The sequence below is a fragment of the Canis lupus genome, chromosome X (genome assembly GCF_048164855.1).
Source record: "Canis lupus baileyi chromosome X, mCanLup2.hap1, whole genome shotgun sequence".
NCBI lineage: Eukaryota > Metazoa > Chordata > Mammalia > Carnivora > Canidae > Canis > Canis lupus.
In genome coordinates, this window is record NC_132876.1 from 115,445,337 (window position 1) to 115,506,284 (window position 60,948).

Consider the following 60,948-nt stretch of genomic DNA (forward strand, 5'->3'; position numbering starts at 1 on the left):
TTCAAGCAGACTCCCAGCTGAGCACAGAACCCAACATGGGGCTCGATCCCACAACCCTGAGATCATGACCTGAGCTAAAACCAAGATGCTTACCTGAGTGAGCCACTCAGGCACCCCTATCTGTGTAGATTTTTTAAAGGTATAGTTGAGGGGCACCTGGGTAGCTCAGTCTGTTAAGCCTCCACCCTTGGTTTTGGCTCAGGTCATGATCTCCCAGTCGGGAGATCAACCCACCTTGGGCTCCACTCAGCGGGGAGTCTTCTTCCCCTCTCCTTTTGCCCCCTCCCTCCCATGTACTCTCTCTCTCTGTGAAATAAATCTTAAAAAAAAATTAAAAGTATGAGGCACCTGGGTGGTTCATTTGGTTAAGCATCTGCCTTCAGCTCAGGTTATGATCCGGGTATCTGGGATTGAGCCTCAAGCCCTGTGTCAGGTTCTCTGCTGAGGAGCCTGCTTCTCTCTCTCCCTCTACCCCTCCCCCTACTTGTGCTCTCCCTCTCTCTCAAATAAATAAATAAATAAATAAATAAATAAATAAATAAATAAAATCTTTAAATAACATAAAACAAAGTTATAATTTACATTGATTTCAAAAGATAGGAGATAGAGAAGGCAAAATATTTTTGTTTCATATACATACAGATTACCCAGGGCTGACCCTTTATTGACATCTATCAAAGAACCACAAGCCAGGAGACGGTTGAAGAACTTATGTTCATGTGACTGGGGGCCCTAGCCTATCCCTGGTGATTGTAGACCCTTTGCATGTGCTTAGAGGAATGAGAATATGGAGGGAGAGGTCTTTTCTGTCCCTATGAATGTTGGAGAAGAGAAAAAAATTGCACTAGGTTTTTAAGAATTCTCAGACTCTCAGTAGCAGAAACAAAAATTAAGGAAACAATCCCATTTACAATTGCACCAAAAATAATACAATATCTAGGAATAATAAACTTAACCAAAGAGGTAAATAGTTCGTATTCTGAAAATCGTAAGACACTGATGAAAGAAACACAAACAAACGGAAAGATATTCCATGCTCCTGGATTGGAAGAACCAATATTGTTAAATTGCCCATACCACCCAAAGCAATCTACAGATTCAATGCAATCCCTATCAAAATACCAACAGCAGCTTTCAAAGCCTAAAATTTGTATAGAGCCACAAAACACCTCAAATAGCCAAAGCAATCTTGAAAAGGAAGAACAAAGCTGGGGGTATCACAATCCCAGATTTTAAGATATACTACAAAGGTGTAGTTATCAAAACAGTACGGCACAGGCACAAAAATAGACACAGAGATCATTAGAGCCCAGAAATAAACCCATGCTTATATGGTCTACTGATCTATGACAAAGGCGACAAGAATATACCATGGGGAGAAGATGGCCTCTTCAACAAATGGTGTTAGGAAAACCAGACAGCCACATGCAGAAGAATGAAACTGGGCCACTTTCTTACACCATACACAAAAATAAACTCAAATTGGATTAAAGGCCTAAATGTGAGACCTGAAACCATAAAATTCCTAGAAAACAGCACAGGTAGTAATTTCTCTGACATCAGCTATAGAAAAATATTTCTAGATTTGTCTCCTCTGACAAGGGGAACAAAAGCAAAATCTTTAAAAAAAATTATTTATTTATTCATGAGAGACAGAGAGAGAGGCAGAGACATAGGCAGAGGGAGAAGCAGGCTCCATGCAGGGAGCCCGATGCGGGACTCGATCCCAGGACCCCGGGATCATGGCCTGAGCTGAAGGCAGACGCTCAACCACTGAGCCCCAACAAAAGCAAAATTAAATAATTGGTACTACACGAAAATAAAAGGTTACTGCATAGTGAAGGAAACTATCAACAAAATGAAAAGTAAATCTACTTAATGGGAAAAGATATTTGCAAGTGATATATCCAAAAAGGGGTTAATATCCAAAATATATAAAGAACTTATACAACCTAACACCCCAAAAAATCAAGTAATCCAAATAAAAATGAGCATAAGATCTGAATAAACATTTTTCCAAATACATTTGGAAGGCCAACAGACACATGAAAAGATGATCAACATCACTTATTAGGGAAATGCAAATTAAAGCCACAATGAGATATTGTTTTACACCTGTCAGAATGGCTAAAATAAAAAAGACAAGAAATAACAAGTGTTGGTAAGGATGTAGAGAAAAAGGAATCCTTGCACACTGTTGGTGGGAATGCAAACTGGCGCAGTCACTGTGGAAAACAGTATGGAGGTTCTGCAAAAATTTGAAAATAGAATTACCATATGATCCAGTAATCCCACTACTGGGTATTTACCCAAAGATAACAAAAATACTAATTTGAAAAGATATATAGATGTTTATTGCAGCATTATTTACAATAGTCAAAATATGGAAGCAACCCAAGAGCCCATCCACAGATGAGTGGACAAAGATGTGATACACACACACACACACACACACACACACACGAATATTATTCAGCCATAAAAAAAGAGAATAAAATTGCCAATTTGCAACAACATGGATAGTCCTAGATGGTATAATGCTAAGTAAAATAAGTCAGAGAAAGACAAATAGCATATGATTTCATTCATATGTAGGATTTAAGAAACAAAACAAATTAAAAAGAGACAAATAAAAGACCAGACTCTTAACTACAGAGAACAAATAGGTGGTTGCCAAAGGGGAAGTGGGTGGGGGGATATTTGAAATAGATAAAGGGGATTAAGAGTACTCTTATCTTTTTTTTTAAGATTTTATTTATTTATTTATTTATTTATTTATTTACTTATTTATTCATTCATGAGAAACACACACAGAGAGGCAGAGACACAGAGGGAGAAGCAGGCTTCCAGCAAGGAGCCCGATGTGGGACTCAATCCAGGACTCTGGGATCACATCCTAAGCTGAAGGCAGACTCTCAACCCCAGAGCCACCCAGGCATTCCAAGAGTACTCTTTTTTTTTTTTTTAAAATATTTTATTAATTTATTTATTCATGAGAGAGACAGAGAGAGAGAGAGAGAGAGAGAGGCAGAAACACAGGCAGAGGGAGAAGCAGGTTCTCTGAAGGGAGCCTGATGTGGGACTCGATCCTGGGACTCCAGGATCACATCCTGAACCAAAGGCAGACGCTTAACCACTGAGCCACCCAGGCATTCCAAGAGTACTCTTACCTTGATGAGCACTGAGAAAGGTATAGAAATGGTGAATTACTGTAATGTACCTCTGAAACTAATATAGCACTGTATGTTAACTATACTTGAATAAAAACAGAAGTAACCGGAAAAGTAGGAGTAAAGCAAAAAAAAAACAAAACCCCAAAAACCTCAAGACAAAAAAACTCAGACACTCTAGCAGTTGGCCATGATGGAGCTTCATTGCTTGTGGTCCAAAAAGTGAAGACTGAGCCTTGAGTTAGATCATAGAGTATCGATCTGGAAGGGAGCTAGTCTAGTGCTTCCCCAAGTGTGTTTGAAAAACAATCAAAGTACGGATGTTATGAATGTTCAACTTAAAAAAAGAAGGGATTTTGTGGTTATTTAAGTTCATATAATGCTGAGGTGAAAGGTTAAACAGATTCATTTATTGTAAGGATTCTCAGAGGCTGGATTCTTCCAGAAGGGCATAGGAACAAGAAGATGCAGTGGTGTGTCTCATCAGATCATTTCTCTGTGGAATACACTTTGACACAAAAGGAATGATCTGGACCAACTGCCTCCTCTATCTTTTAACCATAGCATCTAAAGTTCGTAGAGGTAAAGAGAGTTACCTGATGTCATATATAGACAGTAACAGATTGAGTTGTTGAAACAAGCCTCCCAGCTCTTTTGGAGAGTACTCTTTGCGGGACCTCACTCTGTTTTACTACAACACTGTTAGCCAAATAGTTACCACGCACAGGGTACACTTGGGACAAACCAATGCGTACAATCGGTATACATCCAGTAGAGCCATGTTGATGACCAAAGCCAAAGGCCATCAATTGCTGAGCTCACACTGCTAGGAGGACAGACTGTGATACTGACCAATGAGGAAATTGTGGTTGGAACAGATCTTGTAACCATTATGTGTGTAGATAGTGTAGACACTTCATAAACATTTTAATATGCCCTGTATTATATTGCAACACAAAGTTCTTTGTGACGGTCTCACTTTTCTATGGAGACTTCCTTCACGATTGCTATTCTAAGATTCTAATATGTGGTTTATATATACAGACACATTTACCTCAACATGGGATACAGGGTAGGGAAAGATAATGCATTGCAAATAGGTGTTGGAAGTCAAGTAAATTGCCTGATGATGTCTGTGCCACTTACCCCTGAGAAATAGGAAGTATTGATCTATGTATCTGAGTTGCAGCCACAGATCATTATGTGAGCATACATTCCCTCCTGAAATCTGCATTTTTGATCATTTCATGCCAAATGGAATTAACTTAATTTTGGACAAAATACAGGGAATGCTAAAAGAACTGGAACCAAATAATTGCTGTTTATTTATTTTTTTGACTATTCAACAGTCTTTTTAGAGTCTTTGTTTTGTAGTTTTTCCAAGCCTGTGAAATTTGTGCCTGTTGGAAGAAGCTGACTCCTGCCGTGTGTGCCCCGGGTTGCAGAGGCAGCATATTCTGCTGGTATATTTTAGCTGTTTTTATGCTGAGATGAATAGGCTATTTGAAGTGAAGGGAGAACTGGTAGTTCCTGTTGGAATAAAAGGATCATAAATCCGTTCATGCCAAACTGTGAACACAGTTAGACAATGCACTGAAGGCAATTTTTATTTGGTAATTACTGTCTTTGTTCAGAAGCTTTGCCAATGCTAACTGATTGAAAAGCTCCCAGAACAAAATAGTGAAAGGATACAGCTCCCTCAGTAGCCTAAACTGCGTGTGAATTATTCCTGCCTTTTGTGACACTTTGGTTTTCTTTTTAAGTATAGAGTTAATGGGCTTTTTAAATTTGTGTCTTTCAGTTGGGGGAGGATGGGAAAGTACCATTATCTCCCGTCCTCCTCACCTTGACTAAAAGAGGCCTTTGAAATGAGACCAAGAGTCTTTCCTATTTGAGAACTTTGCGTTTATGGCTGCTTCATGAAAGGGCAAGAGTAAGCAAGTGAGCTAAATGGTTAGAGACTCTCTTGAAGACAGGAGGAATGAATGAGCCCATGAAAATATCTCCTCACTTCCAGTTGTGCAACGAGGAATTCATGGGGATGAAAGGTACAGGTCGGGAAATACAGTCGATGGTGCTGTGATGGTGTTGTATGGTGACAGGTGGGAGCAACATTCGTGGGGAGTATAGACCTGGTGAATCAGTAATGGTACACCTCAAACTAACGTAACACTGTGTGTCAACTATACTTCAATTAAAAAATAATAATAAAGTCTGTTACGGAAGTGCAGGGAGGCAGGAATTTCCCCACTGAGAAAAAAAAAAACGAAAACCTCCCTGCTGAAAGCAAGTGCACACAATGCCCAGGGTGTCAAGTACTCTCTCTTTGGGGGCATCTTGAATCTCTATTGTCATATCATTGACATGACATATTGGGCCTTGTGAGTGACTGCCTTCAGCATGTCATTGCTGAGAGGGAGAGGGAGAGGAAGAGGAGAAGGGGAGGCAGGGAGGGAAAGGAAGAACTAGGAATTACTATTCAAGCCACTCAAGACTTCCATGCAAGGCTGTGGGTAAGATAGTCTTTTGTGTCTTGCTTGAAGACCCATTCAGTTCAGAGAACGTGTATGAAACACTTGGTAGGTGCCCAAAGTCACTTCTGGACTGGCTTGCTAATGTTGCCACTGATCTAACTGTGCTACACGCTGCTTATTGTGTGGTTCTGGGTGGCCTGTTAACTGATACATACTTTACCACCGTTATTGCAGGTGCAAGATGAGTAAGTCACAGCCTCTCCATGAAAGAGGCTCGTAATTAAACAATTTCAGTGGTGCTTCTGGTCCAAATAGCCAAATGCAGATTGGATAGGGAAGCAAAAGTCAACAGAACATTAAAAATCCATAAAAGGAGTTAAACACTTAGTAAAATTTGTCCCCAGTCAAGCATCTTGTTTGACTGGACACTAAGGCACGTCCCTGCCTACTGCGTCAGGGTCTTTACTGGTCAGTATTTGACGGTGAAGATCTCAAATGAAAAGCCATTAAATTTAGCAAAGGGTGATTGATGCTACTTTATGGCAGCCACTGGGGGTAGAAGATAAATGAGGCACAACCTCTCCATTAAAGAGTTCTTGATCTAGTGAAGGGGCCTGATGATTGGTGGCTCATTGAACGCAGATGTTGTAAAAGCTAAGGATTCAATGCAAATAGTTTTATTTTATTTTTTACTTGCAAATAGTTTTATTTATTTTTTTTAAAAGATTTTATTTATTCATAGAGAATGACACACAGAGAGAGGCAGAGATACAGGCAGAGGGAGAAGCAGGCTCCACACAGGGAGCCCGATGTGGGACTCAATCCCGGGTCTCCAGGATCACACCCCAGGCTGTAAGCAGCACTAAACCGCTGAGCCACCGGGGCTGCCCTGCACATAGTTTTAAAACCAAAATCACAAAGCTTGCTAACATAAAGAAGCTCACAGAGCTGATGATGCAGGAGAATGGCTCCAAGTGTCACCAGCTCGACCCCAAGATCTGACCTCTATGGCCCACCTGCTTGTACTTACTGACCTTTGTCCCACCTTTTCCCCTAAGCTCTTCTTTCTGGCTTTTTTCTTAACCCAGGCAAATGGAAAGCAAAACTGCCCCTGAAGCAATAGTGACTGCCCTGACCTCCAAGAGGCCCAGACCACCCAGACCAGTTCGAGATTAACCCCCGACTCCAGCCTGCCGAGAGGGGCCACAGAGTGGCCTCACTATAATATTAAATTACTTTTGTAATATTTACCATTACCTCATTATAATATTACCTCATTATAATATTAAAATTTCCACCCAAGGTGGCTCAGCGGTTTAGCACCGCCTTCGGCCCAGGGCTTGATCCTGGAGACGGAGGATCGAGTCCCACGTCGGGCTCCCGGTGCATGGAGCCTGCTTCTCCCTCTGCCTGTGTCTCTGCCTCTCTCTCTCTGTCTCTCATGAATAAATAAATAAAATCATAAAAAAAAATTTCCACCCAAGAAGGAGCACAAGCCTTATTTACATAACCTACAAAGCGTGTATAGGCATGTTTCTCGAAGGCGCATGCGTGAGCTTAGACCCGCCCCTACATCCTGACGATGAGGCTTCCCTATCTAAATATTCATCCTAACCCTTCATAAAAGGAGCCCATCCGTCTTCTCTCGGGGAGTCATGGCTTTGGACACTACTCCCTGTGATCTCCTTGTTTGCTGCTAATAGAGTTTACTTTGTGCAGCAACGCGACCTGGTGTAGTTTCTGACTCACCCAGGAGAGAACTCCATGTTGGTTCAGTCACCGATTCTTTGGCAAAGCCAAACCCAAAGTCGAGTAGGGTGGACATTGGAAGAGAAGAAAATTAACAAGGAAACTATGGAATACCCTGGGTGCATGCACACGATACACTGTCCAGAACAACGGCCAACCAGAATAGGTGTCCTGTGTCACCCCACAGCAGCCATCGCATCCTCATATCCAAATGAAGGATAAAAGAATATGCCACCTCCAAAAATGCCTCTTTGGCATAAGGGTTATTTTGAGCTGATTGTTTTTGGAAAAAAGCAGACACAGAAGAAGCCCTAAGAACAAAATTTGCTTTCTTGTAAGGGAAATTCCCATTGCCAAGGCAAATCTCTATTCGTAAAGGGTGTCTCCTTCTCTGTATCAGGAAGAGAAACTCTTACCAAAGAAGGCAACCTTACCTTTGTTTACTGTGCTTTTCCTGACAAGCTCCCACAACTGGCCTCCCCAACACCCCACCTTTCTTTTACCTTTATCTGAAGATGGTGGCCTGGACCATTTAAGGAGGTTTTGCTCAGTTTTCCCGAGTATCTCCCACGTTATACCTGAAGTATTCGTGTGGGGTGTCCTGAGCAGGTGGGGGCTGGCAGCATGGGTGGTGAAAGAATTCACCCAAGACAGAATGAAGGAGATAGAAGTTTATGGAATACACTGGGAGCGGGGCAGGCAGATAGCAAGGGAGATGTTGTCTACCATGAGGCAGTGGTGAGGGGCTATAGTTACAGGGCACAGTGAGGGAGTGTGGGGAATGTATGGGATTTTCCCTTTTTTGGTAATCTAGGGAACTGTGCCTGGTTGTAATTGGTCAATTAGGGCCTAAGGCTATTTTGAAGGGGGGGGTCACTGAATGAGCCTGTTTGCATCAGTTTGGTGGTCACTGTGGGCCCTTCGGCCTTGCTCGGGTCTCCATTGCTCAAGCCTGCTGCCTAAAAGTGGCCTCTACATCCATGCTATTAAACTAATGTCATTAGACTTCGGGCAGAAGGCCCTTTGGGCAAAGCATCTCTGGATGGGAACGGAAATTATTCCTCAAGCAGTAAGGACCACCCTGAGCCAGCGAGCCCCTGTCCATGATGGACTCCAAGACTGTGATCCATTTGCCCTTTGCTGCCCACCTGCACGTACCCACCAACCTTTGCCCCACATTTCCCTTATATAAACCTGGATGTGTTTTTGGCACTTTGGAGATGGTCTTTGATATGCTAGTTCACTGTCTTCCCCGTGTTGGCCTCGCTGAAATACGTTCTTTCTTGTTTTGCCACCACTTGTTTCTCTGCCTTTGGATTTTGTCAGTGGTGTGTGGCTGAACCTGGTCTGTTTGGGACCCCCGGAGCCAGGCACTCTTGCACCCCTACACCCCAGCTACAGGCAGAGGGAAAATTATTTTTCGCCACTTCAATGTCAGAATATGGAGTTTGAAAAAAAGATTTGAATATCAAAGGCTTTAGAGAGGTCTTTCAGGGAAATTGATGAAACCTTCAAATGTTTTTGTAAAAATGACCTTCCTTATGACTTTGCCTGGAAGTCAGCTGTGAAGAGAGAGCCACAAAAACTATCATAGTATTTTTTCAGAACAATTATGCCAAAAGAAAAATCAACAGGTATCATTGTTATTAATTTTAAGAACATATAGCAGTTACATCTTGAAGTTTTAATTTATGAAAGTGTATACAATTATTTTCCTACTATTTAAAAGAAATTGGGGGGGATCCCTGGGTGGCGCAGCGGTTTAGCGCCTGCCTTTGGCCCAGGGCGCGATCCTGGAGACCCGGGATCGAATCCCACGTCAGGCTCCCGGTGCATGGAGCCTGCTTCTCCCTCTGCCTGTGTCTCTGCCTCTCTCTCTCTCTCTCTCTCTGTGACTATCATAAATAAATAAAAATTTAAAAAATTTCTTTTAAAAAAATTAAAAAAATAAAACAAATTGGGGCAACTGGGTGGCTCAGCGGTTGAGGATCTGCCTTTGGCTCAGCTCGTGATCCCGGGGTCCCAGGATCCAGTTCCACATTGGGCTCCCCACTGGGAGCCTGCTTCTCCCTCTGCCTGTGTCTCTGCCTCTCTCTGTGTGTCTCTTGTGAATAAATAAATAAAATCTTAAAAAAAAAAAAACCAAACGGGTTCTCTTGTTAGAATGAAATCCTAGTCTAATCTTTTTTATATATTTACTGTGATATTTGGTTCCTATTTTAGGTGGATTCATTTTAAATGGCTTTTTTCAGATACAAATTATCCTTGGATAGTGAAGTCTTCCAGTATTTATGAAAAGATATGATAAAACACATATAGAGAGATAAGTAAGCACAGACAGAAATGGTAAGATAGTTGAAACTGGAGGATTCTACTGTTGAAATATACCCTACGCATGCACATGTGTCCTGTTGATATTTTACTATAATACTCTTTCGAGTTAGATGCTGTCAGGGTTCAATCTATAGGGATATGATAAAGGCAAACAAATGACAATGGTGATGATTGGTTTCTGAAGTGGGGATAAATACTCAGCTCATGTTGGCTGTCCAAGATGCTGGAAGCCCAGATTTGTCTACTGCCTCTGACCTCTGAGTTGATCCCTTGCTCTAAGGCTGATAGTCCCATGATTCACCTTGGTCCTTCAGGTTCACCAGATTTTCAGCGTTTTGGGGAATCCAGGCTCCTAAGCCACTCTCTTGTTGGGAGAACTGATCAACCAGGGAAAGGGTAGAGTGTGATAAAGCTAATTTGTTAACGAGCACCCACAAAATGGAGACCACTCCAGTGGCCCGGCCCACATCACCAATCTAAAGGTAAGTCAGCCTGCAAAAATGGGAAATACCGTATCAGGGAAACCTGATACACCAGTCACAATCCTCCAGCTCTGCTTTAGCTGACCTACCTTACCCTAGAAAATAGGGCCTGGTAGCCTTTCAAAGAAATCTCTGAATCTTGGCCAATCAGGCCTTGTTTCCATGCTGTCTCTTTTCAGGCTCTATGAAACTTGCTCTTGCCCCAAATCTGTGGGGAATAGTGCTCCACTGCTTGTGAAGCGCCATACCCTCCCATCCATGCATTGTTTTCCCTTGAATAAAGTACATCAAACTTGTTACTAAACTATATTATTTTGGTCATCTGACAAATGTTTGGTGATAATTCTAGAATGCCCTGAGAGCAAGCATTTGTATTGATTCCAGTTTTTCCTTTCACCTTTCTAAAAGCCTTGATTCTGGGTGATGAAAATCTGAGATCTGAAGAGGGATTGTCCAAGGCTGTTACTTTCCTGACAATGTTGGCTCGGACCATCACTTAACGTGCCAGTGTTCTATTCCTTGCGATGGAGTGGAGATGTATTAATATATATCAATGTCCACAGTGGTCTTGGATACCAGTGACTGGGAGCAGAGCAAAAGCTCCTTTACGCATGTCCTATCAGAGCTACCTAGAGTCAGTCCAAAGTCGGGAAAAATGACCCAGTAATGTCACATTACTTTCCTAAGCTTTTAGTCTTATCTGATTCCTTTTTCACTTTCCTGCTGCTAACTCGCTGGATGTTCTATTCCAATGGCTACGAGGCTTTTGAAGATTGGTGGTTTCAAGGTACATTCATCTTGTAGCCAGATACTTCCGGCTTCCATTGGAGCCATAGTACAGAGTCGCACTGCAAAGACTAAATTCACATCTAAAAAAAGTATGAAGGAGCACCTGGGTGGCTCAGTCGGTTAAGCATCCAACTCTAGATTTCCACGCCGGTCATGATCTCAGGGTTGTGAGATCGAGCCCCGCAGCTGGCTCTACGCTCTGCATGGAGTCAACCTGAGATTCTCTCCGTCTTACTCTCCCCCTCCACCCCACTCTGCCCTCATTTGCACTCTCTTTCTGTCTCTGCCTCAAAGTAAATAAATAAAAATAAAAATAATTAATGAAAAAGTATGGAAAATATATATAACTTTACAGAAGTCTCTTAGGCTGAGGGGAACATGATTCATAGCACACAGCCACATTTCTAAAAATCCCCAGAATCATCCACCTCTGCAGTGTCAACTCATCACAGGGTGACAGCTCTGCAGCCCCCTTCCCCCCAGAAACTCTTAAAACACTTATCTGAAGCTCCCTGGCTCTTTCCTGCCTCACAGCTGGTTCCTTTCCATTCCTGATGGTTTCTTCCTTAGAGCAGCTCCAGGCTTTCTCCACAGAAACCCGCCTAGCCTTTCCTTCCTCCCATGCTGCTCCAGGTGGAGAACAGGACAGCTCTGAAGGTTCCTTTACCTCCACAGGGCCTTGAAATGTATGTACGCATATTTTGTCTCTGTCAGAATCCCTTAAGCGAATTCTCTCACTACCTTGAGCAAAAATCCTTCTAAAATGATTTTTTCACACCATACTGAAAGTTCTCCTGAAGTTTCTCCCCAAAGCAGGCTTGGCAAATGTTTTCTGTAAAGGACCAGGTGGTAAATATGTTTGGCAGTGCTGGTTAGTGAGTTAGGGACAAACAAGGCCAGGTAGGGAGAGAGCTACCTGAGCTTTTTAAATCACTGGTGCCCAGGCCACACCCCAGGCCAATTAAATTAGGATCTCTGGGGCATGGGACCCAAGTTGCAGTATTTTAAAATTCTTCAGCTGCAGTAATTTAAAATTTTTAAATTCTTCAGCTGAGTCCAATGTGCCGGCAAGGTTGAAAACACCTGCTTTAATAGCTCCCAGGAGCAAGCCAGTCCTATATCCCAACCTGGAAGGGCATGATTCATCTGGTCCTGGGTAGGTAGCAGGTGTGCATGGATAGGGACCTCCTTACACCTTGGGGTGACCAGGCAGGGTCTCCTGTGAGCAGCCCCATCACTCTACCCCAGTGTGCCCTAAATATGTGCTCACCTTCCATTCGTACTTTGACACAAAAAGTTGGGAAGCGATGCCTTAGGAAATAAGCAGCCACCAATGCAATCGCTATGTTCAAGTTATTGAAATTCCTTGCACAGGAATAAGTGGAGCTTTTTTTTTTTTTGGATAAAGCTAAATTTAACTATTCACTCTCTTTTAAACTGAGAAATATCAAATACATTCAGCTGACACTTTTTCTTGGTCGTACACGCTACATTTAAAACTGTGATTTTAACAGGATTGTCTCTCTCTAGTGAGATTCAAAGGACCTTTGTATTTTCTGCGAGTAAATCAGAAATTCGTTCCTGAGTCCACGGCTGTGCTTCTTTTAAAATCTTCCAGAGTACATCGGCCAATGGAGGACTGGATTAGACTTGTGCTTCTCTATTTTAATTGGAACCCAGATTCAAGTAGATGAAAACACCATTTTAAGTCATTCTGAAGTCCAATTGTCCATGACCATTTTACTTGAAGTACATCAATTTCTGGAAGCAAATTCTCCGTGGCGAGGACTCCATTGTACCTGATTTACTGCTTCCCCACTGTCATTTAAGAAAGCTGTGTAGGTGGCTTTGATAGAAACAAATCAGGAGACAAATAGCTGCTTTTTCCTCCCTTGGCAAGACTTAGACTGTTGCGTACTTTTTTTTAAAGATTTTATTTATTTAATTCACAGAGAGAGAGTGTGTGTACACAAAAGTAGGCAGAGTGGCAAGCAGAAGCAGGCTCTCCACTGAGCAGGGAGCCCGATGTGGGGCTCGATCCCAGGACCCCGGGATCATGACCTGAGCCCAAGGCAGACCCTCAACCAACTGAGCCATCCAGGTGGCCCTGTTATGTACTTTCAAGTGTATTCAAAATATTGACCTAACAAGAAAGTACGTCACTCAGATTTCAGCCCTAGCAAAACCATTTTAACCAGTACTGAGCTAGGATTATGAGGATCAAAGAAGCAGTAAACTCCGCTGCACATCCTTTTCTCCCTCCTTTTGATTCATGGAGCCCATGTTGGCTCATGGACTTTGGGCTGAGTCTCTGCAAAGCCAGCTCATTGTCTCGTGTATGTCTCATGAGTAGCTCATGCCACCTACCCTCCCAAGGCCCCACTGGGTTGATTCCAAAAAGGTTATACAAGTTTACTGCAGCAGGCTCAAGGGCTACTAAGGATCCTTGGAGAAAAGAGAGCAAGTAAAAGGTCTTTCTGACATCTCACAAGCTTCTTTGGAGAATTTCTCATGAGGGCAACGACTCAAGGTGGTCCTCTCCAAATTTTTAGTTCTTTCCGTGGCAGTTCTAGGAAGAACGTAAGAACAATGACCTATTTGGAGGGTTAGCAGGGCCTCAAAGCTAGGATAGCAAAGACATTAATATTATCTTGAGAAAACATTATTGGCACACATGAAAAATGAGGGAGGGGATCTGGTGGAGATTGAGGAAAGAGATAAAGTCCCCTCGCTTGTTAGCCATCTCTACCACCTCCCTTTGCAATAAATAGCACGGCTATGGAGTTCTTTGGATTCCCAACCTGAGTGATCTTGTGGCCTAGAATGAGGCTGAGAATCTTGCAGGGGTTAGCTCGACTTGAGTGAAGAATTGAATAGCAATGGGAGTAGGGGGAAAAAGTAGGCTGCAGAGGGTAACAGGTTCCATTAGTGTCTCTACCCAGACTTTTCTAGAAGACCCACTTTCTTTTCTTTGCTTAATCAAGGCCCATCATTCCTACTAACTTCTGTCTTTACCAGGAAGCATTCCACAACTGTCCCAGGCCTCAGTAATTGGCCCTCTTTAGGCTTTCATATTTATTCTGAAATGAAAACAGTTACTCTACTTAAGAAGTGAAGATTCTGATTTATGTATCTTCATTTTTCCCCTGGGCTAATCCCTGAGACACCTTTGTGAAACCTGCAAGTCTCCAAAATGAAAAACAAAACCCAATTTGGAAATCATTGGCCTCTACCATTTTTCTGGCATGTAACATAGGATGGATACCCTGTGTTGTGTTTTATTTATGGATTTTCTGTATTACAGACATAACACATATTCATTATAAACATTTAGAAGAGGGGCGCCTCGGTGGATCAGTTAAGTATTTGACTCTTGATTTTGGCTCAGGTCATGATTTCAGGGCTGTGAGATCCAGCCCTGCATTAGGCTCTGTGCTGGGCATTGAAGCCTGCTTATGATTCTCTCTCTCTCTCTGCCCCTCCACTGTGCATGCATGCATGCTCTTTGCTCTCTTTCTCTCTCTTTCAAGAAAAAAAAAAAAAAAAGAGGAAGCTACAGATACACAAAAAGAAAAAAATGAAAATCAGTGTAATTCTCAGACTCTGAGATGAACACTAACATTCTGGACTTTGTCATTTTGATTGTTAATCATTAATCCGAATGAGTATCTAGGCTTATATTGTACATACTGATTTAAAATTAGCCTTTTTTTAACCTAACAATTCAATACGAATCGTTTCCATGTCACTGATTATTTTTATCAGAGAGAATTTTTTTCATCTTTAATAGCTTTATTGAGATATAATTGACCTGCAATAAACCACATGTATTTAAAGGGTACATTCTGGTAGATTTTAACATATGTATATACCTATGAAACGATTACTGCAATCAAACCATTACTGCAATCAAGATAATAAACCCCCCGAATTTCATAGTGTCTCTTTGTAATCCTATTTCCCCCTTTCTATACCCTCCCCTGCCCCCAGGCAACTACTGGTCTATTTTCTGTTATTATAGATTTTTTTTGAATTTTCTATAAATAAACTCATACTCTGTGTACTCTTTTGTCTGGGTTCTTTCACCCAGCATACTTATTTTGAGGTTCATGTTGTTGTGCGTTTCAGTAGTTAAATTAATAGTTAATCTAGCAATACTATTGCTGAATAGTATCTATTATATGGATATATCACAATTTGTTTATTCACACACATGCTAATGGACATTTGGATTGTTCCAATATGGGGCTATAACAAATCTGCTATGAGCATGCATGTATAAGTCTTTCCATGGTCATCTGCTTTCTTGTTCCTTGGGTCCAAGGTAATTTGTTCTCTTTTTTTTTTTTAAGATTTATTTATTTATTCATGAGAGACAGAGAGAGAGGCAGAGACACAAGCAGAGGGAGAAGTAGGCTCCATGCAGGGAGCCCAATGTGGGACTCGATCTCGAGACTCCAGGATCATGCCCTGAGTCAAAGGCAGACACTCAACCATTGAGCCAGCCAGGTGTCCCAGGTCCAAGGTAATTTGAATGGCTGCATAGTATTCCATTGTATGGATATATCATAGTTAATTTAACCCATATTTTTTATGTTTAGATTGACCTTTGATTTGAGTTCCCTGAAATCAAGTTCTGAAACAAGGATTGGGGTTCAGGTAATTTATTTGAGAGATGATTCCAGGAAACAGAAAAGAAGGGGGACAGAGAGTGAATCAGGGAAAGGAGCAATCAGGGAAAGCTAAAAAGCGGTGTTAGTGAGCTGTTATCACTGTGGGCAACTGAAGCTCAATCCCATGGGGTCTTTCTTAGGAATCATACAGAATAGTTCCTCAAATGGTTTCACTGGAGGAAGAAGTTGGGGCATTCATACTCTAGCTATTTCTCCCATTGGAAGAGGGTGGTTTCCTAGAAATATTAACTATCCCTCAGTTCTTTGCTATGTTTCATAGAATGGCCTTCTTATGGCATCCAAGAAAATCCTGAAGCAGAAAAGCCTTGAGCCACCAATGTAAGCTTGGGGTGGGAGGCTGGAACAGAGCATGGACCTGTCCACCACAGGTATGCTAAGAGCAAGGGTCTGAGGAGGGTGGCATGGAGCATACATGTGCCCGCCTCAGTGATTTCTTATCTTGCTGTTATACAGCATCAAACATCTTTGCACTTGCACTTTGGTATATACCCTTGATCATTTCCTTGAAATAAGTTCATACATGTGGAGTTTCTAGAACAAAGGGGATATACATTTGAAAGGTTTGATCTTGGTCACCACCTTACTCCCTGCAAAGGCCTCAGTTTACCTTCTCACAGGTTGTTCATCAGATGTGGGGTTTGGAAATGAACATATTTAAAGCACAAAGATTTGTTCCTAGTGATGGGATTTTGGGCCCCTGAAAAGAAGCCTGACACTAATTCCTGAGTCATTTTTCCCAGTCAACCCCTTGCATTGTGACTTCTAGACTTTCTAGGTGATTGCCACTTTGGTGTTCACAAGTACTAGGTCCTGAGCAGTGTCTTCTTGAAGACACTGGTTTGGTGTTGGGTCCATACTTGTCCCTGCATCTGACCTCTGTCCTGTATGTCTCTGGCATAACTACTTGTGCTTTACCTGACAGCCTGTCTTGATTGAAGCCTACCACATAGTCAGGATGTTGACTGTTAGTAATCCCAGAACTCAGGCCAGTTGGCTATCGATTTAATTATGTCTGGCATGGCTCAAGAGGCTGCCTCAAGACCCTAAATCTTAATCAAGACTCATGGGAAAGAGGTATTTTGTTTTTTTGTTTTTTGTTTTATTTTTAGTAGAGAAGGATAGTTGGTGGCATTTCATTTTGGGCACAGAACATGATTACATATCCCAGGCCATGACCCAATTGTGTCTCAGAGCTTATGAGCTCTTCTCTGTCCTGGCTGTCACCTGTTGGGCTGGCATTGCCGTGGCCATGACACTTGGCACTTGCCTTCCCGACAGCTGTGCTCCAGCAGGTGGTGTCAGCTAGCCTCATCACCCAGCTGTCCACATTGACATTTGATCACTTGAAGCTCTTCATTTGCTTTCATGGGCTCATTTTGCCCTCTGTCAGCTCACCACAGAGCAGTTGTTTATAAATCTGTGAGCCGCCATTCCCCTGACATACATGCTTAGCTTCCCAGAGCTGACCACAATTATCTCTGCTTCAACACCCCCAGATGGCTGTATTTTGGGGACTTAATATGACTTACTATTTTTTGGCTTAGTATCAGGTAAAGGAGGTAGAGTGGCGAGTGGAGATAATTCATGGGTGGAAGATAGAAGTAGGGTCAAATCTGGAAGCTTCTGAAGAGGATGGACAGTACTTGTTTAAGAAAATCAAAAGTCCTGATACCAGAGACCGACATGAAAGGGATCCCAAACATTTCCTTTTCCAAATAATCTCTACTTCATGAACAGCAATTTTATATTTGCAAATTGTACTTTTTTGTGGGGGGTGGGAGGGAGGACCATCATATAGGCTGTGATGACAGATCAACAGTCTATAGACCATAAGGTGGGCTACCAAGAGAAACTGAAATTTTCCATAAGGGCATGTCCAATAAATATGGTACTCCTGTGAGGAAAGAATATGAAAGAAGACGTATAGAGAAAGAAAACTGACTTTCTTAAAAAACTGTTTTTACCAATGAAAAGTCCAGAGAAAAGACAGCTATACAAAAATCTATTACTGTTCATTAAACCAGCAATGCCAAATAAGAAACCATATGGAGCCTACAGGGGAGGCCGATTCCTCACACTCTAAATATGCCAAATTATTGAATAAATTCTAACAAAAATACTTGTAAAATAATAAAGGAACTCAAAAAGAAGAATGTGAAATCCACAGGTACCAGAAAGAAGAATCTCCAAACCAATAAAAAATAGCATAAACAATACAAGTAGCAAGAAGAAACCCATATGACTAATAAAGCTATGAACACCATTAGTAATCAGGAAAATTCACATCAAAACCAAATGAGAAAAAAAAAAAACAAATGAGAGATCATAACCAACAGATTAATAGGCATTTAAATCTTTGACAATATCAACTACAGGAAAGGATTTCGAAAAGAGAATGGAATGGGCTGCTTATGAAAACGGTGCTTCCCAAACTATTTGTGGTGAAGAATCAGGTTCTTTTATTCTTTGTTCTAATAAAAATGTATTCTATTACTGATCATATGCCATATCCAATCATAATTACACCATATATATTTTTCACAATATAATACTAAAAATGTTTACAATTTTTACACTTATCTCCAATGTTTCTTAAGAAACTTTTCCTAAAATGTATTTTCACAATGAAAAGCTTTTGATATCATACTCTGAAAAGTATAAAATACTGATTAAAGAAATTAAAGATAACAGAAATAAGTCAATCAGAAGACAAACATTATATGGTCTCATTCATTTGGGGAATATAAAAAATAGTGAAAGGGAATAAAGGGGAAAGGAGAGAAGATGAGTGAAAATATCAGGGAGGGAGACAAAACATGAGAGACACCTAACTCTGGGAAACGAACAAAGGGTGGTGGAAGGGGAGATGGGTGGGGGGTTTGGGGTGACTGGGTGATGGGCACTGGGGGGGGGCACTTGGTGGGATGAGCACTGGGTGTTATGCTATATGTTGGCAAACTGAACTCTAATAAAAAAAATAAAGATAACACAGAGAACTGGAAAGATATTCCACGCTCATGGGTTGGCAGAGCAAATATTGCTAAAATGTCTACACTATCCAAAGTAATCTACACACTCAATGCAATCTCTATCAAAATCCCAACAGCATTTTCCACTAGAACAAACAATCCTAAAATTTGTATGGAAGCACAAAAGACCCTGAACAGCCGAAGCAATCTTGAAAAAGAAAAGCGAAGCTGGAGGTATCACAATTCCAGACTTGAAGTTACATTACAAAGCTGTAGTGTAATCAAAACAATATGGTGCTGGCACAAAAATGGACACAGAGAGCAATAGAACAGAATAGAAAACTCAGAAATAAACCCACGATTATATGGTCAATTAATCTTGGACAATGCAAGAAAAAATATACGATGGGAAATAGTCTCTTTAACAAATAGCGCTAGGAAAACTGGACCACTTTCTAACACCACACACACAAATCAATTAAAAATGGTTTAAAGATCTAAATGTGAGACCTGAAACCATAAAAATCCTAGAAAAGAGCACGGGCAGTAATGTCTCTGACCATAGCAATATTTTTGTAGACCGGTTCCCTGAAGCAAGGGAAATAAAGCAAAAATAAACTACTGAGACTACATCAAGATGAAAACCTTCTGCACAGCAAAGGAAACAACCAACAAAACTAAAAGGCAACCTATGGGGTGGGAAAAGATATCTGTAAATGACAGCCAATAAAGAGTTAGTATCCAAAATACCTAAAGAACTTAACAATTCAACACCTCAAAAAAAACCCACAAATAATCCAATTACAAAATGAGCAGAAAACATGAACATTTTTCCAAAAAAGACACACAAATGGCCAACAGACACGTGGAGAGATGCTCAACATCACTCTTCATCAGGGAAATGTGAATTAAAACTACAATGAGATATCACCTTGCACCTGTCAAAGTGGCTAAAATAAAAACATAAGAAATGACAGATATTGGCAAGGATGTGGAGAAAGGGAGACCCTCATGCACTGTTGGTGGGGATACAAACTGGCGCAGCTACTGTGGAAAACAGTATGGAGTTTCTTCAAAAAGTTAAAAATAGAACTACTCAATGATCCAGCAATCGCTACTGGATATTTACCCAAATAATATAAAAACACTAATTCAGAGATGCCTGGGTGGCTCAGTGGTTGAGCATCTGCCTTTCGCTCAGGGCATCATACTAGGGTCCCGGGATTGAGACCCATGTCGGGCTCCCTGCATGGAGCCTGCTTCTCCCTCTGCCTCTTTCTGCCTTCTCTCTGTGTCTCTCATGAATAAATAAATAAAATCTTAAAAAAAAACAAAAATCAAAACAAAAACACTAATTCAAAGGGATACATGTACCCTGATGTTTATAGCAGCATTATTTAAATAGCCAATATATGGAAGCAGCCCTGTGTCCATTGATGGATGGATAAATAAGATGTGATATATATACATGATGAAATATTACTCAGCCATCAAAAGAATGAGATCTTGCCATTTGCAATGATGTGGATAGAGCTAGAGAGTATAATGCTACGTGAGGGAAGCCAGAGAAAGACAAATACTATCTGATTTCACTCATATATGGAATTTAAGAAACAAACAAGCAAAGGGAAAAAAAGAGAGAGAGGGAGAAAGCTTTTGATATCATATAATCAATACTCTCCAGTGGTGCCTGAGTGGCTCAGTCAGCTAAGCGTCTCTGACTCTTGATTTTGGCTGAGGTCATGATCTCAGGGTTGTGAGATTGAGCCCGTGTCAGGCTCATGCTCAGTTCAGAGCTTACTTGACCCTCTCCTTCTGCTCCCCACACCCCCCCGCCCTGCCCACACACTCTCTCTAAAATAAATAAAGAATAAATATATTCTCCAAATGGACTATTTCCATTATTGTTTTTTGCTTTAGCTTTATTATTTAAAATAATCAGGTTTTTAAAAATTCCAATACTTTTATAAAATATAAAATCGCACACTTAGATATTGTGGAAATATCAAATTATGATAAATGTTTCTGAGTACTTACTCTCAAGTTCTGTTTTTATGTCATCACGGACCAGTAAGTAACAGTTCATGAACCAGACTCTGAATTCATAGACAAAGGACTGATTGAAAGTATCTCTTAAAATTAAGCTAAATTTAAAAAATATATGCTTGGGCAGCCTAGGGGGCTCAGCGGTTTAGCGCCGCCTTTGGCCCAGGGCATGATCCTGGAGACCCGGGATTGAGTCTCACGTCGTCGGGCTCCCTGCGTGGAGCCTGCTTCTCCCTCTGCCTGTGTCTCTGCCTCTCTCTCTCTGTCTCTCTGTCTCTCTGTCTCTCTGTCTCTCTCTCTCTCTCTGTGTCTCTCATGAATAAATAAAATCTTTTTCAAAAAATTAAAAAAAAGAAATACGTGTATTTATATGTATGTGCATGCATAGATACCTGACCCCTCACTCCAAATGGTTAATGGTGTTTACCTCTTGTGACAGGATTGGTGGGAAACTTGGACCTCAAATATTTTATTTTCTAATAAGTAAATAGTTCTGTTTAGAATATTTCTCAGTCTGTCAAGTGGAACTCAGCTGACACAATTCCTGCAATTTCCATTTATTCCTGATTATGTCATCAAAGACAGACAGTAATATGTGAGGAAAACCCTACTGCCTGCTTGGGGCTGAAGTAGAAGCTCTGGGCTTCTGAGAGAGCAGAATTGCGTAGACATGTGGCCAGATCCAGAGACAAGCAGCCCCAGTCTGTTTGGGCCTCCCCAGAACTCAGTACAAGACAGATTCTCTCTGGCCCCGACCAAATTCCCTGCTCTGTGCCAGGGGCTGTGGAGACCAGACCCAGAGTATGAGACATGTTTGCACAGAAAGCTGTCTTCGCAAGTAGCTTACCAGCAGCCTAGAGAATCCACACAAAACACAAATGAAGTCATTTCATTAGCACCACGCGTTACTTGACAAAGACGTGTTACTCGACAAAGAACCGAACCAGGAAGCAGGATGCCATTAAAATCAGAAAGAAAACAAGGATCTTTGCAGAATTGTATTAGTTAATACAATTCCAAAACAGCTATAGGAATATTGTTATTGAAAATGAGAAAACAAGGGGCGCCTGGCTGGCTCGGTCAGTGGAGCATGCAACTCTTGATCTCAGGGTTGTGAGTTCGAGTCCCATGTTGGGTGTGGAGATTACTTTAAAAAATTAAAAAAACAAAGAAAATGAGAAAACAAAATGTATTATTTGGGGATAATTGCCTATTGAGAAACCCCAAATAATTAAAAATGGTTATCTTTATGGAAGTTTAGTAAAATGCCTGGTTAAAGATAAATGTACAAATGTAACCAGCTTTCCTGCTCTCCCCAAAGTAACTAGTCAAAAAAATACGCTATGCTGGGGGAACAACACTCTACTTCAAAATATCTAGATATAAATTTAATTTAAAAAGTGAATCTATGTGAGGAGGGTTACAAACTTTACTCGGAGAAATCAAAGAAAATATGAATAAATGAATATATAGCCCATGTAACAGGATGTAAAAAGACCGAATATTATAGATATATGTATTTTCCAAATTAGCATACTGATTTATTTGTTTTTTTAAAAGATTTTAGTTATTCATGAGAGAAAGAGCACAAGCAGGGGGTGGGGGGTCAGAGGGAGAGGGAAAAAAGCAGACTCCCCAGAAAGCAGGGAGCCCAATGCGGGGCTCAATCCCAGGACCCTGGGATCAGGCCTGCACTGAAGTCAGATGCTTAACCGACTGAGCCACCCAGGCACCCCAAATTAGCATACTGATTTAATACAACTCTAAGAGTAATTAAATGAACTTCTTTGCTAGATATAAAAGCGTACCGATAATTTAAAAAAATTATGTCAGTAATTGAACCCTGGTTCAATACTCCATTTAGAAAGAGATGCATTATTACATTGTTCTACTTTTGCGTGTACACACACACAAAAACACATTTAAAAATGACAGAAATGGGAACATGGTGACATTAGCATGAAAATGGATATATTCATCAATGGAAACAGTGATCATAGAGAAACAATCCTAATTTATTTGAGAAGATAATATATAATAAAGAAAGCATCACAAACTAATGGTCAAGAGATTATTCATCAAAGAGTTAAAAAGAATGGACTATCTGTGGTGCAAGTGTTAAATTTAGATTTCACACCATACAAAGAACAAAATGCAAATACTTTAAAGAATTGCAAAAAATAGTGGACAAATTGTTCATAGTTGAATATTGGAATGGGGAAGGACCCTGTAAGCATAAGTCAGAGAGGGAAGCTAAAAGGGATAAGATTATTATAGAATAAAGAAACAAGATTATTTCCTTAATAAATAAGAAAAAGAACTAAAATAAAATAAAAATGAAAAACTTAATAAAAAATAAGAAAAGGACTAAAATTATTACATTTAACTACGTAAAAATATAAAATTTACTTATGTCAAAAAAGATTACATACACATACCACATAATATTTCAAGGGGATTTTCTCTTAGCGCTGAATAAATATTTTAACTTTTAGGGGCGCTGGAGTGACTCAGATGGTTAAGTGTCTGCCTTTGGCTTTGGTCATGATACCGGGGTCCTGGGATCTAGCTCTGAGCCAAGATCCCTGCTCAGCAGGGAGTCTGCTTCTCCCTCTGCCTCTGCCCCCTCCCACTCGTGCACGTGCTCTCTCAAGTAAACAAATAACATCAAAAACAATATTTTAACTTTTAGAATTCTACTGTTATATATCATATTTAAGGGTTAGAGCATAAGAAGCATTTTCCCAATTAATAAAAGAACTCAACAGGAGTAATTGTGATGAAAACTTCTAGCAGACCAGTAAAGGAAGGGAATTTCTTTCCTTGACAAGGCAGGTCAGTTACCAACCTTTGTGTCAGGCATCAGACTTCTCTGGACACTTTGGAATCATTGCCATTTCCAACAGGATCAAAAGAATAAGCTAATGGGCCAGTTTGGTATTGGAAGTTGTAGATAAGTCCAAACAATAAGAGGTTTAAGAATTTTTTAAAGGAAGCTAAAATAGTCCTTATTTGTAAACAATATGATTATCTCTGTAGAAAATTCAAGAGAATTTATAACAAACTTTTCGAGTGATAAGGTCTGGCCAATGTGTGTCAGTTCATAACCCTCTCGGGAGCTTCCCGGGTGTGGACTGAAACCAGCCTCCCTCCTTGGAGAGCAAGGAGAACAGAAGAGGCAGGCCACTCCGTTGGTAGCTGGCAGCTTTAATAAGCAGAGGGAACCTACATAGTGGATCTCCACACCCACCCACCCAATCTTAGAAGTTTATAAAGAGGCCTCAACTGGGTTTAGTCACGTATACTGTGCAGCTGTTCTCACTATCACATCACTGTCTCAGGCCCATGTCCTCGGAGCAGCCTGTGGGAGTGGGAAAGACAAATGGAGCCCACATTCCCAGGACAAGGGAGGGGACAAGGAGCCTACGGATGCCTGGGTCCAGCTCATGGATTCATCAGTGGTCATGTCTTTTCCATAATGTTCCTCAACGCTGTGTTGAATGAAAAATCAACACAGTAACATTTTTAGCATTTCTACTCACAGTAATGACCAATTAGAAATGTTTTAGGGACACCTGGGTGGTTCAGCAGTTGAGCATCTGCCTTTGGGTCAGGGCACGATTCTGGGGTCTGGGATCAAGTCCCGCATTGGGCTCCCCACAGTGAGCCTACTTCTCCCTCTGCCTGTGTCTCTGTCTCTTTCTGTGTCTCTCGTGAATAAATAAATAAAATATTTTTTTAAAAAAGAAATGTTTTAGAATGAAGTTCTCATTTATCATAGCAACCACAACTACAAAATACCTAAGAATAAATTTGCACAAGATGTGAAAAATCTTTTATGGAGAAAATTACAAAACAGTACTGTAGGGTGTAAAAGATGATCTGGATAGATGCAGAGATCATAGGTTCCCAGAAGTAGAGATCAAGAACATGGCACTTGTGGGCTCCAGAGTGTCTCAGTTGCTTGGATGTCTCACTCTTGATTTTGGCTCAGGTCATGATCTCAGGGTCCTGGGATCGAGCCTCGCATCAAGCTCCCTGCTCAGCGAGGAGCCTGCTTCTCCATCTCTCACTCTCCCTCTGACCCTTCCCCCTCTTGTGCTCTCTCCCTTTCTCTTTCAAATAAATAAACAAACAAACAAACAAATAAATAAATAAAATCTTAAAAAAAAAGAACATGGCACCTATCTCCAAATTAATCTATAAATACAATGGAGTTAAAAGAAAAGTCTCAACAGGGTCTTCCATGGAATTTGACAAGTTGATCCCAACTTCTGTATAGGATAGAAAAGAGATGATACTAGTCAGAAATCTCCAGAGAAGAGGGATCAATGAGATACAAAAGCAGATTTATTATGAGGAATTGGGAATTGGCTCACATGACTGGGGAGGCTGAGAAGTCCTACAATCTGCTGTTTGCAAGATGGAAACCCGGGAAAGCTGGTGGTGTCTTTCCAGTGCTGAGAGCCAGGGCAGCCGATGGCATAAATCCCAGTGCAAAGCCTGGAGAAGATGGATGGATGTTCCAGCTCAAACAGGGAGGAAGGGAACAAATCCTCCCTTTTTCTGTCTTTTGTTCCATTTAAGCCCTCAGTGGATTAGATGATGCCCACCCAGAAATAATGTTTAATCTGGGCACCCCGTGGCTGTCAAGTTGACCCCCCAAATTAACCATCACAATAGCTAGGACACAGCCAGAAGGCTTGCTCTGCGGTATGTATCAAGACTTATTAAAAAGATACAGTAATGTAGACGGAATGCTATTTAAGTTGGACAATATAGACCCAAGCAGATATAGAGGCTTGATGTAGGACAGAGAAGACCCTATAAATTAGTGTGGAAAGTATGAACTAGTTAACAAATGAGTCTGAAAAAATTAGTTCTCCTTCTGGAAAGAAAATTAAGTCACTATCTTACACCTCACAAAAATAAATTCCAGACAGACTATCTAAATGTCAAAAGAAACTATGAAAACTTTTGGGAAAAAATTAAGGAAAATCTCTTTATCATCTTGAATCTTTGGAAGCTTCTGTAGACAAACACAAGAAAACAAACCCCTGAATTAAGGAAAAGGTAGACAAATATAACTACTCTAAAATTATAAACCGAAATGCAACAAAAACCATCTTAAATAAAATTTAAAAGACGAGTCTTGGGCAGCCTGGGTGGCTCAGCAGTTTAGCACCTGCCTTCAGCCCAGGGCCTGATCCTGGAGTCCTGGGATCGAGTCCCACATCGGGCTCCCTGCATGGAGCCTGCTTCTCCCTTTGCCTGTGTCTCTGCCTCTCTCTCTGTCTGTCTGTGTCTCTCATTAATAAACAAATAAAATCTTAAAAAAATAATAAAATAAAAAATAAAAGAGAAGTCTTAGAAAGAAGGTATCTGCAGTGCATATAATTGACAAATGTTAGTATCTAAAATATATGGAAAGACTTTTGCAATTCAGCAAGAAAAAGGCCCCCAAATGGGCAAAATATATCAAGAAGCAAATTCACAAAAGAAGCAACCTGAATGTCAATAAGTGAAAAGCGGCCCTATTTCTCTACTTATTGGGAAAACACCATCTCATGGCCAGCAGATTGGGAAAATGAAGAAAAAGGAATTTTCCTACCTTGCTGGGACAGATGTGACATGATAAGTCATGATGGAATGGAATTCCTGGGCAGCCCGGGTGGCTCAACAGTTTAGCGCTGCCTTCAGCCCAGGGCCTGATCCTGGATACCCGGGATTGAGTTCCACGTCGGGCTCCCTGCATGGAGCCTGCTTCTCCCTCTGCCTGTGTCTCTGCCTCTCTCCCTCTCTGTGCCTCTCATGAATAAATAAATAAATAAAATCTTTTAAAAAAAAAGGAATGGAATTCTTCACTCTACCCTTGTGGCTCTGTAACCTAGAGATCTCTGAGCTGTGCACAGGGAAAGGACTCCCCAGATCGTCCTTTATAGCCTTGTGTGTGATGGTGGAAAATGGAAAGACTAAATGTTCATCAAGAGAACAGGTAAGTAGATTGTACCATATTTAGTAACGGAATATTATAGAACAGTTCAAAAGAGGGAGCTAAAGAAACAAGGGTAAGACTCACTAAACAATGAATGAAAAGGCAAGCTGCTGGGATGACACCACGTGTGGCACCATTTTCAAAACTAATATGGACACACGCACGTATGGCGGAGCATAATCTATATAGAAGATTGATAAGGGATAAGATATACAGTAAAAATAAAAACATCTTTAGAAAACTTCATTATTCATATTTACCGTGCTATAAATCTAAGCTAAAAAATAATATTTGCTCTGAGACATAATTTCAAATAGGGGTGCCTTCCCCCGTCCGGTGCCCAGCTCCAAACGAATTGGAGCTTCCAAGTCTGTCCTGGATTGATATTCTGGGGCCACCAGTGCATGTGCTCCAAACACCAAGGGGGCATAGACGATTAGGAAGCTCTGAGGTTGTCCTTCGTCAATGGCCAGAATTATAACTGGAGCGCTCCAAGCTCAATCGGGCATGGAACAAAGCTACTTCTTCTATTCTGTGTACATTGTGGGCATAAAACATCTTGGACACGGTTAATGCGTAGCTTCCATCTGGCATTTTTCATATTATGTAAAATTGTTATGTCAGCAACAGATGGTAGAGCTAAGTGTTAGGAGATTTTACTTATGCCCAATTATCAGGTTTGCAAATCTGAACACGAAACAGTTCTCACAGGTCTGTGGAAACGCATGAGGTGCTAGATCTTCTCCTGTTGAGCTGCCTTACCAAGTATTAGCTCTTGTCTGTCTCTCCTTTCTTCTTTCCTAGTAAACCCTGATTCTGCTCTGGTATCCTATTCTGAGCTCCTGAGCTGATTCTTCCGCCGTTAGTCCAGCAAGTGCTTGGCACGTGTTTTCAGTAAATTGAAGGAGGACTCAGCAATGGTCGTGCGAGTGAAGTGTCTGCATCTCTTCTCTCTCTCTTGTGCCATCTGATCAAAGAAGATGCTAGATGTGATTTATTCCAGCCGGCGTTTAGTGACCCTTCCCTAGAGAGTGCTAGTGACTGTGAACACAGAAGACTTCCCATATTTCAAATGAAGTCTTCTGTTCTAATTCCGTGTCCTTAGGTCCCATAACACTCAGTCTTGAGAATGAATGATGTCACAGGGCTGTGACGTCACTCAGGATCCGACGTAATCTATGACTGATGTAGGAAAATGTTTCTCAAAGCATGTCCTCAAGAAAGCTAGTTGTGCGAAACATCCTAAAAGACTGGCCTGCATGGTCATTTGGTTTGGGAAAATGCTACATACCAAATTCTTCCTTGTAGCTTGGCAGTAGGTGGTAATGTGTTCAAGTCTCTGAGAAGTCCTGCAAAACTAGTCCTGCTCTCCAAATCTATTTCATCATGGAGCTTTTCTTTCCTTTTTTTTTTTGTCCATATTCATGTTCTGGATAACACCTATCAGCATCCCAAGCACTACCATTCCCTGACTATCCTTTGGGCCAGGCTGTGGCAGTGAACCTGGGCTTGGGGTCAGGTCTTCACGGTTTTAGGTCCACTTCTTTCTCCAAATAGCAGGGTGAACTTGGTACATCATTCGTAATTCTCTTTTAATTTCCACATTTGTTACACGGAAATAATATTAGCCTGTAAGCTTCTAGTGAGACCATGAATGTGAAAACATCCTGAATGATTATAGTGTGTATATATGCAAGGACCCAGCCTTGGACAAACACTTCAAGAGCCATCTTTATCCGAGTTCCAACTCTTCTTTTTGCACTGCTTGTGAGCCCATGTCTTTGGGCCCACATCAAAATAGACATAGGGGCACCTGGGTGGCTCAGTGGTTGAGCATCTGCCTTCGGCTCAGGGCCTGATCCCGGGGTCCTGGGATCGAGTCCTGCATTGAGCTCCCTGCTCAGCGGGGAGTCTGCTTCTCCCTCTGCTCCTGTCTCTGCCTCTCTCTGTGTGTCTCTCATGAACGAACGAATGAACGAACGAATAAATAAATAAATAAATAAATAAATAAATAAATAAATAAATACATAAATAAATCTATCTTTAAAAAAATAGTGATAAACCGACACAGGTGTTTGATCTGAGCTGCAGTTCATCCTTATAGCTGGGCTGTAAGCATTGAGCTCCCACCACCCCGTGGTTAACAGATATGAACCAGACGTGAAATAACATAGAGGAAAGTGCTCTGTAAACTGTGAAGTGCCATGCAGATTCATTAGTTTATGAATGATACATTCCCCCTTATTAAATATAAGGTTTTAAAAAAGATTTTATTCATTTATTTGAGAAGCAGAGAGAGAGAGAGAGAGAGAGAGAGAGAGAGAACACACGAGCATGGGGAGGCAGAGCAAGAGGGAGAAAAAGACTCCCCACTGACCAGGGAGCGACTCGATCCCAGGACCCTGGGATCATGACCCGAGCTGAAGGTAGACGCTTAACCGACCCAGCCACCTGGGCGCCCCTATAATATTAGTTCTTTTCAAGATCTTGTTAAACAGTAAGTTGCCTTTCAAATGTTACATCTATTTTGGGGTTGAATAAGGAGTTCTCTTTGGACATTTTGAAACTATACATGCGTGTGAGTGCATGCACATGTTCATTCATTCATTTATTCTCACAGCAAACACGTTGAGGGGCGATTTATATGTATACATTTTAAATAGCTGGTTTTATCTCTCTCTAAATTTGAAATGGATTCTAAATATCCACAAGGTGCAATAAAAAATAAATAATTGTAGGAAAAGGAGAGAAGAACTTAATTAGGGATGGAAGAGATGAAACAGTCCAGAGTGTCCAGCTCCACCAATAGATTCCAGAAAGTCCTGCCTGCTCTGCTTTTTTAGCCCTTGGACACAAGCTTGACTTTGAACTCTCAAGGCCAATGCAAAGACTAAAACACACTCCATTACAGACTTCTTTCAGGGAAAGCTAGAAAGTGAATGAGGGTTTGCTATATTCCGAGTTTTAAATGTTACGACTAATTTAAATTTGTTCAAAATCTGCGGACTAAACAAAACATTTGTGAAAGCTGAGTCTAGCTTACAGCTCTCAAATTTGCAATCTCAGATGCGTGCGTTGCGCGAGGGTGGCTTTCATTCAGGGGGAGGCGAGGATGCTGGGGTCATTCTGTATAATGGATGCAGCACAGAGTCGCAATGGCCTGAATGTGTCCTCCTCAAATTCACATGCTGAAGCCCTAATCCCCAGTGTGCCCGTATTGGGAGACAGGGCTTTTAGGAGGTAATTAAGGTTGAAGGAGGTCATAAGGGTAGCGTCCTACTGCGATGGGATTGGTGGCTTTTTAAGAAAAGGCTCTTTGGCCATCCAAAGAAAGGCCATGTGAGGACACAAAGGAGAGGAGGCCCTCAACAAACCAGGAAGAGCACAATTACCAGAACCTGACCACACTGGCACCCTGATCTGGGACGTCCAGCTTCCAGAACTGTGAGAACATCTATTTTGATTGTTCAAGCCAGCCAATCTATGGTACCCTGCTAAGGCAGCCAGAGGAGACTAACGCAAGGAGCTCAAATTTCCTGGCCCCTGTGAGGGACGGGCTGCTGAGCTCCGGGCAGCCCCACTAATGACACGTTTACCCCTTCGGTATTCTCCAGATCGGTTTTGGCAGGAAATGAAGAGAGAAAAAGATTTAGGAGGAGTCTTCAGTTTGAAGGCTGGGAACTGAAGGGACACAGGGCTGGTCAAGAGGAGCGGCAACGAGCTCCTGGATTCCAGAACACTCAAGGCATTAAGCCTCGTGTCCCTAACACATCTGCTGCCGAAGGTGTATTTTGTAGTTGGCATAGACTTCAAGAACCTTAGCGACCTCCACTTTTGGGTGATAGCCTTTAAATAGCTCAATCTAAAAAAATAAAAATAAAAATAAAAATAAATAAATAAATAAATAAATAACTCAATTTCCAGGCAGGTCCTTCTTGTGGTTTCAGGCAAGCAAAGAGGATTCTTAGGTCCTTCTATTTGCATCTCCCTGAGTGGGTACAACGGAAAGCCCTTGAACCCTCTGAAAGGGAACGTGTCTCTTTCTGTGAGTAACATCACCTGATTTTTAAGCTACTTGGAGAGTATATCACACTATCTGACCACTTTGTGCATTTGGGACTAAGTCCTTTCTAAGAGCGGTGGAAGAGTGGCTTTCAGATGAGTCCCACTGAGGATACAATTAGAATTTGCTAACGAATGAAAATCAGTCCATGCAAAATAAAGATATCGTTCGGGAGGCTTCTAATATATTTTCCCATTGCATGGGACTTGACTTGACATGACATGACTGGACTTTCACACTTAAATGAACTTACGCCATGCCTCGGCCTTTTCTTTCCTCTCTCTCCCCTTCACTTTTGGCTAGTCGAGGGGCTTTTCAGGTATACCTGCAAATACTAGCAAATATGTCCCCAGATTGTGGAGGCAGCATGTCATTGTATTTAAAAGTATGAACTCTAGGGATGCCTGGGTGGCTCAGTGGTTGGGCATCTGCCTTTGGCTCAGGTCGTGATCCCAGGCTCCTGGGATCTCAAGTCCTGCATCAGGCTCCCTGCAGGGAGCCTACTTCTCCCTCTGCCTATGTCTCTCTCTCTCTCTCTCTCTCTCTCTCTCTCATGAATAAATAAATAAAAGCTTTAAAAATAAATAAATAAAAATAAAAGTATGAACTCTAGATCTAGGCTTGTGGGTTCAAAGCCCAACTGTGACAGTCCCTGTTACTTTGGGCAAGTGGCTTAATGTCTTGATTTGCAAGGTGGGGAATGGCATTAATAGGACTTACCTCTGGCACGGATACTGTAAAGATAAAATGAGTTAATACTTGTAAAACTTTTGGAACGTAGCCCAGTGGATAAGTCCTACGTGCTTATTAAATAAAATGTTTCTATGGCTTTGTACGTGCTTTTCTTTCTGCTTAGATGCTTACCCTCCACTTCGTGAATACCCACCCTACTCCTGTGGCATTTTTGAAAAACAGATTTATTGAGGCATAATTGACGTGCACGTATTTAAAGTTTTGACATATGTGTGCATTTATGAACACATCACCATAATCAAGGTAATGAACATATCCATCACCCTCTAAAGGTTTCTCATGCCCCTTATAATTCCTTTCTTCTCACCCTGTACCTCCTTTCCCTGCAACTGCCAGTCCGCTTCCTGTCTCTAAAGATTTGTTTGAATTATCCAGAGTTTTATAAAAGTGCAATCGCAACATACAGCCTTCGGTGTCTGGCTTCTTTCACTTAGCGTGAGGTTTCTGAGGTTCATCCGCCTTGTACCATGTATCACTAGTTAGTTCTTCTTTATTGCTAAGCAGTATTCCATTGTATGGATATACCACAACTTACCAATTATCTGTTGACAGACATTGGGATTTTGTCTACTTCGTAAAAACTGTTTTTCTAGTGCCTTGATCAGGGCCTGGCACAGAGTAAGTACTTAGTAAATAATTTAAAACAAATGAACAAAAGAATGTCCTTCTGGTATGCTTCAACTTGTCCTTGAAGCTCAAGTTTTCACTGAAATGATTATTACGCAACCACGATCGGCTACGTTTTCAAAGAATATTTGATCATATATATGTAAGAATGCAGAGGGCTGATAAGATTGAGGGCAAAAAAGGCAAAGCCTCGAAGTGCTTAAAGCCATGGTAGGCATGGAGAGAAAGATTCTAAGAAAAACAATGGATATAATATCTTTGGCTTTACGTTTAATGCTTTGCATATTTTCCAAATTTTTGACAATGAAGACATGTTTTTATTTTCAAAAGTGCAATTATAGAGAATAATCTGCGTGAATGTTCCTTCCTCTGTGAAGCCTTTGCCATCTCTCCCAGGCAGGATCAATTATTTCTTCTGTCAAGGCAACAAATCTCAAAGGCTTATAAGATTCTCTCACTCTTGGATCTGCAGGTTGGCTAGCTGGGGTGCTTTGCTTCAGGCTGGGATTGACTGGGCTGCTCTCATTCTTGGCCTGTGACCTTCCCATGACATGGCCTTCTCCTGGAAGAGGTGAGTGCAAACACACGGTGCCTCCTGGAGCTGAGGTTCAGAACTGGCCCAGAGTCCTTCACATTCACATTCCACGGCCACAATGAGACACACAGCCAAATCCACATCAGTGGGGCTGAGAGTAACCCTTCCCGTGAACCCTGAAAGGGATGGGAGACGACAACTTGCTGAACAGTAATTTCACCTACTACATCATAGGGGGCAAAACACTGGTGTTGGGGTCTTTCAAACCTGACTTTGGAAGCTGACTTGACCACTTAGGAGCCATGTGCTTTAGGGGAATTGGTTTCCCCTTTTGTTAACTGGAGCTAAGACAATGTCTGGAAGAGAGGAGTGGTGAGCTTTCAGGGTGATGAGTGGCGGGTGGCCACAGAAGCGCCCCAGTCAGAGCTCCCTCTAGGAACGTGTTTCACAGCCTTGGCTGCTGCCCTCTGGGTCTTCCCCCCCATTTGCCCTGAAGCCACGCTCCCCCTAGGCTGCAGGCAGCCAGCAATGAAGCACAGCAGAGAAACTCTTTCAGGCCCATGGCTGGAGGATGAGAGACTCCTGTGACAGGCCACTTGGACTCCAAGACGGCCCATCACTCTGGAAACATTCCTGCCTGCACTGCAAGGCCACCTGAGGCTCTTTCTCCTCGATCCTACCACCCCCTCCCTTCCCTTTCCATGTCACAGACCAGCATTGCATTCGGGAGACTTCTTACCCCCTCTGCTTCCTCCCCTTTGTCCTGCAGAGGGACACCCCCCTCGCACCCCCAGGACAGCCCCGGCACATTTCACTCCTCATTGCACCTTGCCCTTTGCTTCTTGGTGGATGCAGACGGAGATGCTCTCCAGCGCCTAAGAACAAGCACGAAGTCAATACATTTTGCTCCTCAATGATCGTTTCTTCTGCTTACTGTCGAGGCCTTTGGCACATCTACCACCACCGGCACACTTCAGATACTTGTTTTTCAGCTGCGGGAAAACACGCAGACATAAAATCAGCAATTTTAACCATTTTTCAGTGTGAAGTGCAGTAACATTAAATACCTTCTCAAAGTCTATCTACAACCATCACTATTGTCTGTTTCTAAGACTTTTCCATCGGCCCAGAGACTCTGTAACCCCAAAGTGCTGACCCCCCGCTTCCTCTCCCCCAGCCCCTGGAAACCCCTTCTTTACTTTGAGTCTGAGAGAGCTGTTTTTATTACCTATCTCCCTGCTTAAGTGAACTCAAAGAGAGGAATTTTATTCTACAGTAAGTGTTTGTATTGTACGTCGCGAACTAAATCTTGACTGCGGTGGAATGAGAAATATAAACAGGCACGGTTCCCACAGCTTTCTGAACTTGAATTTTGGTTGGCTTTATCAGTTCTTGACATTTTTGTCTCATACTAGAACTTGTAAGTAAAAAAGGGAGGATGCGATGCTTGTTACAACGGGTTATAGCTCCCACCATGCTCCCCGTATCCTTTCTCTCCGCCACTGCGTTTTCTATGGACTGTGGCCCACAGTTGTTTAAGCAGAAGGGTCAGATGTGGTTCACCAGAGAATTCTGTGACACGGTTGAAGAAGAATCCAACGCCTCCTCTTTCTCCCTGTTAGTTAGCTTGGAAAAGTTAACCCGATGCTCTGTGGAGGTCTCGTCGAGAAGGGTCTTTCCTTGCCCTGGCATTTGACCTTGCTTCTGCTGCAGTGGAATAAACTGGCCCATATCTTAGCGTAGAAATGTGTCTATGGCTTCCTAATTGAAAGGACCACCCGCCCCCCCCCCAAAAAAAAAGAAAGAAAGGACCCTGGATCACTTCAAAAGAAAACCCACCACCATGACCTTCTGAGAAAATCCACAGTGCAGCAGCTGGGAACACGGTAGAGTTTCGGCTCTGCGCACAGAGGCCTTCCCAGGCCTCAGGAAGGCATGGGGGAGCAGGAGGGGAGAAAGACCCCCATGGAGAGGCAGCTTGGAATTGGGGGCATTGAGACCCATCACTAACCCCAACTGGGTGTGGGGATTTGGAGCAATGATTTCAGCAGGGTTCCTCTGGTATCTGGTCTTGGTGATGGGAGCCGTCGTGGGCACAGCTCTGACTGCCATACGCTAGGTGCCAATGACACCCCATGTGCCCCTTAAGTGAGGACAACCACAAACGTCCTCCAGCCACTGTCAAACGTCCCAGGGGGTGGGAGGTGGGACCCAAGCACACCTGTCTGAGCATCATTTAGATACAAATGGCTGTGAAGGAGTCTTGCCATTGCATTATGCCCGGGTTTCTGCATTAGGAATGTGGAGATGCGGTTTTTCCAGATGTTTCTTTTAAAGCTTTTCTGTTTGGATTTCTGTGCCAGAATGAGGAAACGGAAGGAATGTTTCTGAAGATCTCTGTTCTCTCATATCCTTCCTTCCTTCTTACTCACACCTGGTTGGGCTTTTTTTTTTTTTCTTTCTTTCTTTGCTCTTCCTACTGAGAAATAACTATTGTCTTACTGAATTGATTTAGGCTCGCAGTTTATTTTCCTACTGCGCTGACCCGAACAGATGTAGGCTTTTCCATCACAATTAACAAAAAATAAGTTTCTTGACAGGTGGTTTACACTAACCAGACTTCATTTAAAAAAAGCATTTCGGGGGGGGGTTCATTTTGGGGGGGGGTCATTTTACGAAGCATCACAAAAGTCCTAAAGGTGTGTTAAATACTCTTTCAGGCAAAGGACTGTTAGGCGGAAGCCCCCAGGCCTTGGGTTTCCTTGAGGACTCTCTGTGGCTTGAGGGAAAAGCAGCAACTCTGTCCAGAAGCATTCTCTTGGCCTAAGCCCACCAGGGAGCTAAAGCTTAATTAATGTTTGTAAAACATTTTTGAGATGGAAAACACCATTAGCTCAAACCACTGCTATGAAAAGTGTTATTTTCAAAACCTCACCGACACACTAGCATCTGTCTTAACTAGTCCTGAGGGAGACAGAAAAGACTAGAAAGTACCAAAGGGTGACAGAGATGGAGGTCCTAACAGGACTCCTGGCGCCAGGCAAGGTGGTGCTTGAGATAATGATATATTCCTAGCTGGCATGCTGAGTACAGTCCTGCTCTCCAGAGCAGTCTTGAGCAGCTAATTATTTATGTGAGGGAAGAATGGAAATGCTTCTATTTGTTCTACGCCTCGGATGTTGCCGAAACAAGAAAACAACAGTCTCCAATCCGGAGTGAGAACCAGGAGACCGAATTAGCCAGCTGCTCAGTAATCCGCTGAGAGATTCAGACAATAGGGGACCTGGTCAGAGGTCATTAGGGCCCCAGGGACACCCAAAACACAGAGCTAAGGGGCTCAGAAGTCTTGGTGACATCCCCTCGGGGCAGGGAGATAGAAAGGCAGGGGGTAGATCCCCACTTCACTGACACGACTGTGGCAGAGATACCATGTATTTGAGGAGCTTTGGGATTCATAAAACCCCAAGGCAAAGGAAAGCTGAACCGAGGACACCTCCCTTCCTCTGAGTTGACCTGGTTGGGGGGGGTAGGTGGGGCAGAACGTCCTAGAATCTGGCCCTCGCCTCACCTCCTGCAGCCTGGCACCCCTGTGTTGCGCACCATCTGTGTGGCCAAGTGTTGGGCCTTGGGAGGTGGAGCACAGCAGGGTGGAGAAGGAATGTGGAAGCTGCTGGAACACCTATCAAGGACCTCTACCAAATTGTGGCATCTTACTCCTCCCTCCCTGGCCAAACCAATTCCAACCCGGGGTGTGAGTCTGCCCCAAATCGCCACTCCCTTGTGTCTGGAGACTTGTCCCAGCTACTTTCAAACTGCAAAACCCTGAGCAAATGACATTAAGGATGAGAGGGGAACTTGGATAAACTTGCAAAAATTCGCATTTGTTTGCGAGTCTGCTCTAATGTTCTGAAAGCGAACACTTTGATGGATTTTGTCCTGTAATACTTTGGGAGGAAGTTGTAAAAACGTTTCCTGAGAGTTTCAGCTTAGTAGTAAGTTGGAAGTCCTATCATCGTTTACCTTTCGTTCCGGGGTTGGTAATAAATGGATATGATTTTTCATTAAATCACGGTCCCTGTGGCATTACTATGGGGACCACTGGATTTTAAATTTGAGAGGGCCTCACCAGATACTGATTCGCTGTACTATGGAATTGAATAAACTGGGCAAAGACCCACAAATTAGGTCACTTTGTTCTCTTTCAACGACCACCCACTGCATTTCCAAAGAAAGCCAAGCCCCTCCCCATGATGCACAAGGCCTTGAACAATCTAGCCCTTGCATGTCCGTGGGCCATTCTCCCCCCTCACGCACTGCCTTCCATCCACATTGCTGTTTCTGTCCTCTGGACACGTCTACTTGCTTTCGCTACTCCTAGAACGCTCACCCCTTCGATCTTCCCCTGACTGGCTCTCTCTTCATTGTTTAAGCTCTCCTCCGGAAGAACATCCCTGACCACTCAAACTGAAGAACTCCCTTTCCCTAATTACTATTACCTTATCTTATATTTTTATAGCACCTATGACTCTAATTAAAATTTGACTTTACTTGGGATGCCTGGGTGGCTCAACAGTTTGGCACCTGCCTTCGGCCCACTGCGTGACCCCGGGGTCCCGGGATTGAGTCCCACATCGGGTTCCCTGCAAGGAGCCTGCTTCTCCCTCTGCCTGTGTCTCTGCCTCTCTCACTCTGTGTCTATCATGAATAAATAAAATCTTAAAAAAAAAATTGACTAAAAAAAAAAATTGACTTTACTTGTATCTTATGATATCCAGGGTGTCCATTTAATGCATTGTCCAAACTGAGACAACCTTGAGACTAAGAGCTATTAATAATTATGCTGGGACAATGAAATGCTGAAATGACAGGATGTATGGATCATTGGAATTGTAACACTAGAAAATGGAATCTTCTTTAGGGCATGGATGTTGTCTAGCTTCTTCACTGTTGATCCCTGGGGCGTGGAACTGTACCTATCACGGGTAGGCACTCATTGTTGAATGAAGGACTTCTACATGCACAGATTTACACATTTATTTCTTCCTGGTCATTTTTGTTATTTTCTAGATATTAAAATATGTGCATATGTATTTGTAATTTTAAGAGAAAGAAATCTTCCCAAAGTTATATCAACCTTACGGTACCTATGTAATAGGTATTAATATGGGTGATGACAAACACTTTCAATTTTCCTTCGTTCTCTGTTTCACTGGTGATGTAATGGTTGGCTTTTTCTCTTTTTTTCGACCTCTTACCTCTGTGACAGTATTGTCTGTAAAAATTTCAAAAACTACAAGGAAAAAAAATGGGAAAATGAAAGAATGTTTCCTTAAAGAACATACTGGACCCTGAGCTACAGTTCCAGGTTTGGCCTACCTGTTTTAGGAATTCCAAGCTCTCAAATACCTCTGTCCAGAACCTGGTACCCTGCCACAACCCATGCCAGTAAAATTGTGGTCCACTCCTTCCCCTTCTACCTATGACTTGATTCCAGTAAAAGTTAAACATACTGTGACACTGGTTGACAGAATGTGAATTCACACACACCCGTGTGGCAAGAAGTCTGGGAAATGGGAGTTTTTAGCCTTCATGCCTTCACACAGTAGAAGAATGGTGGTTGAATGGGCTGATCCATAATCATCCAAACTATCAAGAAGCATTCATTTATTTAAAAAAAATACTGGGATCCCTGGGTGGCGCAGCGGTTTGGCGCCTGCCTTTGGTCCGGGGCGCGATCCTGGAGACCCGGGATCGAATCCCACATCGGGCTCCTGGTGTATGGAGCCTGCTTCTCCCTCTGCCTGTGTCTCTGCCTCTCTCTCTCTCTCTCTCTCTCCCCCCCCCCCGTGTGACTATCATAAATAAATAAAAATTAAAAAAAAAATAAATAAATAAAAAAAAATAAAAAAAATACTGAGTACCTACTATGTGCATGGCCTGGGGTGAAGGCATCTTGTTTGTTCGTCCTCGTTTCTTTTTCTTTCTACATCATTATCATCCACCGTAACAGTTTAAACCCTTTATTTCTCTTTTCCTATGGAATTATAGTTACCTATTGGAATGTACTCTGACATATGTCCAGTGGTGTTGAAATGCACAGCATGGTTCCATTCTCAGATGAACAATGGCTGTAAATGGATCTCGGAACAGTTATATCAGAGGAAAATGAAAGTTCACAGGGATCCCACTTGGCTGAACTGAAATTCAGACTAGGTTGCTTCCCTTGATAGGAGACATTTGTAGCTGGGGGTTTAGGACAGAGACCCAGGGCCAAGGACAATTTTATACCAAATATATGAACAAAAAAGCCAAGTACATGATGAGTAGTCTGGCCAATTGGAAGTGCATTTCCTGAGCAATATTGATTCAAACAAGCACTTGTCTTATTGCTTTTTAATCAGTCTCGGGTTTTCAAACCAAGAAAACAGAATAGTGGAAAGAGCACTTCACAACTAGATGGCTGTGTGACCTTGATTAACCTCTCCACACTCAGGGCTCTCTCATTCATGGTGGTATTGGGCTAAATGATCACTGAATTCTGTTTCAGCTCTCATTTTTTTTTTTCAGCTCTCATTTTCTATGTGCTAATGATACAAGCTAAATAATAATACAGTAACTGAATGATTAGATAAGAGATATTCAAGTTCCCCATTAAGCTCTATTATGTTTCACATATTTTCCTAACATAACACTTAATGCTTATTTATACCAGGAGGATGAGAGTACAAATGTTTGTTGCCCACAATATATACACCAATATTCCTCTTCCTTGGTTCCCTCAACCCTCTAACTAAGAATTGGGTCTATAGCCTAGTTTTCTTTAGGAATAACCACATTTCATAGGAAGTCTATCTGTATTGATAGCTCCAAGATACTAACATATTTCATAAATGTGGGCCTAAGATTCCTGGTGCAGATGTCAATATGGAGAAATTGAATAAACAAACAGATACAAGAAAATACGACCATGAATAATATTTACTAGTCATTGAATGTTAAAATTCTTTTAACAAATTATACAACTGATCAAAAAAAGCATTCCATTTCTTTCTTTTCCACAAACACCAATGTTGATAGATATGCCATCATCTCTTGACTGGATATGTGCAAAATCCTACGGTCATCTGTATTGTCAGAACACCATCATCTTTTCCCAGAATATCTAAAAAATCTAAAGAGAAATAGTATGTTGTAGATACATGACATCTTACCTGGATACTTGCAAAAATATCATGGTAACTAACATGGTTAAGGACACACCGCTCCTTATCTGGACAACTAGAACATCCCAAGGCCACTAGCATGGTAAGGGACAGATCAACTCTTACCTAGATACATGTAAGATTCAAAGGTCAGCACTATAGATACAGACATAATCATCATCGGCCTGCATACCAGTAAAAGCCCCATCCATGGTCACTAATATAATCAGGCAAATACCATCTCTTACCTGAATACCTAGAAAGGTGCAGGATCGAGATCACAGTAGGGATAGGTCATCTCTTGCTTGAATAACTGCAAAATCTCAAGGTCATTATCTTGTTTCAGGGCACCATCATCTCTTATCTGGACATCTATAAATTTCCAAAAAATACCTTAGTTACAGACACCTTCATAGTGTGACAGCATATCTGCAAAATTTCCCTGATCACTGCTTACAACTTACAAATGCAAGTAAATATGGCCACTATGTTGGCTTCAGAACACCAACATTGTCTACCTGGGTATGTACAAAATCTCATGAGCTCTAACTTTGGTACAAATGGATTATCTTGTACTTGGTGCAAATAAAATTTTGCCTTCAATACGCACGGAGGTTCTCATCAACAATCTCTTAACTGGAATCTACAAAAGCCAAAGAGAGAACAGTGTTTAACGATAATTCATAACATGGGCCCCTGAAAATCTACTGAATACTGCAGACTTAAAGGGAACCATAAAACCTATCCAGATACTTGCAAAAATCCAGGGACAAGACTTTGAATAGAGACATGATCTCCTCTTGAGTGGATATTTGCAAAAACACAAATCAAGAGATGATTTTCAACTAACGATAGCTGTAGATTTGATAGCAACATAGCAACACAAGGTTAGGAGCACTATCCATACGTACCTAAATACCTGAATATTAGATGGCCTATAGCATGGAAAAGGCTATCATTATCACTTACCTGGATACAAACAAAATCCTTTTAATGATCATTATGAGGATTACCATGGTTTCTTAACAATTACCTGAAAAACACATTTTGACATATGTGTCAGGACACACCTTTATTACCTGGACCTTGATAATAATCTTATCACTAGCATCACTGCAGGAGTCATTAAGTGTACCTAGAATCTTAGGTAGGTCTATCTCATTGTTAGAGACGGCATTGTCTGTTGAATGCTCACCTGCAAATAATCACACACACACAAACAAAACACACACAAAAAAACCCCAAACCATGGTACTATTATGATTTTCACTTCATAATAATTACATGGATATCTGCAAATTGCTCAACACTCACATGGTTAAACATACATTTTTTTCTAAAATATAAAACAGTAGGATAACATGGTTTCTACAACTGGTAAAATATTATCATTACTTACCTGAAAACCTACCCAAAAGAATCCCATGGTCAAAGAAGAACAGATGTCACTTATGTCAGTATATAAAGACTAGATGGTCTGTGATGTGATGAAGGTGCGTAACATCACTTACCTGGATACCAGAAATGTCTCCTGTTAATGATCATTAGGTTCAGGCACCTGGGTGGCTCAGTGGTTGAGCGTCTGCTTTCAGCTCAGGTCACGATCCCGGGGTCCTGGGATCCAGTCCCTTATCTGGCTCCCCACAGGGAGCCTGCTTCTCCCTCTGCCTGTGTCTCTGTCTCTCTGTGTCTCTCATGGATAAATAAATAAAATCTTAAAAAAATAAACATTAGGGACATGAACCTGAAAAACACATTATGATATATGTGTAAAATAACACAACTTGTTCTACCAGGACATCTGCAAATAATCTTTATCACTTTCATCACTGTAAAACATCAACTGTACCAGAATACTTGTAGTACTCCAAGGTCAAGATCATAGTCAGGTGAGACATTTCCTAACAGGACACCTGCAAAATTCCCATGGTCATTACTGTGGCAGGAAACATTATCATAATTGCCTAGATATGATATTACTCAACACTCACAGAGATAAATAAAAATGTTCTCTAAAATAGAAAATGGTAACTCATGGTTTCTATACAAGCAAGGGATCTATATCATCTCCTACCTGAATGAATGCCCCTAAAGAAATCATGATAACAAGTGTTAGGGACACCATCATCACTTACCTAGCTATCTGGAGATTGGATGGTCTGTGTAATGATTTAGGCCTGTATCTTCCCTTTCCTGCATACCAGCAACATCCCTGCCCCCGTTAACAACCAATGTTAGGTTCACTGGGATCTCTTGATAGGAATCTGAAAAAAATGTTATGAAACATATGTTAAGGGACATAACTTTTTCTGCCAGGACACCTGCAAATAACCTTGGTCACTTCATCACTATGAGACATACCAACTCTGGATACTTACAATACTACCTGGATACTTACAGTACTCCAAGGTCAACACCAATGCCAGAAAACTATCATTTCTTGACTGGACACTTGTAAAAATTACATGGGTAGTACTGTGGTGGGGAAAACCATGATAAATACCTGTATACCAATAACCTCCTAACAGGCATAGTGTTAAAGAGATTTGATCTAAAATGTAAAAAGCAAAAATTTATAGTTTCTAGAATTGGTAAGGATTCTTATTTTTTACCTGAATACCTGCAACAAAATTATGGCAACAAAAAGTGTCAACACGTATTACTACTTATCCAAATATTTGTGGTTTAGGCCTAGAGCATCACTTACCTCAATATCGGCAATGTCTGCCCATTCACTGGTATGGATAGGTTCATGTGATTTCTTGGGGTGTCCTGAAAAACATATGTGGTTTATGTGTTTGGTATATGTCTCATTCTATCCGTGCATCTGCAAATTCCCTTGTCGCTTGTATCATCTGGGGACCCATAAACATTACCTGGACTCTTCCAGAACTCTAAGGTTAAACACTAGTAAGGTTTATCTTCCTCTTGGAGGGATACCTGCAAATACTCCATGGTTAATAATAATAATGTGGTTCAAACAATATGATAAAGGACCTGGATATTTGCCATTTGTCTGCCACTATGAGTGAGAAATACACTTTATCGCCATACAAGAAAACAATAAAAACTATTATTTGCGGGACGCCTGGGTGGCTCAGCGGTTGAGCATCTGCCTTTGGCTCAGGGCATGATCCTGGAGTCCTTGGATCCAGTCTCGCATCAGGTTCCCTGCATGGAGCCTGCTTCTCCCTCTCTCATGAATAAATAAAATCTTTAAAAAAAAACAAAAACAAAAACAAAACTACCGCTTGCTAGTATTATCAGAGTCCAACTAACATAACTTAGACTTGCCAAAAACAAGGGAGGTAGGGGACTTGAGCAAGAATATCTATAATGACTTAATATTATACCACGTATAAACCTATGTACTGTCAAAGACCCGAGAGGGATACCTGCAAAAATATATGGTAACAAGTGTTAGACACAGTATCACCACTTACCTATGTGTTTGAAGAGCATATGACCTGTTTCGTGGTTTAGGCCCACATCATCACTTACCTTAATATCTGATATGTGCACATTGTTAACTACCACTGAAAGGCTTGCAGTGAGGTCTTCACATGAACCTGAAAAAAAATTGCAGAAAACATGTTTGGTACACATCTTTTTCTAGTGGGACACCTGTAAATTCCTTGGTCAACTGTATGATTTTGAGATTCATCAATGTTACCTGGATAATTGCAGAACTCTGAGGTTGCTACCCTAATAAGAGACATCTTCCTGGGGTGCCTGGGTGACTCAGTGGTTGGAGCGTCTGCCTTCGGCTCAGGTCATGACCCCGGAGTCCTGGGATGGAGTCCCGCATCCAGCTCCCTGCAGGGAGCCTGCTTGTCCCTCTGCCTATGTCTCTGCCTCTCCCTCTGTGTCTCTCATGAATAAACAAATAAAATATTAAAAAAAAAATAAAAGGAGAGAGATACCTTCCTCTGTTGAAAGGATACCTGCAAAAATTTCATGGGCAATAATGTGGTGATGGATAATATGATAAATTACCTGGATCTCTGCCTATCCACCACTCTGGGTGTATAAAACATATAATCTCTGAATAAGAACACAGTAAAATTTCATACTTATGAGTACTATTTGGGCCAAATTAATTTCTGAACTGCTTACATGCCAAAAACAGAGTTAATATAGAGTCTTGAAAACCCCATTCACATATGAAAAACAAGCAGGTCTCTAATGAGTTAATACTATATATTCTCACACCTGCATATTAGGAAAGGAAAGGACACGTGCAAAACAACTAGGTGACGCTGTGTTAGGTAAACCATACTCACTCAGATATCTTAAGATCAGGGACGCCTGGGTGGCTCAGTGGTTGAGCGTCTGCCTTTGGCTCAGGTTGTGATCCCGGGGTCCTGGGATCGAGTCCCACATTGGGCTCCCCATAGGGAGCCTGCTTCTCCCGCTGCCTGTGTCTCTGCCTCTCTCATGAATAAAAACAAACAAACAAAAGATATCTGAAGATCAGATGGTCTGTACTGAGGTAAGACCCACTTTATCACTTACTTGGTTGCCAATAAGGTCCTATTAACGATCACTGTCAAGTTCATCACGATCTCATGAGTACCGGAACCTGAGGACACAATGGACAAGTGTGCTGAAGAACAAAACTTGTTTTATCTGAAAAAAAAAAAATCCTGCAAAAATCTTGATCACTTCCGTTGCTGTAGGAACCAAGACTACTAGGATGGTGGCTGAATTTAAAGGTAAACACCATTGTTAGAGACACCATCATCTCTTTCCTGAATACCTATAGAAATCTCATTGTAAATACTGTGGTGTAGAACAGTTGAGTAAGTTACCAGGACACCTACCTCTCCCTCACTCACTACTAAGGTTGAATATACATTATATCTAAAACCTAAAATAATAAAGACTCATGCATACTAGCATTGGTTGGGACAACATCATAACTGAGTAACAATAACAACAAAAAAACCCCCCCAAAAAAACAAAAACTCATGGTAACATGACTGTTAAGAACACCATTAATGCTCAGATAGCTGAAGATCAGATGGTCTGTAGGGTGCTTAAGGCACACATCATCACTTACCTGATACAAGCAATGTCCCTTTAATGATCATTAGGAGGTTCACCACGATCTCTTGACAGGACCCTGGAAAACACATTGTGGCAAATGAGTCTATAGTTACACCTTCTATACTTGGACGCTAAAAATAACCCCGTTCACTGCCATCACGGCAGAACCCATCAACTTTGCCTGGAAGCTTGTGGTACTCTAAGATCTATTCCATTGTTAGAGACATCATCATCTCTTTTGACTGCTCTTCTGAAAAATACCAAGCAAGGCTATTACTGTTACTCACAGCTCAATTATAATTATGTGGATAACTGTAAATTGCTCAATAATCATGTGGTCAAACATAATTTCCTCTAACATGTTAAAGAGTAGGGTAATGTGGTTGCTAGAATTTATAAGGTTTCTATAATTTCTTACCTGGCTACCTGCAAAAAAATGTGTGAGGAACAGATCACCTACATAAATACATAAACGTTAACTGGTCTATGCTGTGCTGTAGGCCCACAGCATCACCCACCTCCATACAACGATGTCCAACATTAACTACCATTGATAGGTTTACCTCCTGTGATGTGTTGACACAAATCTTAAAACGTACTGTAGTACATGTCTCATTTTACCTCCACACCTTCAAATTCCCTTGGTCACTTGTATCATTTTGGGATCCATTAGCAGTACCTGGATACTTGCTTGCAGAACACCGAGGTCAAACCCTAAGAAGAGACACCTTCTTTTCTTGAAGGGTACACCTGCAAGGGTACCTGCAAGGAGTACAACATAATAAATTACACATACTCCTCTTTCATTAGCATTAAATACATATTATCTAAAGAAGAATGGAAAAATCTCATCCTTACTAGTATTACTAGAGACAAAGTAATTTCTTAACTACATAATGACAAAAACTAGGTAAATATAAGAAGTCTCAAAAACAATAATTTTGTAGTTACTGAAATTGAGAATGTCTCTGATGAGTGACCATCACATCACCTCCTACCTGTATACTAGCAAAGGCCTTAACAGGATACCTGCAAAAAAACATGGTAACACTGTGCTGAGAGACACCATCCTCACTTACCTAGATATGTGAAGATCAAGTGATCTGTACTGGGGTAAGACCCACTTTATCACATACCTGCTTACTATCGAGGTCCAATTCACAACCATGGTTAGGTTCAGTATGATGTCATGACTTCTGGAAACTTAAAAAATAAGTGTTTAGGGCCTGAATGACACAGTTTGTTTTACCTGTAAGAAACAAATAAAAACAGAACAAAAAAAGGTACCAGCAAATCATTTCATAGCCACATCATTAAGGGAACCACCCAAACTACCTGATCTTTCAAAACTTCAACGTCAACATCGGTGTTAGACATATCATCTCTGAGCACCTGTAGAAATCTCCTGGTCAACACTGTGGTGTGGAACAGGATGACAACTCATCTGCACATCTTCGTATCTTTCTGTTATCACTCAGGGTAAGCATACATGATATGTGAACTCCAGAACAAATTAAGGTTGTTCTTGGGACAGTATCATTTCTTAACTGAGTACCTGCATAAAAACATAGAAACACAAGAGTCAGGAACACTGTCCATCCTTCCCTATATCTGAAGATCATATAGTGTTTAGGGTGCTAAAGGCCCACGTCATTGCTTACCTAGACACAAGCAAAGTCTTATTACTGATCATTAGCATATTTACCATGAATTTTTATAAGAACCTAACAGGAGGGATCCCTGGGTGGCGCAGCGGTTTGGCGCCTGCCTTTGGCCCAGGGCGCGATCCTGGAGACCCGGGATCGAATCCCACGTCAGGCTCCGGGTGCATGGAGCCTGCTTCTCCCTCTGCCTGTGTCTCTGCCTCTCTCTCTCTCTCTCTCTCTGTGACTATCATAAATAAATAAAAATGTAAAAAAAAAAAAAAAAAAAAAAGAACCTAACAGGTGCATTGTAAAATAGGTATCTAGGGATGCCTGGGTGGCTCAGTGTTTGAGCATCTGCCTTTGGCTCAGGGCATGATCCCGGGGTCCTGGGATCAAGTCCTGCATCGGGCTCCCTGCTCAGTGGGGAGTCTGCTTCTCCCTCTGCCCATGTCTCTGCCTCTCTCTGTGTGTCTCTCATGAATAAATAAATAAAATCTTCTAAAAAATAAAATAAAATAGGTATCTATAGATACATCTTTTCTACTGGAGACTGCAAATAGCCTTGTTCACTGCCATTGCTGCAGGACCCATCATCTAACTCTACCTGGATTCTTGCAGTACTCCAAAGTCTATGCCATTGTCATCACACCATCATCTCTTCCTTGCTCACCTGCAAGGAGACCATGGTTACTACTGTGATGCACAACTCCATCATCATTCTGTGGATACCCACATGTTGCTCACTACTCACATGGTTAAAAATAAATTTTTCTCAAAAATATAATACAGTAGAATGACATGATTGCTAGAATTAATAAAACATTATCATTATCTACCTGAAAACCTGAAATAAATCACATGGTAAATTCTCTGGGTATGTGGATGTCAGTTGGTCTCATGTGGTGAAGGTATACATCATCACTTATCTGGATACCAGAAATGCCCCATTAACCATGAATTTCATCTTGATCTCTTGATGGGAAGCTGAAAAACGCATGATATACGTGTAAAAAACCAGTACTTGTAGCATGACCCCTCAAAGCAATTAACTTGAACACTTCTCTCATTATGAGAACATCAATTCCATCTGAATACCTGCAGTACTCCAAGGTCAAGTCCATTATGAGATATGACATTTCATAATGAAACACCTGCAAAATTTCCATGGTTACTGGTAGGAACATGATGATAATTACCTGGATGCAGCAATCCCTCATTACTCACAGGGATAAAATGAATTTTCTCTAAAAAATGCATGGTTTCTAGAATTGGTAAAGACTATCATTTCCTACCTGAATACCTACAAAGAAAAATGGTAACAATTGCTAAGGAAACTTTCATCACTTAGCCAGCTATATAGAGATCAGGGCTAGGCCCACATCATCACTCACCTACACACAAGGAATATCCCCACTGATGAGCAGTGTTAGGTTCATCCCAATTTCTTGACTGGAAAGACATTATGAATGTGTGTTAAAGGACATAACTTTTTCCCATCAGGAAACCTGCAAATAACGTTGTTCACTTCATCATTATGAGACGCCATCAACTCTACTGGAAACTTACCATACTTCAAAGTTAATACCAATGTCAGAGAACACTGTTATTCTATTACAGTTATCCTATGGATTGTACTATCATGGAGAATATCATGATATAAATACCTATATCCATGCAGTCTGTCAACATTCAGAGGGTTAAAATGAACATTTTTCAGAAACATAGAAAGTAGAGAAACATGGTCTCAGGAATTCATAAGGACTCTATCATTTCTTACCTCATACCTTCAAAAAAATTCATGGTAACAAGAAGTGTAAGTACACTCATCACTTACCTAGGTATATGAAGGCCAGATGGCATGTACTGCGCTTTTGAGCCACCAGATCCCTTCCCTCCATACCAGCAATATCCTACACAAATTATCATTGATAAACTCAGCATGAGGTTTTGACATTAACCTGAAAAAACACATCGTGGAAAATGTTTTTGGTACAGGAATTATTCTACCTCCACCTTGCAAATTCTCTTGGTCGTCTATCGTTTCAGAAGCCGTCAACACAACCTGGATACTTAATTGCAGGACTCCAAGGTCAAACCCTGGGAAGACACATCGACTTCTCCTGAAGGGATACCTGAAAAAATTCCCAAGGTCAAGAACATGATGAATGTACTGGGATAAATCGCTCGGATTATATATTATCTCTAAATAAGAAAATGAAAAATCTAACTTTTATTAGATTAGATTAGTATTAGTGGGGTCAAATTAATGTCCTCACTGCATCTATGCCAAAACAAGGTAAGTATGAGTCTCGAACACTAATTACCTAGATAGCTGAAAATAAAAGTGTCTCTGGTAAGTTAATATCTATCATATTATCTCATACGTGTATACTAACAAAGAGAGCTGAACAAGATACGGGCAAACAAACATGGTAACACAAACATTAGAGACATCATCCTCACCTACCTTCATATTGAAGATCAGATGGTTTACAATGTGACAAGATGTCATGTGCCTGGTTAAGAGCAAGTTTCCATTGACAAGCACTATTAGGTTGACCGTGTTTTCTTGACAGGAAACTGAAGAAATACATAGGATAAGTATGTTTAAGGACATGACTTACTCCACCAGAACACCTTTTTACTTCTGTTATTATGGAACACATCAACTCTATCCTGATACTTGCATTAATTCAGGTGAACACCTTTGTCAGAAGAAAGCCACGGTGTCTGAACTGGACTCCTGCAAAAATACTGTGGTTACAACTGGGGTGGGAACTTGACAATTACAGATACAATCAACTCTCAACACTCACAGGGTTAAACGTGTTATCTCTAAAACGTAAAAAGTGTAGGGGCACCTGGGTGGTACAGTTGGTTAAGCGTCCAACTCTTGGTTTCAGCTAGAGTTGTGATCTCAGGATCTCAGGATCGTGGGATCAAGCCCCTGCTTGAGACTCTTCCTCTGCTCATCTCACCGATGTGCTCACGTGTTCTCGATCTCTCTCTCAAATAAATAAATTTAAAAAATAAAATGTAAAACGTGTAAAGGCATGATCACTAGATTTGGTAAGGACTATCACTTCTTACCTGAATACCTGAAACAAAATCATAGTAACAAGAAGTATTAGGGACACAATCACTTACCTACATGTAAGATCAGATGGTCTGTGCTGTGGTTCAGACTCGTATCATCACTTACCTCAATACCTGCTATGTGCCTCATTTGCCGTGACTGATATGCTCCCCATGACGTCTTACATGAACCTGAAAACACAGAGTAGAAAACTTTTATTTACATTTTATTATACACATTTTATTATACCTGAATACTCCAAGTTTTCTTGGTCAATGTGTTGTTTCAGGACCCCTTTCAGCACTACCCATTGAATAGAAACTCTAGATTACTAAGGGCTAATGCTTACTACTAACACTGGTAGGGACAATATCACTTCTTAATTGAACATATACAGAAAAACATGCGGGAACCCTGGGTGGCTCAGTGGTTTGGCGTGATCCTGGAGTCCCAGGATCAAGTCCCATAGGGGTGCTCCCTGCAGGGAGCCTGCTTCTCCCTCTGCCTGTGTCTCGGCCTCTCTCTCTCTCTCTCTCATGAATAAATAAAAAAAAAATCTTAAAAAAAAAAAAGAAAAACATGCTATCAAGAATGTTAGGACCATCCACACTAATCTAAATATTTGAAGATCAGATTGTTTGTAAGTGCTTTAGGCTCATATCATCACTTACCTGGATGCAAGAATAGGTCTGTTAATGGTCATTATGAGGTTTATCATGATTTCTTGATAGGAACCTGAAAATCAGATTATGACAAAGGTGATTATGGGCACACTTACCCCATTAGGACCATGCAACTAACTTTGTTCAGTTTCATCAATGCAGGACCCATCGATCTACCTGAATTCTTGCAGCACTCCACCATCTACACCACTGTGAGAAATGCCATCATCTCTTGAATGATTATCAGCAAAAGTACCATGGTTATTAGTGTGATGCACAACTCCATGATCATTACACGGATACCCACAAACTGATCAACACTCACATGGTTTTCTTACAAATATTGTTCTAAAATAGATAACAGTAGGATAACATGATTGTTAGAATTGGAAAAAAAAAAAAGAATTGGGGATCCCTGGGTGGCGCAGCGGTTTAGCGCCTGCCTTTGGCCCAGGGCGTGATCCTGGAGTCCCAGGATCAAGTCCCACGTCGGGCTCCCTGCGTGGAGCCTGCTTCTCCCTCTGCCTATGTCTCTGCCTCTCTCTCTCTGTGTGTGACTATCATGAATAAATAAATAAAATCTTTAAAAAAAAAAAAGAATTGGAAAAACATCATTTCTTACTGGCACGTCTTAAAAAGAATCACATGGTGGAGCACCTGGGTGGCTCAGTTGGTTATGTGTCTGCCTTTGGCTCGGGTTGTGATTTCAGGGTCCCAGATCGAACCCCACTCAGTGGGGAGTCTGCTTCTCCTTTTCCCTTTGCACCTACCCCCCTGCTTGTGCTCTCTCTCTTGCTTTTCTCTGCTCGCTCTCTCAAATAAAATCTTAAAAAAAAAAAAAAAAGAATCACATGGTAAAACAAACTAAAGCAATCAACAGGGATCCCTGGGTGGTGCAGCAGTTTGGCGCCTGCCTTTGGCCCAGGGCGCAATCCTGGAGACCCGGGATCGAATCCCACGTCGGGCTCCCGGTGCATGGAGCCTGCTTCTCCCTCTGCCTATGTCTCTGCCTCTCTCTCTCTCTCTCTCTCTCTCTCTCTATCATAAATAAATAAAAAAATTTAAAAAAAGCAATCAACACCTTACACGTTATTTATACACACACAGAGATCAGAGGGTCTGATGTGGTAAAAGCACACATTACCACTTACCTGGATACAAGAAATGCCACCCACTGTTAAGGGCACTACATGATCTTGAAGGAATTTGAAAAATAACATTTTGATATACACGTAACAGGATGTGACTTGCTGTAACCAGAACACCTGCAAATAACCTTTGTCACTTCCACAATAGTTGTCATTTGCCTCAACAATAGTTGAGAATGTCAACTCTACCTGAATGCTTCCAGTACTCTAAGGTCAAGACCATTGTTGGGATCCCTGGGTGGCTCAGCAGTTAAGCATCTGCCTTTGGCCCAGAGCGTGATCCCAGGATCCCAGGATCAAGTCCCACATCGGGCTCTCTACATGGAGCCTGCTTCTCCCTCTGCCTCTCTCTCTCTGTGTCTCTCATGAGTAAATACAATCTTTAAAAAAAAAGAAAGACCAAAAAAAAAGAAAAGAAAAAAATAAAGACCATTGTTGTTAGGTAAGACATATTTCTTTATAGGACACCTGCAAAATTCCCGTGGTCACTACTATGGTTGGGAACATCATGATAAATATCTGGATATGGCAATCCCTCAACACCCACAGGGTTACACAAACACCTTTTCTATAATACACAAAGTAAAACTCAACATTTCTAGAATTAGTAAGGACTACCAATTCCTACCTGAATGCTTGTAAAGAAATTATGTTAATAATTAATAACCCTTAGAGACACCAACATCACTTAGCTATCTGGAGATCGGATGGCCTGTGCTGTGGTGTAGGGCCACATCCTCCCTTATCTGCATATTAGCAACAGCCCTGCCCCCATTTATGACCAATGCTAAGTTCATCATTCCTTGACAGGAATCTGGAAAACACACTATGAAATGTGTTTATGGAAACAACTTTTTCTAGCAGGACACCTGCAAATAACATTGTTCACTTCGTCATTATGGAACAAACCAACTCTAGCTGGGTACTCAAAATTAAAAGTTAGCACCAATGTCAGAATACCATCAGTATTTGGATACTACTAAATATCATATAGATAGTACTATGGAGGAAAATAGAAGATAAACACTTGTATATATGTAATCCCTCAACACTTTCAGTGTTCAATATAAACTTTCCTAAAATATAAAAGTGAAAACTCATGTTTTCTAGAGTTGGTAAAACCGTCATTTCTTCCCTGAATACTTGTAAAACAAAAATCACAGTAACAAGAAATGTGAGGACACATAATCACTTAACCATACATATGAAAATCTGATGGTCTGTGCTGGGGCTTGGGCCCACATCATCACTTATCTTCACACCACCTGTGTCTCACAGGAACTACCATTGATAGACTCACCATGATATCCTGAAATGAATCTAAAACCTACAGTCGGAAGTCTGTTATTGTTTTTTATGTCTCATTTAACCCATACACCTGCAAATTTCCAGAGTCACTTGTGTTGTTTTGGGATCAACACTTTGGGTACTTGCGGAACTCCAAGCTTTAAGCCAGGAAGAGATTAGTTCCTCTTTGAAGGGATACCTACAAAAAAGCCATGGTCCATAATGCTATGATAGACGATATGATACATTACCTGGGTACCTGCATATCCTCCCATCACTACTAGTTTTAAAGACACAGTATCTCCAAACGAGGATACAACTCTCATTCTTACTAGTATTAGAGGAACACGTTAATTTCTTACCAGAATCCATGCCAAAACAATGTAAATATCAGAATCTTAAACATATTAGTATGTCTCTAGTGAGTTAACGTCATGTTATTGTGGACCTGTGTACTAGGAAAGACCTTAACAGGATATATGCGAACAAACACAGTAAAACAAGTGTTAGGGACACCATCTTCACTTACCTAGATACTGAAGATTAAATCGGTCCGTATCGTAGTAAGGCCCACTTTAGCACTTACCTGGTTGCTAGGAAGGATCCGTTAACAATCACTGTTCGGTTCACTGTGTTCTCCTGACAAGAACCTGAAAAAGCACAAACAACAATGTGCTTGAAGTGCAAATTATCCTATGGGGACAACTAAACATAACCTTTGCACTCCCATTATTATGGAGCACCTCAACTCCACCGAGGGACTTGGGTTATTCAGGTCAACACCATTGTCAGGAGAGACCATCATTGACTGGACATGTGGCAAACTCTGTGGTTACTACGGCTGTGAATTCCATGACAATCGCCTGTGTGAGTTCAATCCCTTAATGCTAACAGGTTATTCATTTTCTCTAAATATAAAAGTGAAAATTCATGGTTTTTATTACTGGTAAGGACATCATCTCTTGTCTTAGCACTTCAATATAATGGAAACAAGAAATTTTATGATCATCCTCACTTACCTAGCTATCTGGAGATCAGATGGCCTGTCCCATGGTTTAAGGCCACAGCCTCTCTTATCTGCATACTTGCATAATGCTCCCCGTTACTGCCCACTGCTAGGTTCATCAAGACGTCTTGACAGGAAGCTGAAAAACACACTGCGGAAAACGTGTTTGGCACAAATTGGCCCAAGTTCATTCTAACAGTCAGCTGCAAATTCCCTTGGTCATTTGTATTACTTTGGGACTCATGATCAATACCTGAATACTTGCAAAACTCCAAGGTCAGCCTGGGGTAAGAGCAAGCTTCCTCTCTTGAAGGAATACCTGCAAAAACCCCATGGTTAGTAACACAGTGATGGATAATACGATAAATGCCCTGGACATCTGAAAGTCCCTCTATCACCCCAAAACTCACTATCTCTAAACAATAATAAATTCTCAGGCATAATAACTAATTGTAAGGGACAATTTAATTTCTTAACTTCATAAATGCCTAACACTATGTTACTTTAACAGCCTCGACAACACCATTAATCACACAGATTTCTGAAAATAATGTCTCCTGGGGTTAATGTCACATCATCTCACACCTGTTTACTAGCAGAACTCCAGAGTCTGTCTGCAATAAGAGGGCAACACAAATGTTAGGTAAGACACATCATTCCCACTTGCCTTGATCATCTGAAGATTAGATGGTCTTAACTGCTGTGGTAAAACTCTCTTTATCCCCCAACTGGTCACTAACTAGCTTTTGTTAATGACCATTATGGTGTTCAAAGGGATTTCTTGACAGGAACCTGAAAAAAGAGGTGTGTGTGTGTGTGTGTGTGTGTAAGGCAACAACTTGTTCTGCCAAGACCCCTGTAGGTAACTTTGCTCCATTCCCTCACTATGGGAACCATCAACATTACCTGGATCCTGGCAGAGCTTCAAGGTCAACATGGATATTAGAGACGTCATTGCCTCTTGACTGACCACTTGGAAAAATCTTATGGTCAATACTGTGGTGTGGAACCTAAATAACTTAGACCTGCATCGATCTCAGTCATTACTTATGTTAGACACACATTATATATAAACTCTGGTTTTTTCAAATTTTATTTCTTTTTAAGGAAGCTCTATGCTTGAACTCACAACCCGAGATCAAGAGTTGTGTGCTCCGGGACGCCTGGGTGGCTCAGCGGTTTAGCGCCACCTTCGGCCCAGGGTGTGATCCTGGAGTTCTGGGATTGAGTCCTGCATAGGGTTCCCTGGGAGGAGCCTGCTTCTCCCTCTGCCTGTGCCTCTGCCTCTCTCTTTCTCTCTGTGCCTCTCATGAATAAATAAATAAAATCTTAAAAAAAAAAAAAAAAGAGTTGCGTGCCCCACCAACTGAACCTTAATCCTGTAAGAGCTAATGCTTACTAGCATTGTTCGGGATTCTGTTTTTTACTTGAATAACTACACCCCCAAAAAACCCAAAGCAAAACCAGGGTCATCACACAAATGTTAGTGGTGCTATCATCACTTACCTAGAAATCTCCAGATCAGAAAGTCTGTGGGGATGCTTGAGGCATATCATCAATTACAGCAATACAAGTGATGTCGCTGATAAAAATCACCATGAAGTTCACCACGGTCTCTTGATAGAAGCCCGAAAACCACATTGTGACAAGTGTGTCCATGGACACATATTTCCCACCAGAACACCTGCAAATGACCTCATCTCTTCCTGGATACCTGCGGTACTCCAAGGTCTACACCACTGTTAAAAGCACTGTCACCTCCTAACTGCTGTCAAGTAGCATATGGTTGCGACCGTGACATGGAACTCCATAATCATTATGTAAATACCCACAAATCACTCAAAACTCACAGGGTTAAACATACATTTTCTCTGAAAGAAAGAAAGGTACTAAAAAAATATACAAAAAATAAAAAGAAAGGTACATGGTTACTAGTATTGATAAGGATACTATTGCTTCTAAACTTAAACACCTAAACAAACACACAATCGGGAAGCAAGAAAAACATGACGATGGAACATTTAGGCAGACTAATATTACTTACTTACATGTATGAAAGTTAGATGGCCTGTGCTGTAGCTTCAGCCCACTTCATCACTGACCTTGACACCAGCAATGTCCCATATTAACTACCAATAATAGGCTTATCATAATGTTCTGACATGAACCTGAAAACCAAATTTTGGAGAATGAATCCTTCTTCCATTACACCTGCAATTTCTCTGGGTTACCTGTGGAACTCTCAGGTGAAAGCTGAGGACATACCTTCCTGTCTTGACAGATACCTGCAAGAATTCCATGGTCAATAGTGCTATGATAGACAACATAACAGAATACCTGGCTCCCTCTGTCACTGCAAGTGTTAAATACACAGTATTTCTAAACAAGAATACAGAAAATCACATTCTTACTAGTGCTATTAGAGACACATTAATGTAATGGAATACATGCCCAAAATAAAATATATGTAAGAGTCTCAAACATTCATTATATAGATACCTGGAAATAAAAATGTCTCTAATAAAAAAAATGTCACATCATCTCATACCTGTATGCTAACAAAGACCTTCGTATAGGATACCTGCAAACAAACATGGTAACACCAACATTAGGGACACCATCCTCACCTACCTTTGTATTGAAGATCAGATGGTCTGGATTGCCAGAGAACCCACTTTATCACTTACCAGGTTAAAAGCAGGGTTCCATTAACGAACACTGTTAGGTTCACTGGGTTTTCTTGACAAGAATCTGAAGAAACACATAGGCCAAATGTGTTTAAGTACACAACTTGCTCTACCAGAACACCTGCTAATAAGCCTTTTTGCTTCCGTTATTATGGAACATATCAACTCTACTTTGATACTTACATTAATTCAGGTCAACACCTTTGTCAGAAGAGACCATAATGTGTTCATGGGACTCCTGTGAAAACAATGTGGTTACTACTGGTGTGGGAACTCCTTGACAATTATAGATACAAACAAATGTCAACCCTCACAGGGTTAAACATAAGTTAGCTCTAAAATGTAAAAAGTGTAAAATCATGGTCACTAGAGACTTGGTAAGGACTGTCATTTCTTACCTGAATACCTGCAACAAAATCATAGTAACAAGAAGTGTCAGGGACACAATCACTTACCTACATAGTAGCATCAGAAGGTCAGTGCTGTGGGTTAGGCCTACATCATCACTTACCTCGATACCTCGATATGCCCTGTTAAATATGGTAGGGGGGAGCCTACCAATCAGGAGGTCTTGACCTAAACCTGAAAAACAGTGTGGAAGATGTGTTCAGTCTACGCCTTGCTTTACCTGGTCTACTGCAGTTTTCATTGGTCAAGTGCATCACTGTGAGACTCATCAGCGCCATCTGGATTCTGGCAAAAGTCCAAGAATAAACCCTGGTAAGAGACACCTTATCTTAAAGAGATACCTGTAAAGATTCCCTGCTTAACATTGTGAAGATGGACAATATGATAGTTTATCTGGATACCTGCTTATCCTTTTATCAGCAGGAGTGTACAAAATACAAGCTCTGAACAAGAATACAGTAAAATATTGTGCTTATTAGTATTGTTAGGGACAAATTAATCTTACTGCATACAAGCCAGAAATATGGGTAATATAGGAGTATTCAAAACATCATTAATTACATACATACCTGAAAATACAGAGGTCTAATGAGTTAACATGACATCATCTCATACCCATACAACAGCAAAGACTTCAGCATGATATCTGCAGAAAAAACATGCTAATTAACACTGTGTTTGGGACACCATTCTCGCTTACCTAGACATCTGAAGAACAGGTCATCTCAACTATGGTGTAATATCCACAATATCACATGCCAGGTGATTAGCAGGGTCCCTTCGATAAGCATTTCTAGGTTCACTGTAGCGTGGCTAACAACCATAACCTGAAAAAATACAATTGACAAATATGTTTAAGACAAAAGTTGCTTTGTTCTTCCACAGGAGGCCTACACACTACTTCTGGGTAGTCATGTCTTTTTTTTTTTTTAAGATTTTATTTATTTATTAACGAGAGACACAGAGAGAGAGAGAGAGAGAGAGAGGCAGAGACACAGGCAGAGGGAGAAGCAGGCTCCCCGCGGGGAGCCCGACATGGGACTCCATCCCGGGACCCCAAGATCATGCCCTGGGCTGAAAGCAGGCACTAAACCTCCAAGCCACCCAGGCATCCCCACTGTCATGTCTCTAATGATCCCTGAGAAGCTCCAGCACATTTTCTAAGTACTCAACACCAATATCGATGGGTGGCAGAAAGCAGCCTTTGCCATAACTGCAATTAAGGGTGTGGGGTGAAGATATGCTCATGTTGGTGAGGAAAGCATGGTGTTGAGGAAAGCAGACATCAATCTCACCAGGGGGGCAGGAGAGCTCACTGAGGATGAGGTGGACTGTGTGATCACCATTATGCAGAATCCATGTCGATACAAGATCCCAGACCAGTTTTTGAACAGACAAAAAGGACACGTAGGATGGAAAATACAGCCAGGTCCTGGCCAATGCTCTGGAAAACACACTTTGTGAAGACCTGAAGTGACTAAAGAAGATTCAGGTCCACAGAGGGCTGTGCCACTTCTGGGGACTTTGTGTCCAAGGCCAGTACACCTAGACCACAGGCTGCCATGGCTGAACTGTGGGTGTGTCCAGGAAGAAATAAATCTGTAGGCCTTGTCTGTTAATAGTTTATACACCTAAAAAAAAAAAAAAAAAGAAAGAAAGAAAAGAAAAGAAAAAGAAAAGAAAAGAAAAGAAAAGAAAAGAAAAGAAAAAGATAAAAGTTGTTTCACCTGGAAAAAAGAAAAGAATATCTATAATTAACACTGATTATTTCCATCATTAGAAAACTCATCAATACTACTTGGCTCTTGGTAGAACTAGAACTTCAAGGCCAATACCATTGTTAAAGAAACCATAATCTCCTGAGTACCTGTAAGAAATTTCATGCTCAAGGGCAGCCCGGGTGGCTCAGGGGTTTAGCGCTGCTTCAGCCCAGGGCATGATCCTGGGGTCCCGGGATCGAGTCCCACATCGGGCTCCCTGCATAGAGCCTGCTTCTCCCTCTGCCAGTGTCTCTGCCCCTTTCTCCCTCTCTCCCTCCCTCCCTCTCTCTGTCTCTCATAAATAAATAGATAGATAGATAGATGGATAGATAGATAGATAGATAGATAGATAGATAGATAAATAATAAAATCTTTAAAAAAAATTCATGCTCAAAACCGGTATGGAACAGTAGGATAACTTCCCTGGACACCTACATATCCCGCTGCCACCACCAGGGCTATAAACACATTATATCTAAACTTTAAATAATTACTAGCATGGTTACTAGCCTTTGTTGAGACTGTATCATTCCTTCCTTGAATACCTGTAAAAACAAAAACATAGTTATAAAACAGTTGGGAAATGCATCCACACTTAACCACATATCAGATAGTTAGATTATTTCTAGGGAGCTTGAGGCCCACATCATCACTTACCTGAATATATGCGCTGCCAAAGCGAGCACGAACACTTACCTGGATAAAAGCCAAGTCCTATTATTGATCATTATGAGGTTCACCACGATTTCTTGACAGGAACTTGAAAAACACACTGTGACAGAGGGGTCTATGGAATATCCTCTCTACCAGGACATGGGAAATAATCTTGTGTGCTTCCATTATTGTAGGACCCATCAACTCTACTTGGGATCTTGCAATACTCCAAGGTCTATGCCATTGTCAGACACCATCCTGTTTTGATTGCTCACCTACAAAAGTACCATGGTAACTTGTATGACCCACAACTCTGTTTATTCCATGAATACCCATGAATCACTAAATATTCACATGGTTATATGTAAATTTCCTCTAAGATATAAAAAAGTAGGATAATAGGGTTTGCTGTAATTGGTAAAAACTATAATTTCTGCCTGAATGCCTTAGAAAACCCACATAGTAAAACAAATTCAAACAATCAACAAAACTTAACGGAAACAGATTTGTGAAGATCAGAGGGTCTGATGTAGTGAAAGTATACCTCATCATATACCTGAACACCAGAAATGTGTCCCCTTTAACGACCATGGTCAGATTCACTGCAGTCTCTTGACAGGAACCTGAAAAACACATGATATATGTATAAAGAGACACAGCTTATTCTACTAGGACACTGGCAAGTAACCTTGGTCATTTTATCATTATGAGACATATCAACTCTACCTGAATACTTGTAATACTCCAAGATCAAAATCTTCACCAGATAAGACAATATTTCTTCATGGGACAACTGCAATATTTTCATGGTTACTGCTATGATTGAGGACATAATGTTCATTACCTGGATATGGCAATCCCTCATCACTCACAAGGTTAAGCGAAAATCTTTTCCAAAATATGAAAAGCGAAAACTCATGGTTTCTAGAATTAGGACTATCAACTCCTACCTGAATACCTGCAAAGAGATCATGGTAACAACTCTTAGCGATACCATCATCCCTTACCTAGCTATCTGGAGACTGGATGGGCTATGCTGTGGTTTAGGCTCACAATCTCACTCACCTGCAAACATACCAGCAATGTGTGCCATTAACATCAGTGCTCGGTGCATAGCGATGTCTTTTTCAGGTTGCTGTCCAGACACGATGAAATCTATGTTAAAGGAAACAACTTTTTCTAGCAAGGTATCTGCAAATAACCTGGTCATTCCATCATTATGGGACACACCAACACTACCTGGGAATTTTCAGTAATCAAAGATCAATACTGATGTCAGATAAAGTCAGCCTTACTTCACTGGACACCAACAGAAAACCCATGGGTAGTACTGTGGTGGAAGACACAGTGATAAATAGCTGGCTGCGTGTTATTCTTCAACACTCACAGGGCCAAACAAACCTTTTCTAATATAAAAAGTGAATGTATCTAATGAGTTAATATCACATCATGTATCTGTAAACTAGCAAAGAACTTAATAGGAAACTTTCAAAAAAATACGGTACATTGTGTTAGAAACACCATCCTCACTTAACTAGATAGCTGAAGATCAGATACCTGTACTGAGATAAGACCCGCTTGATCCCATGCCTGATTACCAGTAAGCTCCCCCTGACCACTGCTGTCTGGTTCACTGTGATGTCAGAACTGCTAGAACCTTTTGAAAACACACTCAACAATCAG

General features: G+C 41.2%; 1 long non-coding RNA gene and 1 pseudogene across 16 annotated transcripts; one reads left to right on the top strand and one right to left on the bottom strand.

The window, feature by feature from the left end:
• Positions 1–39,640: 39,640 nt before the first annotated feature.
• LOC140627282 (uncharacterized) lies at positions 39,641–51,281 on the bottom strand. 16 transcript variants are annotated; one of them, XR_012026115.1, is made up of 10 exons: positions 49,045–50,077; positions 47,414–48,709; positions 47,182–47,247; positions 46,267–46,486; positions 46,068–46,180; positions 45,611–45,693; positions 44,945–45,007; positions 43,556–44,464; positions 40,131–43,451; positions 39,641–39,851 (listed from the first exon to the last, which is right to left on the bottom strand). It is a non-coding gene; the product is annotated as an uncharacterized lncRNA (long non-coding RNA). The 16 variants fall into 16 exon arrangements; XR_012026110.1 differs by adding exons at positions 50,325–50,388; positions 50,493–51,281 and having other exon boundaries at positions 44,945–46,486; positions 49,045–49,844; XR_012026120.1 differs by having other exon boundaries at positions 40,131–42,146; positions 42,590–42,654; positions 42,759–43,451; positions 44,945–46,486; positions 49,045–50,088.
• A 6,692-nt stretch (positions 51,282–57,973) lies between these two features.
• LOC140628049 (small ribosomal subunit protein uS13-like) lies at positions 57,974–58,448 on the top strand (annotated as a pseudogene).
• The last annotated feature ends 2,500 nt before the right edge of the window (positions 58,449–60,948 follow it).